Below are 72,089 nucleotides of genomic sequence, written 5' to 3'. Positions count from 1 at the left end.
CTTTTCTTCTCGGAGCCGTCGGGCGCTTCAAGGATTTCTTCTCGTGCTAGGGAGGTTTCGTAGACTTGGGAAGGGTTTAGGGAGGCTAGAGAGAAGTTAGAGAGAGAAAGAGAGGCTTATGGTGTGAAGAAAATATGAGGAGTTCACCCTTGTATTTATAGGAGTTTTATAGTAAAGTAGTCTCTAAGCTTCGTCCGTAACTTTTGCATACGAGCTCCGTTTTTGTCTGTCTTTTTACCGTTGAGTTCCTATTAATGAGATCTTCAACTTTCATTTAGACCTCGTTGGCTAATTCTCATTCTATCTCGGATTTACAAAACTGTATCGAATTCGCCGCGCTCGAAAAGTAGGGACTAAGCTTCGTCCATAACTTTCGCATACGAGCTCCATTTTTGTCTGTCTTTTTACCGTTGAGTTCCTATTAATGAGATCTTCAACTCTCATTTAGACCTCGTTGGCTAATTCTCATTCTATCTCGGATTTACAAAACTGTATCAAATTCGCCGCGCTCGAAAAGTAGGGACTAAGCTTCGTCCATAACTTTTGCATACGAGTTCCGTTTTTGTCTGTCTTTTTACCGTTGAGTTCCTATTAATGAGATCTTCAACTCTCATTTAGACCTCGTTGGCTAATTCTCATTCTATCTCGTATTTACAAAACTGTATCGAATTCGCCGCGCTCGAAAAGTAGGGACTAAGCTTCGTCCATAACTTTTGCATACGAGCTCTATTATCGACGTTCTTTATATCCACGCGTTGGTATTTACGAGTACTACAACTTTCATTTAGATCCCGTCGGCTAAAAATCGACCGATCTAAAATTCAGATTTCGGGCTGTGCACTGCTATGCTAAATCTTAGAAAAATCATAACTTCCTCATACGAAGTCAGATTTGGGCGTTCTTTTTATCGATGTTCTTAGTTTAACATATTCTACGACTTTCGTTTAGATTGCTAAGGCTAAATACCGCTCTATCGTAAATTCACTATTTACGCTTCCCGGTATCGTGCCGGTTCCGTCGCGAAACTTCAACGGGTCATAACTTCTTCGTTATAACTCGGTTTTCGGCGTTCTTTATATGTACGAAAACCTTGTAACATACTCTACAACTTGATTAAGGTTATTTATTCTAAATAATCTTTTGTCGAAAAGTCGTTTTCGACCCCTATTGCCTCTAATTTGACTAGCCCAGATTTGCGGGCGTTACAAGTTCCAACTTGAACTCAGACCCCTGACTCTCCCTGACTCACCGAGTCATTCCCCCAACTCGGCAAGTCCACTCACTGAGTGATTAACGGGCAACCTTCATACTACTCGCCGAGTCTGTTCTTGGGACTCGGCGAGTTCATGCCATGCACAAACTCAAAATAACTTTTGAGGTCAGATCTGTTCCATACAATCATAGATCTGGCCTCCCCAAGCATGATAATCACGTAAAGTTCAGACCTTGACACACATATAACATAGAAATGGTCCAAAATGGTGATTTAGCCCCAGAAATGACATTCCAAGCTTATGACTTCCAAAATGACTCATAAAGCTCCAAGGGTTAAGGTCTCTTGACCTCTTTGGGTCCAGATCCATAACACAAACTCGAGGAGGGACCAATACACCACTTAATCAATCTCTAAAAGGGTTAGGAAACCCTAACACTAAGAATCAACACCAAAACTGAACAAGGTCCGAGAATAATACCTCAATGCAATCTCTATGAGCTCAAAACCACCAAAAATCGCACCTCCCTCAGCCTCCTCTTGCCTTAAACACTTCCTTCTTGCAAAAACACCCACCAAATTTCAAGATTAGCCTTTCCTTCCTCACAAACGCTCTAGATCTCTTTAGGGTTTCTCTCTGGGGTTGGTGGCCGCAAATGACGGACATAAGGCCCTTTAAATAGGTCTCAAACTCTGTAAATTAGGGTTTCATTAAACAGCGTGGACTCGCCGAGTCCAGCTATGAACTCGCGTACAAATCCGCGACCATACTCGACGAGTCTAGATGCCAACTCGCCGAGTTCCCCCACAAAACCCAAAAATAAAAGAACAAATATATCATACCTGGGAATCCGGGTGTTACAATTCTCCCCCACTAGAATCAGACTTCGACCTCGAAGTCTCACTCTACAAACAACTCCGGATGCTGCTCCCGCATCTCACACTCCGGTTCCCAAGTCAACTCTGACCCTTTCCGATGCTGCCACTGGACCTGCACCAGCAGCACTTCCTTGTTCCTCAAAACCTTGATCTTCCGATCCATGATCGCCACCGGTCTCTTGGCATAATTTAGGCTCGCATCCACCTGAATATCTTCTAATGGCACCACTGCCGACTCGTCGGCTATACACTTTCGCAACTGCGACACGTGGAAAGTGTCATCAATCTAACCCAACTCTGCTGGTAACTCCAAACGATAGGCTACCCTGCCTACCCTCGCGATCACCCTGAAAGGTCCAATGTATCGGGGCCCCAACTTGCCCCTTTTCCTTAATCGGATCACTCCTTTCCAAGGAGAGACCTTCAGGAGCACAAAGTCGCCGACCTGAAACTCGAGCTCGAACCGACGTCTGTGCACATAACTCTTCTGACGACTTTGAGCGGTCAACAACCTCTGCCTGACCTGTTGGATCTGCTCTGTCGTCTGAAGCACAATCTCTATGTTGCCCATCACACGCTGCCCTACTTCTCCCCAGCAAATAGGGGTTCGACACCTTCTCCCATACAATAGCTCAAAGGGTGGCATGCTAATGCTCGAGTGATGGTTGTTGTTATAAGAAAACTCTGCCAAGGGCAAATACGTGTCACAACTCCCGCCGAAATCCAACACACATGCCCAGAGCATGTCCTCAAGCTTCTGAATCGTCCGGTCACTCTGCCCGTCAGTATGTGGGTGGTATGCAGTACTAAAATGCAGTTTCGTACCCAATTCCTCATGAAACTTCTTCCAGAATCTGGAAGTGAAACGTACATCTCGATCTGAGACAATCGAGATCGGCAATCCATGTCGCAATACCACCTCTCTCACGTACACCTCTGCCAACTTCTCCGCGGAAAAGCTCTCACTGATGGCCAGGAAATGAGCACTCTTCGTCAATCTGTCCACAATCACCCAAATTGCATCGACACCCCTCGCGGTTCTTGGCAATTTGGTGATGAAATCCATGGTAATATGTTCCCATTCCCATTCGGGAATCTCTAATGGCTGCAACTTACCATGTGGACACTGGTGCTCGTCCTTCACCCTGCAACAGGTCAAGCACCTCTCTACAAACCATGCGACATCCCTCTTCATACAAGGCCACCAATAATCCTTCTTCAGGTCCAAAAACATCTTAGCGGCCCCGAGATGGATTGAGAATTTCGATCGATGAGCCTCTTCCAACAAAATGGCACGCGTTCCACCCACAGACGGTACCCAAATCCGGCCCTGAAATGTCATAAGCCCCCGGATATCGGTAACAAATTCCGACACCAGCCCGACAACTCGCTCCCTCTTCTGGCTCTTTGGCTTCACAGCCTCAGCCTGGGCCCCACAAATAGCATCCAGCACCGGGGTCATCACTGACAATCTCAAACGAACATCTCGAATTGGGGCGCCCTCCGCCCTATGGCTCAATGCATCGGCTACCACATTAGTCTTGCCCGGGTGGTAAAGGATCTCACAATCATAATCCTTGACCACGTCCAACCACCTCCTCTGGCGCATATTCAGGTTGGGCTGATCCATCAAATACTTCAAGCTCTTGTGGTCCGTGTATATCGTACACCGGACCCCATACAGATAATGTCGCCAGATCTTGAGAGCGAACACTACCGCTCCCAACTCCAAATCACGAGTGGGGTATCTCGACTCATGAGGCTTAAGCTGCCTCGATGCATATGCAATCACATGCCCCCTCTGCATAAGCGTCGCTCCCAATCCGGATATCGATGCATCACAATATACCACAAAATCTTCCATCCCTTCCGGAAGGTCTAACACTGGGGTCGCGCATAAATTCTGGCGAAGTGTCTCGAACGAGGTCTGCTGCTCTGGACCCTAAGAAAACGCAACACCCTTCCGGGTCAACTTGGTGAACGGCACGACGATCTTGGAGAAATCCTTAATAAATCTCCGATAATAGTCGGCCAAACCCAGAAAACTCCTGATCTCGGTGGGTGACCTCGGCACCTCCCATCTCATGACCGCCTCAATCTTGGCCGGATTGACCAATATCCCATTATGGTTAACGAGGTGTCCCAGAAACTGAACCTCTCGTAGCTAGAACTCACATTTTGAGAACTTGGCATAAAGCCTCTCCGATCACAGAACTCCGAGGATCTCCCTCAAATGTTCCTCAAGCTGCTCTCTGGATCTCGAATACACCAAAATGTCGTCGATGAACACGATCACTGAGCGATCCAACATCGGTCTGCACACCTTGTTCATGAGATCCATGAACACCGTCGGTGCGTTGGTGAGTCCGAAAGACATCACCACGAACTCGTAATGCCCATAACGAGTCCAGAATGCCGTCTTCTGAACGTCCTCCTCCCGCACCATCACTTGATGATACCCAGACCTCAAATCGATCTTGGAGAACCAAGATGCTCCCTGCAACTGATCAAACAAATCATCGATCCTCGGCAATGTGTAACGGTTCTTGACCGTTAGCTTATTCAGCTCACGATAATCAATGCACATCCGGAGCGAGCCATCCTTCTTCTTGACAAAAAGGATCGGCGCCCCCCATGGCGAACTGCTCGGCCTGATAAACCCCTTCCCCAGCAGCTCCTGAAGCTGAGAGGATAACTCATGCATCTCCGGAGGCGCAAGGCGATACGGCACCTTAGCGATAGGCGCAGCTCCTGGAACCAACTCATTACCGAACTCTACCTGCCTCTCCGGAGGCACACCCGACAATTCCTCTGGAAACACATCCGAAAACTCGCGCACTATCGGAACCTCATCCACCAACTTCGGTCTATCTGAAACAACCCTCACATCCATCACATATGCCACAAATCCTCTACAGCCCTGCTGTAGACTCTGTCTCGCTCTGGCGGCCGAACAAAATGCTGACCCCGCACATGTACCCTCGTCGTGCACTGTAAGAACTCCCCGACTAGGGTCTCGAATAGTCATTAACTGACGCTCGCAGTCTATCACAGCTCCATATCGGCTCAACCAATCCCTATCCACTATAACACACACGTCCCCCATCGCGATTGGAACCAGATCTATCGGGAACTCCACACCGAAGATCTCAATGACACATCCTCGAATCACATCCGAAGCATACACTGCTCGCTCATCAGCTATGGAAACTCGCAGAGGCCGATCCAACACCTCTCGACGGACACTAATATGCTGACTAAATGCTAAGGAAACAAACGACCTACTCGCACCCGAGTCAAATAATACCAACGCAGGCACAGAACTCACAAGAAAAGTACCTACGCATATCATCATATAAGCATAAAAACTCAACTCAAATAAAAGATGAAAAGAGAATACATACCAGCCACAACATCGGGCGCCGCGCAGACCTCTTCCGTGGTCAACTGAAATGCCCTCCCATGAGCCTTCGGGGCCTCGACCTTCACCGGCTGAACCGTGGTAACCCTAGCAACAGGCACAGATCCCTATGTTGATCCCTAAAGAAGCTGCGGGCACTCGGCCTTCCGATGGCCGGTCTGGTTGCAATGAAAGCACACCGAAAATCCCTTGGGGCAATCCCTCGCGATATGCCCCTCCTTCCCACACTTGTAGCACACCCCATCCCTGCACGTCCCCTCGTGACTCTTACCGCACTTCCCACAGGTGCGGCCCTTCGCGCCACCAGATCTCGAATCAGCGGGTCTAGCCCACTTGGCTGCCGGCTGAGACTGATCTGGTCGCCGATCCATCCTCTGAGACTCGGCCTCCTCCCTGGCCCGAGTCTCCAACTCGATCTCCCTTTTCTGGGCATTTGCTTGGAGCTCAGCAAATATCTGGTAAGTCGAGTTCGCCACGAACTCCCGAATATCTTCATCAGCACACTCAGATAACGGCTCATACGAGCCTGCTCAGACGACACCTGCTCAGGGCAAAACATCGCCCTCTCATGAAACTTCCTGTTGATGACTGCCACAGAATCAGTACCCTGCTTGAGGGTCAAGAACTCCTGAATCAACCGTTCCCTCTCCACCGGGGGAACATACTCCTCTCTGAACATAGTGGTGAATCTCTCCCGGGTCACCTCAGAAATCTCAGCCAAAATGAAGTTCGGCGTCACGAACTTCCACCAATCCTTCGCTTCCAGGCGGAGCTAGTTAAAGGCGAACCGAACCCTCAAGTGCTCTGGACAGGAGCACGTATAGAAACATCCCTCGATTTCAGAGATCCATCTCATAGCGGCAATCGGGTCCTGCGTCTCATCGAACTCTGGTGGCTTCGTGTTTCTGAACTCCCGGAACAACAACGAGTCACCTCCCTGAGATCTGGCAGTAGCAACAGCAGCAGTAGCCACAGCTGCAGCAGCCTCAGTCAATGCTGTGTACCGCTCATCAAAAGTCTCAATCAACGTGGTCTTGATGTCCCCAAACATCTCGGGAATCTCAGCCCGAATGGCAGCAACAACCTCCTCATGAATCAATCGACGGATCTCCTCGTCGCTGAGACCACTGCTCTCAGGTGTGTCTCGAGTCCCAACCATGATGCTTCCGAAATACAACAAAAATTATCAGAGGCCCAATCGAGCATACACATAGTCGATGACGCAACCCTACTTGTCCTCCGTTGTCCAAAAGATTCTTACTTGGAATGCCGACTGATCCGGTGTCTTCAGTAGTACGGGACCAATACTACTGACCACACTGCATCAGTATTCACTCCAAGTCCTCCTCCTTGGATCTTGGATTACAAGTACTCTACTCTCAAAGCATCTCAGCAGCAGAAATCTCCTAGGCTAAGGCATCACAAATCAGGCCACTCTAGTCCTAATATGTATTCCTAGCCTACTCTAGCATGCATAACATAACATATCTCATAACACATAATGTAAGGGTATTTTTGGGGATTCACCGTTCGGGCGCTGGCTGATCGTAGACACGGCTCTGCTCTGTTTGTCTCAAAACTCTTTTTACTCTTTTCAAAATTTTTACTTTATTAACAAAAAATTTCTTAATTCCTCAGTGTGAGTTCAGATACGCCCGAAAATGCATCTGAATCCATCAAACCAAGGCTCTGATACCAACTTGTAACAACGTAAATTTTCAAAATAACTTTTTCATTTTTAAAACATTCATTCATTCATAAATATTGTCAAACACATTGTATCAATGTTATTATCACAAAACATTTCCCTAAAATTGTAGCACCTGGTTCCTGGTACGTAAATTTCATTTGAGCTTTTTTTTCATTTTAAGCCTTGGACTCGGCGAGTTGTAGGTCCGACTCGCCGAGTAGAGACGGGACCTGGGACACGTTTAAGTTGGCGACTCGGCGAGTCACCGCTGTTTGAGGAAACCCTAAGTTTCAGGGGTTTGCACCCTATTTAAGCCCTCATTCCACCCCAAGCCAGCCCACATTCACCCTCAGAGCCCTAACCCTCGTTCAAAGCTTTATTCCTTGAGAGTTTGAAGCATTCTTAGTGTGTTTTGAAGTTTTGGAGAAGGGAGAATAGTGGATCAAGAAGAGGAAGAGGAGGTCAGCCATCTTTGAGCAATCTCAGTGTTTTCCTTGAGGTAAAACTCGATTTTCCCCTATGATTTCGTGCTTATTGTTCCTTATAACTCCATCTAAGTCCTTCTTGAGCCATTTCCAAGCTTGTGTATGTTTAAGGATTCGTAATAAGCTGAGTAACCTCTAGATCTAGGTGGGATTGAGCTCCAGGAGCTTGGATCTACTGCCTTTATGGACCCATATTGCATGAAAACCCTAGATCTACTCTTTTGGTGCATTTTGAGCCCAAAAACCCTCATTGGTGAATATCTACACGTAAAGTTGGAAACTTTACGTGTTATTCGTGCTCTAGGAAACCAGATCTGTGGATAGCATAAGCTGGATTCAAGCAAAATCGTGTATGTAGTAGTTGCATGTGGCCGACTCGGCGAGTCGTTCATCTGACTCGATGAGTCGAGTCGCGAGTCCCCGAGTTTTCCCTTTTCGCGTTTGCTGAGTGGGAGTAGTGAGTCACAGGGTGTGACTCAGTGAGTTGGAAGCCGAACTCATCCATGAAGGAACTCGGCGAGTCAATGCCCTGACTCGGCGAGTTCAAGGCAATCTTCTTAGATCAAGAACAGACTCGGCGAGTTGTTCATACAGCAAGGCGAGTCTCAGTATAAGTGTTCATCGGATGAAGATGAACTCGGCGAGTTGTTCATACAACTCGGCGAGTCTCAGTATAAGTGTTCATCGGATGAAGATGAACTCGGCGAGTTGTTCATACAACTCGGCGAGTAGGATGAAGGAGTTGAACATCAGTTTAGAAGGAGAACTCGTCAAGTCAACGCCTAACTCGACGAGTAGAGACGGGATTCAGGACAATCGATTGGATAGGGACTCGGCGAGTTGGAGAGCCAACTCGGCGAGTCGGGTCAACTGAAAGTTGAATTTGACCTTGACTTATGACATGATCAGGGGTAAAACGGTCATTTTACCCAAAGGACTATTATCAGTAATTGATTGAGTATGTTGTGGGAATTGCAGCCGGAGGATTTCCGGAGCAGCAGCAGCAGTAGGCAGTCAGTTCCCGATCAGATCAGCAGCTACTTCGAGGTGAGTTACCTTCCAGTAGCGGTGGGTCTACGGCCACAATTTCGGCCCACCAGTAGGAGTTGTATGTAGATGATTGTCTCTGTGATATTCATCTAGGGATTTCTACTACCTGTGTTTTGTTTATGTGCTAGTATGATATGATGATATGTGCTAGTGACAGTAGGGGGAGATAGTCCCCCAGATATCCGGTCGGTAGGGCCGAAGGGGTAGTCATACTCAGCCATGTTAGATAGATTCTGATATTGTGATACATGTTATGTGGTAGTAGTAGAGGGGAGAAATAATTCCCCAGCATCCGGTCGAGAGGACCGAAGGGGAGGCCAGCACCCAGATATGCTAGGCAGTATCCGGTCGAGAGGACCGAAGGGGAGGCCAGCACCCAGATATGCTAGGCAGAATCCAGTCGAAAGGACCGAAGGGGAGGCCAGCACCAAGATATGCTAGGCAGTATCTGGTCGAGAGGACCGAAGGGGAGGCCAGCACCCAGGAATGCTAGGAAACGTCCGGTCGAGAGGACCGAAGGGGTAGATCGAGCACCCAGATATGCCTGACAATATACGTAGGCTATGTGATTATATGGTATGTGGTACAGTGGGGGAACTCACTAAGCTTTGTGCTTATGTTTTTCAGTTGTTGTTTCAGGTACCTCTTCAGCTAGGGGAAAGGAGTCGGCACGGTAGCGGCATATCACACACACTCTTGTTTCCGCAGTTATGAGTTTATTCTGGGATTGATACTCTGATATTTTGGTTGTTTAAATGTTCTGGATTTCAAATTTGGTTCTCGATGTGAAATGGTTTAATTAAGAAATGTGTTAATTATTAATGTTTTCTAAGTAATGTTTTAAAAACAAAATTTTTGGACGTGAAAATTGGGTCGTTACAAAAATCTCTACAAAAACTCCAATGCGTGTGTGTACGAATCATGTCGACGCCTTCCCGCGCTCATCACTAGTACCTAAAACACATAACACAACAACTGTAAGCATAAATGCTTAGTGAGTTCCCCAAAATACCACATACAGCACATACGCCACTCAAGGCTATAACATGACCCTCCGGTCAATGTGTCTCAGCGGGACCCTCCAGTCCCGTAGTTCGTTGGACCCTTAGGTCCGGTCATAACTCGTTGGACCCTCCGGTCCGGTCTATATCATCATACAACATACAATTATCACATAGCACATAATCTCATACATAACACATAAGACCCTCTGGTCATCACATAGTACCACTCTAAGTAACGTATAGTGAGAAGACTCACCTCGATGTCTCGGAAAATATCTGACTCGGAAGAAGTATGATCTAGCCTCCGCCTAATCACATAAAGTAATACTCTCATAAATACAACTGTACTCAACCCTAAAAGTCAACAAGGTCAACGGTCAAACTTGACCCGACTCGGCGAGTGCACAAGGGCGACTCGGCGAGTCTACACGTGTCCACTGACTCTCTTAGATTCTCTCTTGGCACGTCGAGTATTTCCCTTGACTCGACAAGTTCCACCTGGCATGAATCGCGGGGCCACCCTGACTCAACTCGTCGAGTCTCAAGAACAACTCGGAGAGTTCCAACTTGAACTCAGACCCCTGACTCTCCCTGACTCACCGAGTCATTCCCCCAACTCGGTAAGTCCACTCACTGAGTGATTAACGGGCAACCTTCATACTACTCGCCGAGTCTGTTCTTGGGATTCGGCGAGTTCATGCCATGCACAAACTCAAAACAACTTCTGAGGTCAGATCTGTTCCATACAATCATAGATCTGGCCTCCCCAAGCATGATAATCACGTAAAGTTCGGACCTTGACACACATATAACATAGAAATGGTCCAAAATGGTGATTTAGCCCCAAAAATGACATTCCAAGCTTATGACTTCCAAAATGACTCATAAAGCTCCAAGGGTTAAGGTCTCTGGACCTCTTTGGGTCCAGATCCAGAACACAAACTCAAGGAGGGACCAATACACCACTTAATCAATCTCTAAAAGGGTTAGGAAACCCTAACACTAAGAATCAACACCAAAACTGAAGAAGGTCCGAGAATAATACCTCAATGCAATCTCTATGAGCTCAAAACCACCAAAAATCGCACCTCCTTCAGCCTCTGCTTGCCTTAAACACTTCCTTCTTGCAAAAACACCCACCAAAGTTCAAGATTAGCCTATCCTTCCTCACAAACGCTCTAGATCTCTTTAGGGTTTCTCTCTGGGGTTGGTGGCCGCAAATGATGGCCATAAGGCCCTTTAAATAGGTCTCAAACCCTAGAAATTAGGGTTTCATTAAACAGCGTGGACTCGCCGAGTCCACTCATGAACTTGCTGAGTCCAGCTATGAACTCGCGTACAAATCCGCGACCATACTCGGCGAGTCTAGACGCCAACTCGCCGAGTTCCCCCACAAAACCCAAAAATAAAAGAACAAAATATCATACCTGGGAATCCGGGTGTTACAAAAAACTTTTCATTTAGTTTGTTTCCCTTAAATTTATCAAAGTGCTTATTAGAGATGAAAACTATTTTACTTATGTACCCTTGTGAATCTTCAAAATCACTGTTTTTAACCAAATCTATTTCGGTTTGGTACCTCATAATAAGCACTTTTGATTAAGTTTGTTTCACTAAACACTATGAATCTTCATTATTATATCGTTCAAAATCACGGTTTTAACCAGATCTATTTTCGTCTTTGTAATCAAAATCCTTGTTTCAAAACCCATCAAGATCCACTATGAATTGTATTAGTTAAATCCATCTTTTTGGAAGGATCCTAATGTCCATGTCAATTATATGATTACCTTTTATTACTTTATATGAAGTAAGTTTTATCAAAATGTATAAAATCTAACAAATACAAAAGCCATGACAAGTTGACAACACGTCCATGACAGTCTTTGTGACAGAGATTTCCATCCTTCCTTTTCTTAAAAGAAATAAAATAATAAACAGGAACACATCTTTATTAGAGATTAACATACACATGGGGATTGTATTCTTGTATAATAATCAATGAAGAATCACTTATGGGTGGGTTTGCAGAAGCAGATGAGGAAAAACGCCATAAAACAGAAGGAAAATAAAGAGTGAAAATTTGTCTTGATTCAAAAACTTTATATTCAACGGGAGCAAAATATTTGTCTCTCGTTTCTTCTTTTTCTAGTTGTATGATCCTATCTTTAATAATAAAAAACATGTGATGTGTACTAAGCATTAAGAGGCCAAGAACAAGAATACTGATATGAACATAGGGCTCAATAAGCCATATCTGACTTAACCTGAGGCAAGTGTAGTCACCATGGAATTCCAAGCCACTGAATGATTCAGCCAAAAATGTGAGAACAGATAGAATAATCATGGGCACACGGCTAGGGTTCATAACATAAGAAACAATAATTAGGTTTTAGCGTGAAGGGAAAGAGTAAGATTTGACCTTCGGCTTGTGGCCCTGATTAATCTTAATAACTATTTAGGGAAGAAATAGGATAAGAAAGGTTCATTTAACTTAAATTTTCGAAGTTCAAGAGTTTTTCTGACGATGCAGTTTTTGCCAGAGAGGGAGAACATGGTAGGGAATGAAAATCTGGTGTGTAATGATGAAAGTTAAATCGATTCAGGGTTCTTGTAATCTTGAATACCTGGTGCTTGATCTTCATGGAGAGAATGAGAGGAAGAGGAAGAGAAGGATTCACATAACTCAAAATCCCCATTAAAGAAAACAGAAGAAGCAAATCCTATCCCAACCAAATCAGTTGTGATATTTTTTGCGTGATGTGATTGGAGTTGTGGTTAGAAAAGATAGAGTCAATGGATGAATGCATAGGATACTTGTGTTTCTCAGAGAATGGGTACTAAAATGATTTGAGGGATTGTACATGAGTTCCGCTAGAAAAAATCCTCCCTTCTGAAGGTTGTACGTGAGGAGGATACTTCATGCGGCGATTTGATTTGATGTTATGTCCATGTGTAACATCTGTTTTCTTGAACGAATCGAATTAGGGTTTCAGAGGGTCAAAAGGTTAGATTTTGGTGAAAAAAGGGGTCCTCACGACATGAGGAGGGACGCATTAAGATTCCATCCAGAACTGAGCTCACGACGTGAGTAATAAGAACTCACAATGTAAGGAGCATTGCAGCCCATTCCAACGAGTTTAGGGTTTCCCATGTATTTAAGCCCTCTTATCTCGGTTTCAGGGTTCATTTCTCATTATCCACCTTCTCCTAACTCAGAAAACCCTAACCCTAATCTATCTTGGTGATTTTGAATCCATTTTAGTGTTTTGGTGGCTAGAAGAAGAAAAAGAAGAAGAAGAAGACGAGGCTCTAGAGTGTTGGTTCAGCAAGGAGGCTTCATCATCATCATCATCATCTTGTGCAAGTTTTGGACCATTATAAGTGTCCAAGATCCAATCTTTATGAGCTCAAATTGCTAGATCTAAGTTCTAGGCTCCTTTTGACATGGTTATGTTGGGTTGCATGCTTAGGATCCATAAAGTTGGCAACTTTATGGATCAATCAGTCATTCTCTATGATTTAGTCATATGGATCTAGAGTGTGGTTGTGATTTATGAATCTTGTTTGAGTTTGGGGCCATTTCTTTTCATTTTGACCTAAGATGTGTTTAGGACATGCTTGGGCACGCATGTCCATCAAGTAATCATTTTTATTGGCCTTTGGAGTCCTCGTTAGCTTCAGAAAGAAATAGGATTGAAGTCTTAATGGACTAAGGACTTAAAAGTTGGATTTTTAGCATCAGACTGTTCTCACGACATGATCACATAGGGTCTCACAACATGAGAAACGTTGGTCCCATTTCTGGTCATCTGTTTGGGCTCACGATGTGAGAAAGGATTCTCACGACGTAAGGGCAGCCTCATTGACTTTTTCTTGGCTGAGTTGACTATGTTGAGTCGTGATGAGTTGGGAACTAATTGAGTAATCTCTCACGACGTGACCAAGGCTGGTCATGATGTGAGATGTGGTTTTGGGCATTTAGACCTTGTTGGGCCCTTGTTTTCTATATGTGGGCCTTTTGGCACTTGGGCCCATTTGGATCTTTAGGTTATGGACCAATTATTAATTTGGTATTATTTGTTGGTGATACCGTGCGGGGATTTTCCGGATCGGCAATTAAAGCTTTTATCTGAGATATTTGGCAGTTTGAGGTCAGTTTTCCTCACTGTACTTTTGGGTTGAAGGCACCAAGGTTGGCCCATTGGATTATTATCCTGGTTTATTGTATGCCAATATGTTGTAGTGATCTGTTAGATCTGTATCCTGGTATATAGAATGATGGTATGCTTAGTGATTTGCAGATCTGATTGATTGTATGTTGACTGGTTATATGTTTACATGTTGCACATGTCGACGTAGTGTGGTTGGGTTGAGACTGTACTGCTTCATCCTGCCAGTGAACAAACCCAGTAATGTTTATATCGATATGTTGTTATTGTTTGTTGGGCTTATATATGTTTATTTGTTATGTATATATCGACATGTTATATGTGGTTGGGTTGAGGCGGACCAGAGGAGACTGAAGGCCAAGAGACCCAGGGCAGCCCAGATAGACTGAAGCCCCATGAGGCGGACCAGTCAGGCCGAAGGCCTAGAGAACAGTCCAGATAGGCTGAAGGCTCGGTGAGGCGATCCAGTCATGCTGAAGGTTCTGTTACAGGTCCAGGTAGTCTGTAGGCATGCGAGGCGATCCAGTCATGTTGAAGACTCTGTATGCATGTTGTTTGTTTGTTATTATGTTTATGTAGTGGTATTTGGGGGAAATCACTAAGCTTTGTGCTTACAGTTTTGGTTTATGGTTTCGGGTACTTTAGTTGACCTTGGCAAAGTAAAGGCGTGACCGTCTACATCCATGGTTTTCAACTGATCTAATCTTGGGAGACTCTGCTTTTAAATAATGTTTTGAAAACAATGGTTTTGTAACACTTCTTTTAGTAAATGGGTTGTTTGAAAAGGTTTAAAATTGTTGAAATTTTTAGGATGTTACAAGTTGGTATCAGAGTCTTGGTTTGAGTGAATTGGAGGAACACTCGTGTGAATCCAATCTCAAACTAAGGAAAAGATTTAAAAATGATTTTCAAATTGTTTTCAAAATAATCAACAAGGATGCGATGTGTACGATCATTCGGAGCCAGTAAGTTGACCCCAAATTACCACACTGTTATTTGATTTTGTGATATGTTAGAACAACATGTTGGTGATAGGCTATGGATCTTCTGGAATTACATGATAGAATTGTCTGATTATATGATGTCTGATAGTCGAGGTCTTCCTTATATGAAATTGACATCATTACTGTAGTTGCTTAGTGTATGCATCATAGTTGTACATAACTAAGATTCTATAGACTGAGAATATGTGGTTTAGCCTTATTTCCTATTCTTATTTAACGAAGGTCTTAGGGTAGAATCAAGTATTCAACTGTCTATAGGATCGAGTGTTATGTATGATTAGGATACATGAGTGCTGTAGGGTTAGTGGAAGTTTGATAAGTAAGTGCAGTTCATGGTCGGATAGTGCGTGGGTTGGTTAGCCACTCTTGAGATAGTGAGGTTAGGACGAAGGTGTATCCGAGATGCTAGGAGTTAGCGATCAAGAATTTCTTATGAGGACCTGCCTTATTTTTATTATGTCTTAGTACCAGTCGTCTCCGCTGCTCAAATGTTGCTTGCTTTGTGCTTTGTGGGCTCACATTGATGTGAGCTAATTATCGAATGAATACATTAAGTTACATGCTATGGAGGTTATATAATCTTAGAGTGAAGGATTTAGAACTATTGCATAGCTCTCATTTGAGTCTAACCGTTGTAAGGTTGGGTCCTTTAGTCGAAGGATTATTTAAGTTTTGTTGCATGTAATTGTATTCATGAAGTGATTAGTTGACATTGATTGGAGCCCTTCAGCAGCTAATGGCAGGGGGTGGGGGAAAACCTATGAGAACCTAGGAAGTATTTTAGTGCGGTTGTTTCGCTGTTGAGCACGTATCGGGAGTATATTTTTGGAGTAGGTCTTAGAGAACCTAAGATGATTCTTGAGGAAAGTATGGATAGGTGTGGAAGGTAGTATTGGGCCTGTACTACTAGAAGCACATGATTCATACTCAACTCGAGGATAGTTTCGGGGATTCTAAGGGATGATCAGGAGAGATAGCATGGTTTGATACCATGATTTGTGGCAGTAGTTCCGTATCTGTCGATCTTGTGGTTATGGTTACTCAGGCTTGAGGATGGGTCTAGTAGTTGTGTAGGGCCCCAGTGGCGATATCGGTCTAGGTTAAGTGGTGCAGACCTAGATAAGTTTGTTGGTTTTGAAGTCTCGAGGGTTTTACTCGAGACCTTGCTTTCGAGTCGCGGGACTCAAGAATGGAACAACCATTATGATCGACTTGGGAATTGCAGTAGGGAGTAGAATGGTTGATTGATATTTTGGTATGTCGCTATTTATGGTGGGTATTTTCCCTTTCGGTTTTCCGAGTTCGGGGATTGTGACCCTCAATTTGGGATGTAAGCCCAGCTTGGGGTCTGTTGGTCGCAAGGTTTGGCGACGGTATGTCAGCGCAGGAGTGCGCAGGTGGATTAATATGTTATGGATGCTTTGTGATGTGATTAAGGGTCTGTGTTATTGGATTATAGCAAGACCAGTATCGGATTGTCGGTTGGGATTGCAGTTAAGGGGGACGCGTTTTGGATCGTAAGTCGGGAATTGCTAATGTTTTGTGTGAAATCCCTAATGTTGAAGTGGTTATGATTGGAAATTTCTGAGGTCTTCAGCTGAAATTCAGGATTCTCTTAGGATTGGTTTGATCCCTATCGGGAAGGTCATCCTGCATGTGTTATACATTCCAAGATCAGAAATGGTTGTACCTAGTTGAGCCAGTTGAGTTATGGTTTGGTTTCAACACTAGTGGGTGGTAGTTCGAACCCTAAGTGGGGGAGAACTGGGCATCATGTTTGGAGGGTCATCGATCTGTTCGAGTTCGTGATGTTGGAAGAATGGCTCATAGTATCTTTATTTTTTATTTTTGTCAAGATTAAAGTATTTTTGCTTGAATATTTTAAATTGAATTTCTTGAGACACAGAGACTATAAAGATTAATCCATAAAAATAACCATGCACAATCAACCAAAACATCCACCAAATTCTAATTTGATTCCATTCCCTAATTTTCTGACAATCGGAGTCTAAATTCCATGTATTAATTTTTTAATTCATGAGCAAGGTAAGTAATAGTAAACTAAAAAGGTTTAGTACATAATCCGGCTCACATGGACGATTTTCATTACTCTTTGCTCTTTATTGTATTTGTACCTACTCTACGTAACAACTCAATTGTTTTTTCTTCCTCTTTCCTTTCTCTCTGGATTCACCGAAAGGTAGCACATCTTGATTGATTTCTATCTTTTCGGTGCACTATTTACCGTTATCCCAGCCTAAAGGTTATGAACGAAATATAATAATGTATAATTTGTCATTGGGTCCTTTTGTCACTCATTCTATATGCCACATACAAGTCATGTGGCTTATTTATTGCATATTCCAGTCGATATAATATATCGTTTATTTTAGAAAAATATCACAAAATATTGACGAAGTTTTATATTTATTTCAACCTAGCATCTCAAACTTTTTAATAATTTTTTATCACTCAGGCTTTAATTTTTATTGTTGTTATGAAAGCAATTAAGTAAAAGTAATGAAACGAAAAAAACAACAACAAAAACAAAAAATAAATAAATAAATAAATAATAATAATAATAATAATAATAATAGAAAAAATATGGTTTGGATGATGTGACCTACGTCTACAAGCAGAAACCAGAGAACTTTATTATTATTATGTTGTTTTTAAAGTGATTACTTTGGAAATGCATGTCTCGGTGAAGAAAAAAGTATAGTTGACATGATTTTTTGCACGGGAATCTGGTATATATAAAGATTCAGGAATGACAGTTTTTTCGGGAGGCACTCTCAAACAAAGCGAGATTGTTGATTACATCCGTCAATTCTTTTTTATTTGGTATGCTAATAGAAATACAAAATGTAATATAGATAGACTTACTTGGTTTTAAAAACCCTTGAACTCTTTGAAATTAAGTTCTAGCTTTTTGCTAGTTTGGTTTTCTTTTCGTTTTATATATGGTTTGCTATTTCAAAAAAAACATTGGAATCTGTAGCTATAAATATTTATAACCATAAGACATAAACTCTAACAACTTCATGGTCCGAACTCATATACATCTAAACATGGAATAACTAAACAAGTTGCTTATCCCTTCAAAATCATCGGTCATGTTTATACACATTGTCATGGGGCGGATTACTTATCCGGATCATTAAATTCCAAGTCACGCTCTAGCAATTTCATTTATACAAAATTAAGTAATTTGTAAATTGTATTTTGTTAGTCTGGTAACTTGATAATGACGTGCGCTTGGCATGATAATGACGTGAGACACATAGTTGGAAGCAATTAAATCAAATGATAATCAATAGGGGCGGTCCTGAGGAATTAAATATTCTCAAAGGTCCGGAACCAACAAGGAAAAAATAGCCCTTCTCGTTATTATATGTTATCATTTTTAAATAAAAATATATAATAAAAAGAATTTGGCTTTTTGCATTGTCCACTTTACTCTCCTCAACGCCCCATGATAACCAAGTTCTAGACAAATACCTTAGTTTTTTAAGAGGTTTAACCACTAAAGTTCACACAAAATGTAGTTTTAAAGAAAATATTTGGATTAATTTATCCGGTATCAAAACATAATAAGTTGATAGGTTAATTTTTAATGTTTGTGAAAATCTATTTGTGTAAAATGAAACAAAAAAAAACACTTATGTTTTGTTGATTTTTTTAATTCAGTTTATAGTTTGTAATTTATAATAATATTTTAATATAAAGTTAATGTCAATAACATTAAAAAATATATATATTATAATTCTAATATTGTTTATGAACTATTTGAATGGCATTAAACAGAAACCACTAAAAAAATTTATAGAAATAACCTTCTATTAATTAATAGACGAAGAATCATCTAAATTAAATCACATACAAAAATGAGAAACAGAATGTATATATAATAACCGATAAATAAGAATCATTATAATACAAATATTACATTTATATTACTACGTATTACATTGTGAGAAGGGTTAACTATTGAAACGGGTGCATGTATAATTGTGTATTACTTGATAAGAATCGATATATTATAATACTAACCAATTACCGAGAGTTGATGATGTAAGGGGTCGTTTTAGTCCGACGAACTTGTCATGTTTGTTTTAAAAGGTCGTTCAATTATTATGTTTTTGTACATTAACGGAATGGAGTCTAAGTTTACCGCTTAAAACGTTATTATTTAACTTGATATAGGGTAAGCTGGTAGAATGTGTGCTATGGTTGCTTAGATGGTTCCATGTCATTAAATGAAATGGCAACGTGTAGTTCAGTCACATTTGCTTGGATCTAAATTAGAGAGGCTTGTACTTGTATTGGTTCACTTTCATTCTCGTCCTCCCGGCTCAAGAAAAACCCTTGCTCCCGTAATCCTCTCAATGACAATATTCGTCTGGATCAAAGTTCATTTTCAAAGTGTGTTCATCAACAAACTTTTTTGCTACTCTGATGGTATATAACAGGTGTTTGAGAATATCGATTTTGTTGATATGTCTCATAAGGAATTTGTTGGTTTTCTTGAATGATTCATACAAGAGAAGTGTTAGAAGCTTTTTTATTATATGCCAGATTTAGAAATTCCAGAACGTTTAGGTAGCATTTGGCACAAGAACTCGATGGAACTGAATTGAAAATGATGTGACTTGACTGAACTGAACAAAATATTGATGTAATATTTGGTATGACTAGGACAGAACAAGACATGACAATTAATCTACCAGATTATCCTTCTGAACATATTGATAACAATTACAAGTAAATACTTCATATTATATAACAATAATTAAATTTTATTCATAAATTTTATATATATATATATATATATATATATATATATATATATATATATATATATATATATATATATATATATATATATATAAAATAGAAAATCACAAGAAGATTGTAGCAGTGCAACAACGGCAAAAGCAATTTTGGTGGTTTGGATATTTTCATAATCACAAAAGTGGAGATTTTTTTATTTTTTTTTTCTATTAATGTAACAGTGGAAGGTTTTGGTTTTTTATTTATCTAAAAAAATAAAAAAAAAATTCATAATAAAAGGTGTTAGATGGTACGGATAGAATAGGACAAGAGGTGAAATTTGAAGGTATTTTAGTCTAAATGATTTAGTCCAACTTTGTTGCATGTTTTTAGTGGGACTAAAATTTGGTAAGTGAGTCTCATTTGACTTGTTATTGTTTCATGTTGTTCTAGTTCTGTCATTGCCAGACACTACTTACAAATAATTTTGTTTTGTCCTATCATGTCCAGTTCTACGTACCAAATGCTATCTTAAAATTGATTTCTAATGAACTTCAATAGCAAGAGTTCATTTTTTAATTTTTTTCTTGAAAAGTGGAATATATTAATTTAATTGACATTGATGATCAGTATGAAGTACAACTGTCGGTGTGCATGGACCATTTTGGTATTAATCTGCAGGTATTCTCTAATGGACTAAGTAAGGAAAATGGAAATGAGGACAACTGTTCTATTAGATCAAACATGTCAATGGAAATGGAAGATGGTATTAACATAACTGATTTCTTGAGTACAATGAAGAGCAACATGGAATGAGCAACCTATGATGGGGTATGTTGGGAAAGTGGAAATGAAGATGCCACGGAAGTTGAAAACCCACAAGATTATGAAGATGATAATGTCCCAAATCTAAAATGTAAAGCAATGTTCAATAAAGACATACCTTGGAAAAAGCAGTTGTCAATTCTAGGTATGATGTTTACCAATCCTAAATAATTGAAATTCATGCTTTGTAATTATGTTGTAGCCAATGGTTATCAATTGTGCTATGAAAAAAAAATAACAGTAAAAGATTATTGGTTAAGTTTTGTGACGGTGAATGCATATTTAAACTCTAGTCTTAATAGATGAGTAAGGAGCATTCATTCCAAATCAAGTCCTTTTTTAATGAGCATAATTATACTAGGAATTTTAAATTGGGGTCGATTGTTAATTATAGATAGTTTGGTAGTCATTTCACTAAGGAAGTTCTTAAGAATGAAAAATTCAATGTTAGGATGCTAAATCAAGTCCCTTTTTAATGAGCATAATTATGCTAGGAATAAAGATAATTACAATAGCTTGGGATGTGATATGTGTAGAAAATAAAGATAATTACAAATGGTTTATATTGTGCAGCCATATAGATGAACATTTAAAAGTACTCAATAGAAAGTTTGAATGGAAGTATAATGTGGCCCCTAACAGACTATATACCACCATTGCCACCACTAAAAATGAAATTGCCAGGAAGACCTACTATTAAGAGGAAGAGGAACATTCAAACATTAGTGGATCACACAAAGTGTCAAAGGTAGGAAAAATGATTGCATGTGGTGCCCATCATAAGGTAGGGCACAAAAAGTCGACTTGTGATGCAGTCGCAAGGCCCCCAAAAATACAACTAAAAAAAGAAAGGTACAAGATAAAGGTAGTCGCAGCAGGAAAAAAAAAAGGAAGGATCAAGATGAAGGTAGTAGTGGCATGAAAAAAAGAAGAAGGGTCAAGATGAAGGTTGTAGTGGAATGAAAAAAAAAAAAAAAGAAGAAGAAGAAGAAGAAGAAGAAGAAGGTTCAAGATGAAGGTGGTAGTGGTATGAAAAAGAAGATGACTCAAGATGAAAGTGGTAGTGGCATGAAAAAAAAAACAAAGGAAAACAACAAGTTACATTGAATCTAATGGAAAATCAGAAAGGGTAATAATGAAAAGTTGGCAAAAAGGTCTAAAGAAAAAATGGTGAAGGTGATAACCCATCCAAACTAATAGACTTAGATTAGGTTTTCTATGGTGAGGGAATATGAGAGTTCTTTATTTATGTACTAGTTCTAAACATGTTTAGATGTGTTTGTTTTATGTTGTCATGGTTACTCTTGCACAATATCATTTATGGTCTTGTTTTGTTTGTAAGTATGTAATTTAAACAACAGTTGAAAAATATAATAGTGTACTTTGTATGTTGACAATTACTCATAATGACTCAAAATAAGATTGTACTGTGAATGGTACCCTTACCTGGTAAACACCTCAAAACCAATGGACTTGGATTAAGTTTGTACACATTGTACTTTGATCAAATAACCAAAAGTACAATATAATATGAACATTTTGTGGTCTTAAATATGTTTCTCAAAATGGCAATGTACTTTAAAGACGAAATGTGGCAGTGTAATTCAATAGTATTCAAGATAATTAACATAATGTTTCTCAAAATGGCAATGTACTTCAAGAAATTGAGGTAAAAAATGTCTCTCTGAATGTCATTACATGCACTGCTTTGATCAAAGCATAAAGTGGTTCTTGAAATATTTGAAAAAAAATTATGGTTGAGAGAGATTTATGCCAAATATTTTCACTTACATAAATATTTAAAAATGTACTTTCAACAAAAAAATCATACATTCAGTTATACATAAACACTTATACAAAAACAAACAATCAAATGACAATGTAATATTACAATATATATATATATATATATATATATATATATATATATATATCATTACTATTCAAGAACATTAACATTACAACCACCTCTTTTGGGTACAATAAATTGGTTTGTGTACAATATTCGGGGTAATCAATACCCCCAAAACACCATTGCAATAGTCTAATCCCAAAAAACCAACAAAACCCCCAAAATATCACAACTAAACCCCTAAATTAACCAACATTACAAACTAAACCACCATTACCACCGAATCAACAGAAACCCAACAAACACTATTACTTAATACAACATCCACGAAACAATTTTAGTAGAGCACATAGCCACACTACTTCCAAGATCGACTCATTCAGCTTACAATAGAACCTACCTCAAGAATCACAATCCACAAACTGAAATTAAACATCTTCTACACCACCATCACCTGGTCCCTTAGTATCATTAGCCTCTAGTTGGTTGATGTCGTTTCTCATATTTTCCATTTCCACTTGCATCTCCATAGCCAAGAGCTCGTTTTCAGTGGAGATATCTAACTCCAAGGTGTGGAAACCATCATAAGAAAAGCTACCGGATGAAGACATGTTCATTAGGTTCTTTCACACTTAAAGTATCAGTTTTAAACTCCATGCTTTCACACTTAAAGTATCAAATTTCATAACTAACTTATCTTTGTTTGTATTTTCAGAATTTTGGTGTTTTAAATTTCTAACTTTTTCTTTTTCAATTTATAGTGACATTAGGTTTTCAAAAACTTGGGACTGATTTCAAACTCGAGACGTATGTATTCTTTTCTTAAAGTAGTGTTATTTAGCTATTGACAATCATATAATGTTTTCTAAAAGGCATCTAGACACAAGCGAAAAAGCTAAAAATGAAAAATTAAAGATGCTTTAATACATTCTCAAAAAGGAATTATGGATAAGCTTTTTAAACCGTTGAGTTCTTGTAATTTAAATTAACATGAAACTAATTCAAATGACGAAAATACTACATTACGTTGTTGATTGTTACCAAACGTTTTTATTGCATATAACATCTTATTAACCATTTTTTGCTACGGTAGTTGCATCTATAGAGAGAAATTTTCAAGTAGGAAGTGGTTGAAGAATTATTTAAGGACTTTAATATTACAAGAAATGTTGAATGGTTTGACAATATTATATATTGAGAAATATATGTTAGATAAAGTTGATCTTAAGTATTAACAATGACTTTGCATCTAAAAAAGCTATAAGTATTTTTCTTTAAACCAATTGTTTTTTAAATGTGGTGGCTATATTTGTGTTATTATTTATTAATAATATTATTAATAAATTTTGTAAATGATGTCTAAATTGCCGAATCTTTGTTATACTTATGACTTATAGGGCCCTTTTTCTTCTCGCACCGGGCTTAAAATATGTTTAGGTCAGCCCTACACACACGTCTGATATAATGTGTATCTATAAGGAACATTTAAGTACATTACATCAAGCCAAGGAAAGAGTATTGTTTTAGTACTAAAAATCTTATTAACTTATTAAGAACCAGACCTAAGTGGTTCCCAGGGGTCCGGGACACTATTCTGTTTCTATCCGTTAATAATAATAATAATAATAATAAAAATAATAATAATAATAATAATAATAATAATAATGTTTTTTATCTTTAAAAATTAGCGTAACTACTATATACTAGGATGGAATTTTTTTTGTACCACTACTATTGAAAATTTATGCATCCGCCATTAAAAACTTAATAAATTAATTATGCAGTAACTCAACGAGGAAAAGTGAAGGGTAAATTACACCAATCGTCCCTCGACCAGGTGCTGAAAAGCACGTTTAGTCCTTATTTTTAAAAATTAACTCGGACCGTCCCTATATTTTATTTTTCTTACACGCTTAGTCCCTATTTACATGAAATGACTTTTTTGCCCTTAATAATTTCTTTTGCTTTTTCTTTTATATCATTAACAAATTTAAATTAATAAAAATATAAACCAAAAGTCCCCACACCCCAATCCAACCCTCCCTTCCTACTTCTCTTTCCGTTTTCCTTCTACATTGCCTGGAAACCAGAACCACCATCCACCACCACCGACTACCACCAAAAGCCACATTCCACCACCACCGGAATCCACCAAATAGCATCGCTTCTCTCCGTCCCTCTCACTGTCTCTCATGGAGCTTTCTAGTTTTCTCTATTTCATATCCTCTCTATAATCTCTATCACCTCCATCACTTCCCTATCCTCTTCCTCAAATCTGGCACCACCACCTATCACCTCCACCACCTCCTGAAACTTGTAATCAAAATCAAACCCCCAAAGTTAAAATCAAACATAAATGTGACAGTGGAGCTCGAACTGAAACCTGTGGTGGTTGTTCGGAAACCTAGCAACGACAATCTTAGATTTAAGACCCTAGGTAGAAGTGGTTTTCACGATAAGGCAGACGGAGTAGTTCCCGACGGTTTCTTTCACGATCCACACCCTTTGATGATGTAATTAATGATCTTAAACTGCTGATTCAAAACCCTTGACAGTTTGAAACCCACCTTACATAGATCTTAGAGGCAGTGGTTCTGAAACATTAACCAACATCGATGGCGACACAGATTTCACGAAGTGCTAGCCGATGGAGAATGTGTTTGACCTACCTGGTTCCCTTTATCGGAAAGATCTTCACCAACCCTTTATGGTTTGATCATCTTCTATGTCGTCGCTGCCTGTAAACCCTCTCAATTGCCAAAAAGATCTCGATCGATCTCTGTTTTTTGTCTATGGATTTAATTTTTTTGTGTTTCATATTAAGATCGGGGAGAGAGAGAGAGAGAGAGAGAGAGAGAGAAAGAGACGGGTGGGTTATGGTTCATCAATGGTGGTAGGCGGTGGTCCGATGACTCTCTTCTCTGATGGTAGCTTAGGGAAAAGAGGGTTTAAAGGGAAGGGGGTTAAGATAAGGTGGGTTTTTTTATTTTCTTTTGTATTTTATAAATAATTATAAGAAAGAAAAATAATTCAAAATAATAATAATAAGGGCATAACAGTCATTTCATGTCTCACAAAGGATGGAACATGCAAAGTTAAACTAACGAGGGATGACATGTGCAACTTTCAACCAATCGAGGGACGGTCCGAGTTAATTTTTGAAAATTGGGACTAAACGTGCTTTTCGGCACCTGCTCGAGGGACGATTGGTGTAATTTACCCAAAAGTGAAAGACAAAAAGAGACAAAGAGAAAAGACAAGAAAGGGAATTATAGTTAGTTTTAAGTGATTACACAGATTACCCAACAAACTATTTAGTTTCCAAAAAAATTACGACGGATTAATAACACATAAGGACTTTAAATTTATTAAAATCCGTGTGTAAGCGTATTACAGAATTCGTAGTTAATCGTTCATCGAACTGCTTCAAATGTACTTAAAAGTTGGTTATTAGAATTTGTGGGAGATCTGTTGCCATTTAGTCCGTCGTTGGTGTGCACTACGTAGTTTTGTTGTAGTGAAATTTACAGAAAAGTAAAATGTTTTATAATAATGAAACAAAAAATTGAAAGTTTAGTGGTTAGCTAACGTATGTATATGAAACAAAAATAAAACTTAGTTACTATCGACCCTTTATAGTTTATCAAAAATAATGTGAGACAGAGAATCTTTCGTCAAACCAACTGTATTTGATAGATGATGGTTCATAGCCGATGTTGTGCATGGATGCTCTCGATATACTTGAGCTCCTATCAAAAGTTATGGTAGTTTAGATTTGTCATATTTCCGATGCGTTTGGTGTTACTAACATATCCATGAATGATTCAATCAGTTGCTCCATTTACTCTCATTTGTTTATAGTTATAAGACTACCTGCCCTTAATTATAGATTTACATAATAAATCCCACATGGATCTCTATAAATTTTTTATTCCTCTAAATTAGAAAAAGAAAAGTTGATGAAGAAAAGCTATCATGAAGCATTACATTCAGCATCTTTATCGATCTATAAATACCATTAGACACTTCAATGGTTTTCACACCACAAAACTAGCGAATTCTTCCTTATACTCAAAGTAATTAAGCTAGTTTTCATTTCGCATCCCAATATCTTTCATCAAAATGGCTTCAAGTGCTTTGAGAACAACTGCCTTTCTTGTAACTCTCAACCTTATCTTCTTCACTTTGGTAAGTTCAGAGCCATTACCAGAAGCCAGTTGTGCTATAAATGGCCTCAAGTTGGGTGTGTGTGCCAATGTCCTCAACGACTTGGTGCATGGCATCATTGCAGGAACCCCATCACCCTCCCCTTGCTGTGACCTCTTATTCGGCCTTGTTGAACTTGAGGCAGCAGCATGCATTTGCAAGGCCATTAAAGCTAATGTATTGGGTGTTAACCTCAATGCATCAGCCTCCATGAGCTTGTTGCTTAACCATTGTGGAAAGGAGGTCCCTTCTGGTTTCGAATGTGCATAGAAATCAATGAAGAAGAAATTCATGTGTGTTTCCAATTTTTCATTGACATCCTTTCTCTTTTATTTTTGGTGTTATTTTGGAGTGTTATGTTTTGTTATCATGTTTCTTTAAATTTTAAAGGCTCGCCACCTTTGGGCGTAGCATTGTACTTTTAGATCCTGTCACAATCAATGTGATAGGACTTTTTTGTATTCCATTCATGAATAAAGATGCATGTTCTCTGGTCTTGATTTGTTATTGTATAATAATCGACAATCTTTTCATTATACAAATCCCCTATTTGTATACACAGTGCAAGGATAATCTTAATCTTAACAATGTATCACAGTGCAAGGATATATATATATATATATATATATATATATATATATATATATATATATATATATATATATATATAAAGAAACCTTCTCTCCGGTGTCTAAACTTGTCGATGTGAGATTTGTATTTTGTCTTATTGTTAATTTAGGCTAGAAATTGTATCAGTCAGATATTAATAACATTTCCTATAGATGACTTTGGAAGAAGTGTATATGACATGTCCTATGGTATATTTTTATAACAGGTGATAAAAGGTTTGTAAGATTTCAAAGTCCCTTTATAAGCCTTAAATAATGAAAAGAGAAACTTAAACTTACCTCTGAGTTTGGATTTATTAATGTAAGAAATGATTTTGCCTTGTCTACAAACAGTAAAATTTGTTTTTTTATGGTTTCATCTGTATGTTTAGATAATATTTTTCTTAGTGATAATAGTATTGACCAAAGGACTCGTAGCCTAACGATTCCAAGTGTTAGGTGTCGTTCGTTTTTTCGAAACGAAAATTCATAAAATCTACGGACCACCTCTGCAGTAGAAGAGGTGGATCAAACGACAACAGCCTGTAATAATAAGAAATATGTTTGTCTTTTAACATCTGCAGACTGCTGTCACTACAAGAATATGACTCTATAAAGACAAAAGATATAGTGACGACAAATGTCGTCGCCATAGAGGACCATATAGGGACGACAAGTCGTCACTATAGAGTTGACAAATTTAGTTTGACTGCCGACCCTAAAGCGACGACAAATCGTTTCCGTAGGTTGAGCGAAAAAAAATAAAAAAAAAAATTTTTAAAAAAAAAAGACTTTGTAGGTATCCGAAAAACTGTAGGGACGGCATATCATCCCAAATATATATATATATATATATATATATATATATATATATATATATATATATATATATATATATATATATCCATCATTGCATATGGCAATATAGAAAGTAAAGAGGAAAAGGCATGACCAGAAGAATTGTGTGAAATAAGTGAATTGATCTAGTTGAGGCATGATTGATTCAGTGATGTGACTTCTCCTGCTCCAGTAAATCAGTCTGGAGACTTGCTAATTCAATTCAATTGCCTTGGTTTTTCCAAGAAATACATGGGAAAACTAGGGAGAAAGAAATGGGATTGTGTCAACAGGCCCCTATTCCGACGAAAAACAGCCCCTTTTCTTTTTGTTTAGCCTGTTCCTATCAGATAAATTCTTAAGAGAAGAGGAAAAAAGCTATGACTTCAAGTAAGAAAGTGAAAGTTCAGTCCTCACCGCCAAAAAGAAGACAGCAACAATCTGTACTACTTCTCTCAGTAAATAACATTCTCTTAGTTAGAGAGTAAGTAGATAGACGGATTAGTACTTTTACCCAGGGGTAGCCTTCCTTGTCGCCAAAGAAGAATGAGAATTGAGAAAGTTTTCTTGGGCTTCAATAGCAGAAGCAAAGAAGTCAAATCAATGCAGCTTTCGTGCCTAGCCTAAAGATCCTATCCTCGCAGCAACTGGAGCTCTTGATGGCACGTTCAAGCGAGTTTATGAATGAATGAAATCAGTTGAAGGAGCGGCCAAGGACGAAAGCTTTGATTGCGTTCTGCTATGGTTGGCTTTTTTCCTTGCCTAAAACAACTATCTTCTCTTCGCGAACGGTTAAGAATCCTCTTTGTATGCGCGTTCTCTCTTGTTTATTCTTCTAGTTTTTCCTTCTTATGCTTATGGGTGAGACTCCCTTTCTTCTTAGGTTGTCTGTAAGTCTAGTTCGTGGTTCACGGGTGAGGTTACCTGGACAGGTGGGCAGTTCTTATCGGTGGAGCTAAGACACCTTCGAGAGATATAGCTTTAGCTCTTGATGGCACGGGCAAGACAGTTCATGAATGAATGGCGAGTTTTCTATTTACTAGAATATCTTTCCTGCGAAGGAAGCTTCTTTTTAGAATTTCTTGCGTGAAGAAATTGAATCAACGGCATCGAATGCAAGCTCTGATAAAGTTTGATTCTTCTTTATGGACTACAACGACCTAAAGTAGCTAAATAAGTAGTGAAAGTAAGCTCCTGGCTAAAATGAGTCTTGGTTCTACCCACCGGCAAGAATTTTTCGACCTGATTAAATGATTGTAGATTGGCTATTTCGGGGTTCCATGCCCATGGATTGCCTTATTATAGCTTTTTTGATTCGTCGGGTATGCCGGCTAAGAGAATCGCTTCTCGCCTTGCTTGCAAGAGTATAAGCAAGCGTAGCATTTTGACCCAGATAGAACTCTTTCAATTCATGAGAGAAAGTGCTTTAGTAGCAATTTCCCTGTTCTAGTGCAAGACGCAAGGAGAAGCACGAGCGGAGCGGTCTGGCTAAACGTGCAATGCCCCGTAGGGAGATCTAGCTTATTGGTCTAGTCCTTCCGGGTGCTTGCCAGTTCTGAATGACAGAACTTAGCTTGCCATGTTCTTACAAGAAAGAATCTCTTCTCCGAATCGAATCTACGCATATCGAATTCAGTAAAGACTTGAATAGATGCCTTCCTTCAAATAGAGTTCATCCTGTTGATGGTCTTTACTACACTAAGGCTAGATCCGGACTAATCCTAGCCTATTCTTATGAAGGAAGGTGAGCATGAAGCAACGGCTAGATCCTCACAGTAGGCAGCTTAGTTGTGATTATGAAGTCAGGTGAGAAGCATTATGCAATAGAGAAGTCAGCTAGTGCACTTAGACAGGTAGTGGATTTCATTAGGGAATTGAATTGCAGGAAGGTCAGGTAGTCCTTAAGCCGTTGAGCGAAACTCTTGGCATCCTCCTCTTATGAGGGGATAGGAGTGAAAGAATCATTATAAAACTACGAGGTCGCCCCCACTTCTTAGAGCTCTCTTGCTACCTTATAATAGGTTCCTTAGACTATAGGCAGAAAGGCCGAGGCAGAGCCAGCAATTCTCTAAAAGCAAGGACGATTAGCTACGTTCCAATGAAGCACATTCCAACAATTACCTAGCCCGGTAGGTGGAGGAAAAAGGCGGAGAACATTCTTTAATCAAAGGCGCCAATACCCATATCAGGATTAGACCCATTTCGATCGAGCGGCAACTGCTGCTGCGGTATGGTCCAGAGTTGAAACTGGCTAACATAGGGCAAGGGTCCTGATGGGCAAGTATAAATAGAAGAAGCAGCTCCTCTCACTGCCCCGTATAGGGTTCTGGGCCTCGTATTTCAAAGAAGGACTATTACTAAGGGAGAAAGCCAGGAAAAGACCCAACAGGCATACAAACTCACTCTCCCGGGGCAGCAGAGGAAGGCAAGATTTCTTAGGAGTTTCAAATCTCGAAAAAAGGCTTTCTTTTAGGCGCTTCCTCTCCTTTCAGTCGATCTAGGCTGAAGACTTTCTCTTTCTAGCCAAGCAAGCTTCATGCTGAAACTATCTTCCTTCTTTGTCTTTGTGCGAGACTGGGGGAGGTTGTAAGGTAGCGGGAATAGATCTACTATGCCTTGAGTCGGGTTTTCACTCCTCTCCCCTCACTACTCTCTTTGGTTCTGCCTTGTTGAGGCCAGTAGAGGTAGAATTTTCACAGCTAACTCTTCCCGGTCTCTACGATTGCTTGACTTAAACAAGTGACCTCCTTTCTTTCATCAGGTATGGTCCCAGACAACCTATTGTAAGACTGATCAAAAACTCCACGATGTTGAGCATAGCTCAGATCGGGTATATTAACCTGAGAAAAGACAAAGATGACTTGGAAGGAATCGACCCGGATAGATTATTATGAGAAAGAACTAGGCATTGTAGGTTGAGCCAAGATTCTCTGGTATAGGCCCATTAAGATTGTTATTTCCATGGTTCAATGTGTATTCAATAGCTGGTCCTTTCAACTACTATTCAAGCTCGTACAACCATGAGTAATCTGTGTATCTCAACTAGTGAAATAAGTTACTTCTTTATGGGCTGGGGAAATCTCCTAAATTACAAGAGAGGAAGATAGAGTTAGCATTGATTGGGAAGGAAGGAACTAGTAATCCATTTAAGAGGACTTTACCCGGGAAGGAACTTACTTTTTCTAACTCGGAATGAATTGGAAGTGCGAGATGCACTAATCGGAAAGAGACTCTCTCTTGACCTGACTTTCCCTATTGGCTTTGACTGCGGTAAGTAATTCACTCAAACCGATTCCATTTATGGCCCCGAACCGCGCGAAATGGTCGCCTATTACACGGCTCACTAACTCTGCCTGGAGTGGTGGTACCTATTATTCGTCGGCGGGGGCGGTCCGGCGATACGTAGATGACTTTTGGCTGGTACAACCACTCGATTGTCCACTTCTAATAAACGTAATTGTGCCAATTCCAGTTTTGAACTACCACAGACTTGTTTCATAGTTTTCAACTGAGCGGCAGACCCAACACGACTGACAGATAAGCCGACGTTAATTAAACTAGGAGTCTAGTTTGGTAATGGGTGGTTCATTTTTCTAGTTCATTTTAGGATCACAACTTCCTGCGCAGTCCGTGCCAGTAGTGATATCCTAATTCGGCTACCTCTCCCACTCATCAAGGCAGAACATTAGAAAGGTAAACTATTGCCAAGAGAGACCGGGGAACGCTCTGCCCCTTCACCTGCAAAAGGATCCGTTACCGGAGTGATGCGCTTCTCAGGGCCGTCTGAGTCAGAGCAACCCCGCCGGGGCGATCCAGTTACCCGGTTCACTATTATTCTAAAACCATTGAACCGTACTAGCTTCGTTACAGACTTGATACTGAACTGTTCACCATCTGAACATTCGCTAGCTGGCAACACAACTTTGACCACCCAAAAAAAGATCTCAAGTGATTAGGCGGGGACAGGATTCGAACCTGTAGTCTTCAGATCATGTGACGTAGTTTTGGGGACACCTATGGGGACGACTTATCGTCCCTATAGTGTTTCGATGAATTAAAACCAAAAAAAATCATTTTTCCCCCAATCAGTCACACTAACAAATATAGTTTCTCTCGTGAGCTCAGGGTGAAATCACCGTTACCTGCAAGTGTATAGGTAAATGTCGATCGTTTCTTGCCCACCATTTCCCTCGTCTTCTCCTTCAACCTTTCACTAAGACATTCTCCCTCCAGCTTGGGATTGAATTAGTTTTCCGAAATTTTAATAATTATAGTCTTAAAACATTATATATATATATATATATATATATATATATATATATATATATATATATATATATATATATATATATATATATATATATATATATATATAATCTGGATACAAAGCAATGGGTCTAGTAACTTGTAAGATTCCTTGGGTATTAAAGGTTTTGAGAGATCTAAGTATGGATGTTTTGCCTCCTTTTGTGATGAACTGATAATAGATCTGCCATTCATGTGTTCATCTACACCTAGGCTATTTATTATCCATGAAAGAACCGTACTTTGAAATTCATGTACATTTTGGTTAACCAAAAAGTTGGATTTGGAATGTTGAAGAAGATGGTATATTTCACTTCAATATTTTGGTTGATGTGGATTATTTATTACATAGAAGAAAATACAAACTTTCTCATTACAAAATGGTGTGAAATCATAAATAGTCTCAACTGCTTGTTCAAAAGAGAAGATGATACATTATTAGTTATCAGTTCAAACACCAAATGCAAACAAATAGACACCCTCCTCCTCCACTTCCTCCTAGGGTTCTCCACCAAGCTCCACTCGAAGATTATCATATGGAAACACCTTTGGAGTCTATTCAACAACAGCAACAAAATAATAATAAATTAGTAGTTATTACAGATGAATAAAACTGTAATTCAAATCTGCTTATTATCACTTCATTTAGTTTCCATGTGTGGATAAAATGGGCTGAATGGATAATCATGTTAATGTTTGTGTGGATATAAAGATTGTTTTTTTTTAACTGAATGTAGTGTCTGAATTGTCTTGAATCTTTAACAAATGACTATTTTACCCTCCTGTTAGAAATTATGATGAAGGGTAGTGGGGGTAATAATCCAGTTCTTAATAGATAAATTAATCATCCATCCACTTAGCCATATAAGAAGATATAATGTATCTATAAAGTTAAAAAAGAAAAGAAACAAACCTATACAATACATCATCTTGTATGTGTAAACATAGTGTCAAGTAGCAAATTTTGTCTACTTTAAACTATCTCCTAACTTATTTAACATATAATGCTATATTTTTTTTTTTTGAAAAATAATAGTTAGATTTATAGTTTTTATCTCTTATCTAGAATCACAAAAAGATTAGCAAGGTTAAGTGTGTTATTTGATTTCCTTAGTTTTATCTCTGTTAGAGCATATTTAGAAATCAAATATATATGGGTTAAATTCACTTCAATGGTTAAGTTTTTTTAGAACCCTAGAAAGGTTCTTGCAAGCCGAAAGTAAAAATAAAAAAAAAAAAAAAAAAAAAAGTAAAGAAAACACCAATTCACAAATATATGAACCCTATTCATGTATGTATTTACCCTTAAGTAATTTTATAATCACAATTCCATCCCTCACATTCATCTCACTTGTTTCAATACTTGCAAGAACTTGGTTCTTTTATGTGGTTATTATTCATTCAGCATATGATGTTTTCATGGATTTCTCCTTATTAAATAAGTAACAATATTTGGTATCAAGATCATGGGACTTACAAATGGTATCTTAGAAGCTTTGTCGTTCAAGGTAGCCATCAATCCAAGAGTTGCAAAAAATCCCAATCCACCACATAACCAACCAAGTGCTTCATACTGAAATCAACAGTAACTTGAATGAGTTCAATATCAAGAGAGAAATGAAGTTGATTCAAATTTTCCCCAAACAGGAAGCAAAACGAGGAAACATGGAATTTTACCTTTCCAACAGTGTCAGCTATGCGATCAATACAGGGTTCGGGGAATGCAGTTCCATTATCCCACATCAGCTCGTCATTTACAGGGAGCTGAAGCACACAATGAAATTGTTCAAGATTTTCTACAATCGTCTAATTCAGTACATAAGACCATCAAGTTCATATAAAATCGAAACTTTTTAACCAATTTTTATCCTATAATTTGGTTAATCTGCGTAACTGATCGCTAGGGTTTCGTTCTTTTTTTTTTTCTGAAGGTAACTTCAAAGCAATTAATTCCAACCACGACATCCAAATTTAACTTTGAACTGAAACTGAAATTGACTAATATGCTTGTGATCTGAGAAATGAGGGAAATGGAAATTACAACTTACAGGCTTATCGGGAACGATATGTTTGCCAACTGGTAAGCCCATACCGGAGCGGAGACGAAGAGAAGATGCGACAGAGCGGCCAACGACGCCGTTTCCACCCATAATCTGAGACGCCACATTCCTCAATCTTCCGGCCATTGTTATTTTGATCAGATTCTTCAAATTGATAGATGGCACAACGATGACTAATTTTGAGATCGGCTGACAAAGGGTGATTTGTTCATGTGAAAATTGGGGATTGTTATTGGGTATGGGTCGGACCCTCACAGCCAAGCCCATTTAAGCGTGTATATATCTAATTCTAGTAAAATACAGAAATGGTCCTTTGGTTATAATTAAGCAGCAGTTTTAATCCTTTTTTGTTACAATTTCATACTTAAATTTAGACTATATTACAATTTTGATCTCTAAAAATATGAAATTGACATTCTCATTCTTTTTATTTTTTTTACTTTTTTATTTTATTTAATTTCATACCAACGAGAACACCAAAAAAACCGAATTCAGCTCCACGTAAGATAGCCAAAGTACGGTTGAGCAAACAACATGATATATTTGCTCACATCCCGGGGGAAGGTCATAATTCGCAGGAACAGTTTATAGTCTTAATAAGAGGAGGTAGAGTGAAAGATTCGCCAGGTGTGAAATCCCATTGTATTCGAGGAGTCAAGGATTTGTTGGGAATTCTGGATCGAAGAAAAGGGAGATCAAAATATGGTGCAGAAAAACCAAAATAGAGATGAATGGAAGATGCCTCTGGAACTCTTTTTTCTCCAATTTAAAGTACGAAGTTATTGGCTCTAAGAAGGAAATTGCATCTTTTTTTTAAAGTCGAATGGCAAAGGATGCACATCGAATGGCAAGGGGTGCACGTAGGGTGGCTTTTGGTTTGCCAACTTGGAATGACTAATTAATAACGGATAGGCCTCTGAATAAGCATGTATTACTACATGATGATAAAACTCTACAAGTATTCAACAAACCATGAGTTGTTGGACTTAGGGGTGAGCAAACCCAAACCAAGAAACCGGGAAACCGACCAAAACTGACGAAACCGAAACCGAAAAAACCGAAACCGAAGCAAAACTGACGGTTAGGGTTTTAATTTTTTAAAAACCGAAAAATCGGGTTCGGGTTCGGTTTCGGTTTTTGCCCATAAACCGACCCATCCAACCCGAGAAACCAACCGAACGGTTGAGTGCCATCTTTTTGTATATGTAATCATATGAATATATGTATCTGAGGCGCAAATTAGATATCAAACGCCTTCTTGGCTGAGCGGTTGAGCACTTTCCCCTTGAACCTGATGTCAAGGGTTCATATCTCCCTGCTTGCCAAAATTTTCCCTAGGTTTTGTATTTTAATTTGGAACTTGATCTATCCCACATCGATGGTTGTATGAAAGTTACGCATGTTTCACTCTTAATATAAGGAATGGATACCTCTATCTTGCCCCATATCAGTTTAATTGGGATTAACATTGGGTTCGGGTTTAAACCCGGAACCGACCCATGAAACCGAACCGACGGTTTGGGTTCATGGTTCGGTTTTTATTTTTTTGAAAACCGATTTTATTGGGTTGGGTTCGGTTTTAGGTCAAAACCGACCTAAACCGACCCATGCTCACCCCTAGTTGGACTCACCTTAATCAAGTTTGTTCTCAACAGCCTCCCCACCTATTATTAGTTCCTTTTTAAGGCACTTGTTGGTATCATTGAAGATCTCGATAAATTAAGAAGAAGATTTTATGGGGAGATGAGGATACCAAATCAGCTATACATTGGGTGTCATGGTCAAGAGTTGTGGCAGCAAAAACTAATGGGGGTCTGGGTGTTGGTATATTAAGGACCCAGTATTTGGCATTCTTGACAAAATGGTGGTGGAAACTTAAAAACGGGGTTCTAATAGCTTATGAAAGACGTGCATAAACTGCATACACAATTTTTTTTTCAAAAAAAAAAAAAAAAAAAAAGACAATCATAAGTATTTCAAAGGAAATGGCCAATGGAACTTGGTGTAATATTGCAAAAGCAAGCCACCATGACATATTTTCTATAACTGCCAATTCAAACACAAGTTTCTTGTTTTGGAAGGATAGATGTGTGGACCTCTTACACTCCAAAAACGTTTTCCATGCCTTTATGCTTTGGAACAAAATAAAGTTTTGCTCGATCTCAGACAGATCACCACCACAGGCTTTACATGGAATTGGAAAACACAACATATGGTTGATGAGGTTGCAAATGATTTTTAGAGCTTATGCTCTTTACTTTGTGATGTTAATATGATTCCCGTTGCTAATGGTTTTCGTTTCAACTGGAATTCAGATGGCAAATACACGGTGAGTACCTTAAAGAAGTTGCTAGAATCAAAAGCCCCTAAACCACACTCTGATGTGCAAATCAATTGGTCAAAGGTTATCCCACTGAAAATAAGATGCTTTATATGGAGAGTCTTGATGAATAGAATACCGGTGGCTGCAAACTTGGAAGTAAGGGGCATAAAAGTAGAAACAGATATGTGCCCTCTATGTAATAAAGAGAAAGAGACATGTGATCACTTATTGATTAGATATGAAGTTGCTATAGAGGCTAGGTCATGGATCTTCAAATGGTGTGGCATCCTTCTCACCACGTTCAATAAGGTGACAGATTTCATCAGATTTGTGATAAGCTAGGGAACTTGTAAATTTAAGAAGGAAAAGATAAATGTAGTAATTTATGGACTGTTATGGTTCATATGAGTGGCAAGAAACAATAAGGTTTTCAAACAATTAAATATAAATCTTGCAAAAATTAAAGACGAGGTAGTCTCTCAAACATATACATGGTTCAAATATAGAAATTGTGATGTAAAAGTTAGGTGGATTGTTTGGAACATATCTCCATTTTGTTAAATACTATATTTTTATTTTCATCTTTGTACATGTAGCTTTTTATAATATATTTCATTTGCCATTTTCAAAGAAAAAAAAATCAACGTTTGATTTATCAATCCTATAACTCTTATACCATGCAAATATTCGTAAATGGAATCCAATTTGATGACAAATCGAGATCGCGATTGTTGTAGAGCCACAAATGACAAATTCGTTAATGTATTGAAAAGAAGAACCGTTGTATTGCATATTGTACCAAAATACGATAACAAAATCTTCGATATAGGTTAAAATACGGAAACTACTACTAGTTAGGGGAATTTACAAAACCAACCCCGAGTAATGCAGAAATACCAAAACATACTCTTAAACATAAATAAAACATATGGCTCAATCAAATCAAGTCAACTCAAGTCAAGTCAAATGCCCAATTGGCTTTGCACCTCCAAGATTGTCTTAGCAGATTCTTGAAGCTGTTTTGCTTCATCTTCCGTCAGATGAATATTCGTCACCCCCAAGACGCCGCTCCTCCCCAACTGCGCCGGCAAACTCAGAAATGGCTCGCCGACACCATCACCATCAATGCCGTAAAACCCTTTAGCCAACACAGAAACAGGGTGAATGCTACGCTGATCCCTCAAGATGCTTCGAGCTAAACTAGCCACCGAATACCCAATTGCCCACGATGTGTATCCTTTCAACCTGATTACTTCATATGCACCATCCACAACTTCTCTGTGAATCTTCTCAAGTGTATGCTTCTCATATGCGATTTGTTGCCTCTCTAAAAAGCTAAGTATCGGAACCCCTCCTACGCTTATGCTTGACCATAACGCCACCGATGAGTCTCCATGTTCTCCGATGATGTAAGCCTAAAATACCAGATGAGTGATCGAAATAGAAACCAGAAGCAAAATATGAAGTTTGATATGAAAATAACTCACCTGTACATCTTGAGCATTGAGATCTAGATGATCAGCAATGAGGAACCTGAATCGGGATGAATCGAGGTTAGTACCAGATCCGATAACTCGATTCGACGGAAACCCAGATAGCTTCCAAGCAACATAAGTCAAAACATCCACCGGATTCGAGACGATGAGCATGATAGTCTCCGGCGACCCTGCAGCCAACGGCGGGATCATTTTTGAGAACAGGGCGAGGTTTCTCTGTAACAAGTTAAGCCTAGACTCCCCCGGTATCTGTCGTGCACCGGCGGTGACGATGACAAGATCTGATGCGAGAGTGCTGGAATAATCAACGGAAGCGGAGATTTTCGTTCGTGGGAGGAAGGCGGCGGCGTGTTGGAGGTCTAGCATCTCTCCACGAAGCTTTTCGGCGTTGACGTCGACAAGTGCGATCTCGTCGGCGAGACCTTGGGTGAGGATGGTCTGTGCGATGGCCATACCAACGTTCCCGACACCAACGACGGAGATTTTGGTGCTCCGGCTGGTTGGTGATGGTGGCGATGCGCCTTGAATGGGCTTGAAGAACGATTGTGCTATGTCTAAACCATCTGGACCCAAGGTTGAAGATGATGCAGTTTTCTGCATTTTGTCGATCTAAAAATCCTCTTTTCTGTCTCTGTAAATGTGTATGATATTTTTGATTCTTGACTGGAATTTGGATACGATGGAGTGTATTTATACTGCTTTAATAATAATAATAATAATAATAATAATAATAATAATAATAATAATAATAATAATAATAATAATAATAATAATAATAATAATAAATATTTAAAATAAAAATATAAAATAATTGTTAATACTTTAAAGTTTAAACTTTATAAAGCGCTCATGGGGTGTAGGGACTAATGCTACGGTCGCACCGGATACTAACAACTTGCATGGCCGTATGTACAAATATATTTGCATAACGTACAAACTACAAACTTATCCAATCCAAATGTAATTTAAAGTTCGATGAGGTATACGTATAATGGTAGATTATAGGTTATATTGATAAAACAGATTTAACGGGTGAAGGTAAGAAATATTATTAAAGTATGAGAAATCAAATATCTTATTATTATTATTATTATTAATTGTTATATTTATTAGATTATGGCAACTTTCAAAATCAAGAAAGAATAGTAAAAGAAAAAATTAGTAGATTTCATCGTATCATTGTTTTATATGAATATAAATATAAATAGAAACGTGATATTTAATTTTTTTAAAAGGATTTATAATAGGAGAGTTGTTATTGGTGTTTTTTTATTAAAAAAGAAAAAAACTTATTTGTTTTTTTAAGAGAACAAGTTTTTCAAATTGCTTATTTATGGCCCCTTATTACGTAATTGTCCATTTCTAATTTGTATAAAACTATTGTTAAAAATAGCTCAAGCCAACAACTTGTCAATTAACAAGTTATTTGAAAAAATTTACGTTTGAAATTTGAAAAAACTCTATTAATAGTTTTTTCATATTTTAGAATTTATAATAGGAGAATATTTTATTGGTCACTTAGATTCAGTGTGTAGGGCATTTAATATGTGATTTATGCGGTACAAGCATGGATGCATGACTTTATTATGTCGGTAATACTAATAATAAGAATTAAAGTCTGATGAAATCAATAATAAATCTCTCAAAGAGATCCAAGTATCCAACAACTTGTAATTGGATGAAATGATTAAGAAAACTCATAATTTGTCGTCATGTGTGATGTTTTTGACCATTCGAAATCATTCTTGAGCCTAAAAAATGCAGTTGTTTGTTTTTTTTTATTATCGGCAACATTTTTTTGATTCGATATAGTTAATTCATTAGGAATCTTGTTCTAGTCAATTCTGATCTTCTAGAGGTTAAGAAATAAAGTTTATCTTCACCTCCTTATAAATATTTTGTTTCCTTTGTTTGTTAAACAACTTTTCAATTATCAAGCAAGAATCTGTTTCAGAGTTATCTTTTAATTTTTTGAGACCATATAGCCATGTAATCCGATCGTATGGGCATCAACATGCATCTCTTGTACCAATGAGATATCATTCATTTATAGGTTTTAAATCATAATAGTGGTTTACATGTGTAGGTGAGTAGTTTTACAAAATGAGATATCATTCATTTGTAGGTTCTTAGGTTCTTATCAACTCATTTAAAAAAAATTAAAAAAAAAAAAGCATTTTATTTTTTTTAGATTCTTCAAAAACATTGTTACAAAAAGACGTCCGAGTCAAAAAGATAAACCAAAATCAAATATAAAACCACTTAATATAAATTTAAGGCACAAACAATATTCAAATTTTCAAATTATTACAAACGTTATCAAGTTTTCTGTGATCATATTTTGTTGGATACAAAAAATTTATGAGTTTATGTGAACCGTTCCCTTATTACCTTATATTGTATACACACGTACAAATACTAATATTGAATTTTGTTTGATTGAATTTGACACACTCTATCAACATTCTTTTCTAGAAACATAAATATGTTGTGTTTGTGTTTTATATTTACGCATTAATCAGGCCCGTCACAAATGATGGACGATAGGGGTGACTGTCCAGGGCCCATTTTTTAAAAGGATCCAAATTTTTTATGGAAATTGTTATATTTAAAAGATAATACAAATAAATTTTTTTAATTATTGACTTATTATAAAAAAACTCGATGACATTTATGTTTTTAAGGGTCTAATTTTTTTCTCTCGTCCTGGGCTCAAAATATGTTTGGAACGTCCCTGGCATTAATGTCGTAACATCGGACACAGAATCCATTATCATAAAATATAATAAAACTATTAGAACAATATAACTATTAGAAATAATAAATATACTCTTAAATCATATTTCATAAAATAGGAATTTCTTCAAAAATATCTATCATTTTCAGACAAGTTTATTCCCAAAACAATCTTGTGTAATTTTCTCACTATTTGTATGACACAGTCCCGTATATTGAAGATACCCACATAAAAAAACTTACTAATATTTGTTTTCACCTATGTTCAAGATCAAGAAAAGAAAACAACACGTCATATTATTGAACTAGAAGCTTTTATTTATTATCAAATATTCGGAAAAGAAAACAACACCAGGGAGCTTATATGGGGTGGGGTAACTATGGGTGCATTTACTCTTATAAACTTATAAAAACAAATAAATAATACAATAAAATCTATAAGGTATTTGATAGGGACTAACTACGCAACAAAATTAAAGTTAAACGGACTTTCCGAGTTACAAATAAAAGTTAGGGATCAAATAGATAGGTTATCCCAAACCTCAGGGACCATTCGTGTAATTTACCCTTTATTTTATTATAGTTAATTGCTTAGTTACTTAATTTTTGTTAATTCAGTATTACATTATCATTTTCTCAATTCGCACGTCCAAACACCCTAATGTTAATGAATTAAATAATACTGAATACCATCAAACTTAAGAGGTATTTGATACTTAGACTATTTCTTAGGGTTTGAAAAGTGAAATAGCTTCAAGTTCAAGATCTTAACGTGTGGCCTAAAAGTCCAAACTGACCATAAGAATAAGATTGTGGTTTGTTTGATTGTTTGGAAATACCATCAACCTTAAACAATAGGCGATTCCATGATATATATTATATAGTAAAAGTTTTTAATTAATAATCAAATACCTAAAATATCAACAAAAAGTTAATGCATTTTCTTGAATAAGAAGTTATGATGGAGTATGACCGAGACTCGTCGGAAATTAAAATAAATTGAAAAAATGAAAACAAGTCATAAAATATCAGTCAGTTATTTATTAATGAAATAGAATATAAAGTGATTTATGTCTTAAAATGTTTCATAATTCTTTCTTCTTACAAGCATAGCGTATGAATAAACTTTTTTCAATTATATAGTTGAAACTAACATGAATTTACAAACAGACAAAAATAATAATAATAATAAAGGACAGTTAATCTTTAATTATTTTCTATAGAGAAAACTATAAAAAACCTAAATACCTTTTGCTGATATACGTTGATCACGCTCTAATCCCTCTCCGTTCTCAGTCCCGACTCTCTGTCTTCACCCTCTTCTTCAATTGTCGGCATGTCGCTTGCTACCCGAGTGAAATAAATCTTACAATCCCCTTCGATTTTTGCCTCCGTCCGTCAGCCTACGATAAAGGTCCGTCGGTAGAGTCATACGGCGTCACTACACTGTAGGACTCTCCAAATCCCGTCTACCACTGCTGCACGACTCTTCGTTGGTATATTTCTTAGTTTGCTTTTGGAAATCCTTTCATCATTTACTTCACTATATTCTTTATCCTTGAAGATAAGTTCCCGTGGTATTCTTTTTGTGATACAGAACAATCAACTTTAATATTATACGGATTATTTGATATATAATTAGAATTGTTTATTTTCTATTTGTTGTAATAAACTTTTATAATTTATAATATAATTCGTGTCTTTTTTAATTATGGTTAAGTTATTTATTGAATCCTTTAATATTTTTATTTTCATTGGTTAAAAAGTAACTAATTTACCAATTTCTATATTTGTACTTTGAAAATAAATTATATTATTTTTTGGGTTCCCACTTTATGTTGATTAAATCTCACAGTTGGCAACATTAATTAAAGGCCATTGCAATCACCTTATATTTTCAAACCTATTTTTCATTTATACAAATACATGAGGGTAAAATATGATCATTACCTATTTTTCAATTACTTTTAAACTACTCATCATATTTTATATTTGTTTTATAATATTTGTTATAATTGTAACATTATACATAAGTTTTATTTAACGTACCATTTGTATTTTAAATTCTAATTAAAAATTTTTTATATACAAATGATAGAATATACCATGGATTTCACTTCAGCTAAAGAACGGCGAAGATTAAGGAAACTATATTTGGATAATAGAAGATTTAAAAAAATACCTACCATATCAGACGGTCATACTTCATCTACCTTAACACCTTTTAACAGTACCCAAAACGGTAATTTATTCGTATGTTAATTTTTTTTTTGTATAATTACTATGTTATTTGTTAAAAAATATAAAAATTTTAAATCTATATAATTAATTAATATTAATGCTATTTTCCTTATTAACTATATTTCAAATTATATGTAGCTAATGTCTTCGGTCATCGTCAACATTTGAAAAGTAGCTATAATAAAATTTCTCAATATCATTGCTCAAGCTTTCAATGTACTTCAAATATCAATTATATGACTCCCCTATCCAATATATCAAATGGTATGTATAATTTTTATTATTGTTATTATACATGGAGTATTCTTTCACATTACAATAAGTATATGATTAAAAACTAACATTTTTATTTCAGCTTTATCTAACAATCCTTATAAAGGTCCAACATCCTCATTCAAGCAGTTTTCTCCAGGAGTGCACAACTTAAAACGAAAGTCTGCACATATATCTCCTATACGTATGTTCGACCTAACAACAGGTGATCATATTAACGATCCACATATTCTCTATGCATACATGTTGTAATAACTCACAAAAATATATATATATATATATATATATATATATATATATATATATATATATATATATATATATATATATATATATATATATATATATATATGTAATATATATAATCTGATTATATCAATCTAAAAGAAAGGGGATTAGTTCACAATTAATGGTTAATTATATACAAATTATGAGGCTTAATGATCAAAACCGTCACCTTGATTAGGCTAGTTAAATACGAGCAAATGAAAGGGTTTCGCCGGTTATAGACTTAGGCATTATATAAAGCTTGAGAAATCAAGTGAAAACCCACTGGAATTGTGAAAAGAGACGAAGAATCAAGGGAGAAATCGGGTGTGGAGGTTGTTGAAGATTTTCAGAGTTTTCTAGGAATTAAGGTATGTATATTCGATTTAAGCGTGATTAAGTTGCTTGATTAGGTTTGTCTGATTCGATTATGTCTTTTGGTTCCATACCACGTTTTGTTTCGGGCCACTAGTGATGCAACTGATAAAAAAATTGAAATGTTAATTCTTGAAAATAAAAAATAAATATTGCTTACCTGTATGATTACTGAAAATTGCTTATGGGTATATTTTCGTATGATGTGGGGACGATTAGAAGTGATTTTTACATATTTATTTGTCATTATATTGAGTTAAGTCAAAGCTTCAGTTTCCTTTAAAAATGGCAGCTGAGAAATAAGTTACGGGTAAAGAAGAGAATATGTCGGACTATTCGTTATTGAATGGTTGGACATAATACTTTATTTAAAAAATAATATAATGCAAGTACAAAGGGTAACTAGTCAAAGTCTTGTGGCAAGTTCACCGTATGATTTACCTTTTTGAAACTACATTTTACATATTCGACCTCTTTGGTTTTTATGACTTGCTGGTTTCTTTTTATAAGATACGAATTTAACAACTTCTTTGGTTTTAGTCCATACAATTTTTACATTTTGCTATGGATCTTTTCATTATGAAACATACAACCGTTTTTTTTAAACACCTTATAAATATTAGAGGTACCATTGTAGGCTGAAATACATTATTTAATTGATTATTTCATTGATTTTCTTTTATTAATGCTAAAGGTGAAACTTTGTCATTTAATTATATTGGTATAATTAAAAAGGAAAAATATATTTTTCAAAAGGTTACTATGAATGTCACGATTAACGTCATTAAATATTAACCACTATGTTGGCCGAATGAAACACGAGGATATCGGAACCAAAATGACCGCATAGAGTGTTATGTAGAAGGGAGCCTTAGAAATATGTTGGTTAAATGTAGGGAGCGTGCAGCGTGACAAACTTTGGTTAAGACCTAAAGCCAACAAGGTGAGTTTCGTGTGAATTTTGTGGTTGTTTGCATGAAAAGTTGATTCTAAATTATTTGTATTTATATGTTACTGTTGTTATTGCTATGAATATTTGTGTGAAATTTTGTGAATTATTTCATATAAAAGGGTGAAAGTGGTGGGTGACATATAGGGAACAGGTGTATTTACACGGTCTTATTATTAGTCGTCGTACGGGGTGTTAGTACGCGGCGGAGAGCTTACGCTCTGTTTATCTAGCCGTAAGCATATTTGTTGTGCCCGGCGGAGGGACTCGTTCCCTGGAAGTGACAGTAGTTCCCTAATGTGTCACCAAGGGTGGAAAGAAATGAAAAGATTTATATTGATAAATTGTTGCATGATTTTATTTTATTGACGTCAATATGCATGAAAACCACGAACTCACTAGGCCCTAGGCTTACCCATTAGAATTTTTAAATGCACGCAACCCAGGAAATAACGTAGCAAGTGGCAGCGGGAATGGAAATGATAAAGTTCAGACTTGAAGAAGGCGACAAGTTTTGAGGAAGACGTAGCGCACCAAGTGTTTAATTAAGTTATTTTGGTATTTGAAATTTGGGGCGTTACAAGTTGGTATCAGAGCGTGGTTTAAGCAGATTAGTCGTTGTTTAAACGCCTAAGCTTAAACGGGAGGAGCGGTACATCGCCTAATCTGGAATGCGTCTCGTTTGTAGGTACTATGGATCATGGAAAGGCAATCGTCGATGGTGGGGTGTCAGTTGAGGGTACTAGTGGGTTACTTCCCCACGAGAAGTTGAAGGCCGAGTTAGAGCTCTCTGACTCGGAAGGCAATCTGGAACCAACGACCCCACTCAGCCTCTCTGAACGGGATGAACAAGACGAGGATGTGGAATCCGAGGTGGATCCCGAAGAAGATCCTGAGGAGGAGCCCGAAGAAGATCCTGAGGAGGAGCCCGAAGAAGACCCCGAGGAGGAATCCGAGGGAAATCACGTGGAGTACCATGCGGAGCAAAGATACGAAACGTTCCATATGCCTTATGTGGAGTACACGCCAACTAGTCCTGGTACCTACTGGGAGCGACTTTATAAAGATGAAATGCCACAGGCACAGCTCGAGATTCACAGTTTGAAAAGAAAGATTGAAGAGATAGATGAACATAGGTCAAGGCTCGTACAGGAGAACCAAATAAGGGTTGATGCTGCTATGAAAAGTAAACGCAAGATACGAAGGTTGGAACAGGAGGTGTCAGAGCTAAGGAAACCGACTATCACTAAGTTTTGGGAAGGGTTTGTGGCTTGGGCAAAACAAGCCAAGGCCACGACTTACGGATTACTAGATAAGGTGGTTGGAAGAGAACCACCTCAGGCCGAGGTGTTGGTCATTCAAAGTGGTCCCGGAGATCGAAAAGGTAAAAAGATAAGGAAGTACTTGAAGGAGGGAAAGAGAATATTGAAATATGATGACATCGTTTTTAAAAATTAGAAAGTAGGAGTGCAATGATTTGTCTTTTTTTTTTTTAATTATTTCTCTTGGTTGTTGGCTTGAGTGACTTGATGTGAACAAGACGTATGCCTATTTTTGAAGTTTTTTGGAATAAAATTTATGTTTGTTATACTTATTGTGTTATAAACATAAATATGTAGCTGATATATCTTCACGAAGATCTGGGAGGTTCACTAGGGTCACTCCGGAGGAAGAGCGCATCCCAAGTGGAGCTTATGTTAGAGCACCAGGAGATGTTCCAGAAACCCCACTGAACCTGAAAGCTAGTCGTGGATGGGGCCAAGGAAGAGGAAGGGGTAGAGGAAGAGGCCGAGGTGCTGTTAAAGCACCGATACCTGTACAATCGGCCCATGGTAGCTCTGGATCCCACCGCGGTCGAGGTCGAGGTTGTGGAAGGGGTCGTGCGGCAAACACGATCACTAGAGAGGAGTTGGCTGATGAGATTGCTCGAGCAATTCGAGACACCTTACCAGATGTAATTGCTCAGGCACGAGAAGCAATAATGGGTGAGTATGAAGGTAACTTGGGTGGAGGTGAAGAGGACTACGATTACAGTACACCAAATATGAGTCGTGAACCAAGTATTGCACAACCCACAAGGCATCATGGCAACCACGATCGGCGGGGTTGTAGTTACAAGACGTTCATGAACTGCAAGCCACCCATTTTTAACGGAGAGATTGATCCCGTTTTGTCATCAACATGGATCATGGAGATTGAGGGAACATTCGATACTAGCAAGTGTGCGGATGAGGACAAGGTGATTTATGTTGCGACAATGCTAAAAGGGGAGGCAATACATTGGTGGGGCATGGTGAAGGAGGTTAGGGGGCGTGAGGCAGCCAAGAATATGTCATGGGATGGGTTCCTAAGAATTTTTAAAGAAAAGTTTTGCCCTCGTACAGCGGTTAAACAGTTGGAGGAAGAATTTTTAAGGTTGGAGCAGGGGAATATGACTGTGAGGGAGTACACCACAAAGTTCACGGAGAAGGATAGGTTTGCCGAATTTTACGTATCTACGGAAGAAAGAAGGGTGGAACGCTATATTTGGGGATTGAGAACAGCTATCCGTGAATTTGTGCAAATTCAGAAACCGGGTACTTTCCAGTCTGCTGTTGATGCTGCAGAAGGTCGCGAACGTGAGAAGAATCGTCAAGGTGAAGACAGGGCTTTGGGGAAAAGAAAATGGGAGGGTACAAATAATGATTCGAAGAAAGGCAAGACTTCGGGGCAAGAACGTAAGGTTGATCAAAGCTCTGGAGTAAAGCAATGTCCGAAATGTAACCGTTATCATAAGGGGGAGTGTAACATGAATAAGAAAGTTTGCTACAAGTGTGGTAAGCCAGGGCACATAGCCACAGAATGTAAGACAGGAAGGGTATGTTACGGGTGTGGTTCCCCTAACCACATTAAGTCGGAATGTCCCCAGAGTAAAGGTAACAACAATCAAGGCAGGATAACAGACAATCGGTCGACGGATAAAAAGGCTGACACTGGTAGACCAAAAGCTAGAGCTTTTCACATGACGGCTCAGGAGGCTCAGGAGACCCCGGATGTGGTGACAGGTACTTTCCTAGTAAACTCAATTCATGCTAGGGTGTTATTTGATTCTGGTGCAAATAGATCTTTTGTGTCTTCTACTTTTTGCAAAAACCTAGGTAGAAATGCAAAGACTCTAGAACATGCCTTAGAAATTGAAACTGCTGACGATCATTGGGTAGTAGTAAGAGAGGAATATGATGATTGCTCTATCGAAATCGAAGGTAGTGTGCTACCATTAAAATTATTACCTATAGCCCTAGGTGATTTTGATATTGTTATAGGGATGGATTGGTTGTCGAAAAACCAAGTGATTATAGATTGTGAAAATAGGATTGTTCAAGTTTGGGTGCCAGAAAAAGGAATGGTAAAAATTTACGGTGATTGGCGAATTAAGGACTCTATTTTGATATCAGTGACTAAGGCAACTCGTTATCTAAAGAAAGGGTGTCAAAGTTATTGGGCATATGTTCTCGATTCCAAGAAGGACAAGCCTGGAATAACACATATACCAGTTGTACGCGAGTTCCAAGATGTGTTCCCTGATGACCTAACTAGCTTGCCATCGGATAGGCAAGTGGAGTTTCGAATCGATCTTACCCCAGGAGTAGCACCGATAGCTCGTGCGCCCTATCGGTTAGCACCAACCGAAATGAAGGAGTTGATGACTCGGTTGCAAGATTTGCTCGACAAGGGTTTTATTCGGCCCAGTACCTCACCGTGGGGTGCACCAGTACTATTCGTCAAGAAGAAGGATGGGACAATGCGAATGTGCATTGACTATAGGGAGTTAAACAAGGTGACTATAAAGAACCGGTATCCATTACCGAGAATTGATGACCTATTTGATCAACTCCAGGGGGCAAGTTACTTCTCAAAGATCGATTTACGGTCGGGGTATCACCAGCTAAAAGTCAGAGAAGAAGATGTGTCGAAGACAGCCTTTCGAACTAGGTATGGTCATTACGAGTTTTTAGTAATGCCATTTGGTTTGACCAATGCACCAGCTGCATTCATGGATCTAATGAACCAGGTGTGCAAGCCATACCTAGACAAGTTTGTAATCGTCTTTATCGATGACATATTGATATACTCTAAAAGTAAGGCAGACCATGAGCAACATCTGCGGCTAACACTTAGTTTATTAAGGAAAGAAAAATTATTTGCCAAATTTTCGAAGTGCGAGTTTTGGCTTCGGGAAGTCCAGTTTTTGGGACATGTTGTAAACGAACAAGGTATCAAGGTGGACCCAGCAAAGATTGAGGCGATTGAAAAGTGGGAACCACCAAGGACCCCATTAGAAGTTCGAAGTTTTCTTGGGTTGGCAGGATACTATAGACGGTTTATACAAGACTTCTCGCGCATAGTTGCACCGCTAACTACCCTGACAAGGAAAAATGTGAAGTTCGAATGGAAGCCAGAGCAAGATAATGCCTTTAACGTCTTAAAGTAAAAGCTTAGCAGTGCACCATTATTATCTTTACCAGAAGGCAATGATGGCTTTGTAGTTTATAGTGATGCATCCAAATTAGGTTTGGGGTGTGTTTTGATGCAAAACAGTAAGGTGATTGCTTATGCCTCACGACAGTTAAAGGTTCACGAGCGTAAATACCCAACACATGATATGGAGTTGGCTGCAGTAGTGTTCGCTTTAAAGATTTGGAGACACTATTTGTATGGGACAAGGTGTCAGATCTTCACTGATCACAAGAGTTTGAAATATTTGTTCGATCAGAAAGATCTGAACATGAGACAGCAACGGTGGATGGAACTATTAAAAGATTACGACTGTGAGATATTATATCATCCGGGGAAGGCAAATTTGGTAGCTGATGCACTAAGTCGTAAGGAAAGAAGAGAACCACCTAAGATTCGAATGATGAAGATTAGCATAACCACCAGCTTACTAGATGATTTGAGAAAGAATCAAGAGGAGGCCTCGAAGGAAGAGAAATGGAAAAGTGAAAGGGTGGCGGGAGTAATACAATCATTGGAAAAGGATAGTCGTGGCTTGAAGTGTTTCCAAGGAAGGGTTTGGGTACCACGAGTGGGTGAAGTGCGTAACTTACTTCTCAAGGAAGCGCACATGTCAAAGTACTCAATCCACCCGGGAACAAACAAGATGTATCAAGACTTACGAAAATCTTACTGGTGGCCTGGTATGAAAAAGGATATAGCCTATTTTGTTGAAAGGTGTTTGACGTGCTTGAAGGTGAAGGCTGAACACCAAAGGCCATACGGTCAGTTACAGTCAATGGAGATTCCAATGTGGAAATGGGATCACATCACAATGGACTTTGTGACTAAGTTACCAAAGACACCAAAAGGTTATGATGCGATTTGGGTAGTTGTGGATAGATTAACCAAATCGGCACACTTCCTTCCGATTAAGGAGACGTACCCGTTAGAAAGGCTAGCTAAATTATACGTTGACGAGATAGTGAAATTGCATGGAGTTCCATTATCTATTATTTCGGATCGGGATAGTCGTTTTACGTCGACATTTTGGGGTAGCTTCCAACGAGAAATGGGTACTCGAGTAAAATTGAGCACGGCATACCACCCGCAAACAGATGTGCAAACTGAACGGACAATACAGACCTTGGAAGACATGTTAAGGTCTTGTGTTATTGATTTTGGAGGGTCGTGGGAAACTCATTTGCCGTTAATAGAGTTTACCTACAATAATAGCTATCATGCAAGTATAAAAGTCGCACCATATGAGGCTCTATATGGCAGGAAATGTAGAACTCCATTATGTTGGAATGAGGTGGGGGAGAAACAGTTGGCTGGACCTGAACTTGTTCAGCAAACTACCGACAAAATCCAGGTGATTAGGGATAACATTAAGGTTGCTCAGGATCGGCAGAAAAGTTATGCAGATAAGCGGAGAAAGCCAATAATGTTTCAGGTCGGTGATAAAGTTATGTTAAAGGTGTCCCCATGGAAGGGCGTTGTTCGTTTTGGTAGGCGGGGGAAGTTAAGTCCTCGCTACGTTGGACCCTTTATAATTAAGGAACGAGTTGGACAGGTAGCCTATCGATTGGAGCTACCAAGGGAAATGCAGGGCATTCATAGCACATTCCATGTCTCTAATCTAAAGAAGTGTCTAGCGGATACCGCCATGGAAGTGCCACTTCAAGAAATTAAGGTTGATGAGAAGCTACGATATACAGAAGAACCCGTTGCGATTATAGATCGAAAGGTTAGAAAGTTAAGGAATGTGGAGATACCACTGGTGAAAGTTCAGTGGAAGTATCATAAAGGTTCGGATGCAACATGGGAGACCGAGCGAGATATGAAGGCTAAATACCCTCATTTATTTGATTAGTTTAAATTCCGAGGACGGAATTTTTCTAAGGGGGGAAGTTTGTAATAACTCACAAAAAAATATATATATGTAATATATATAATCTGATTATATCAATCTAAAAGAAAGGGGATTAGTTCACAATTAATGGGTTAATTATATACAAATTATGAGGCTTAATGATCAAAACCGTCACCTTGATTAGGCTAGTTAAATACGAGCAAATGAAAGGGTTTCGCCGGTTATAGACTTAGGCATTATATAAAGCTTGAGAAATCAAGTGAAAACCCACTGGAATTGTGAAAAGAGACGAAGAATCAAGGGAGAAATCGGGTGTGGAGGTTGTTGAAGATTTTCAGAGTTTTCTAGGAATTAAGGTATGTATATTCGATTTAAGCGTGATTAAGTTGCTTGATTAGGTTTGTCTGATTCGATTATGTCTTTTGGTTCCATACCACGTTTTGTTTCGGGCCACTAGTGATGCAACTGATAAAAAAATTGAAATGTTAATTCTTGAAAATAAAAAATAAATATTGCTTACCTGTATGATTACTGAAAATTGCTTATGGGTATATTTTCGTATGATGTGGGGACGATTAGAAGTGATTTTTACATATTTATTTGTCATTATATTGAGTTAAGTCAAAGCTTCAGTTTCCTTTAAAAATGGCAGCTGAGAAATAAGTTACGGGTAAAGAAGAGAATATGTCGGACTATTCGTTATTGAATGGTTGGACATAATACTTTATTTAAAAAATAATATAATGCAAGTACAAAGGGTAACTAGTCAAAGTCTTGTGGCAAGTTCACCGTATGATTTACCTTTTTGAAACTACATTTTACATATTCGACCTCTTTGGTTTTTATGACTTGCTGGTTTCTTTTTATAAGATACGAATTTAACAACTTCTTTGGTTTTAGTCCATACAATTTTTACATTTTGCTATGGATCTTTTCATTATGAAACATACAACCGTTTTTTTTAAACACCTTATAAATATTAGAGGTACCATTGTAGGCTGAAATACATTATTTAATTGATTATTTCATTGATTTTCTTTTATTAATGCTAAAGGTGAAACTTTGTCATTTAATTATATTGGTATAATTAAAAAGGAAAAATATATTTTTCAAAAGGTTACTATGAATGTCACGATTAACGTCATTAAATATTAACCACTATGTTGGCCGAATGAAACACGAGGATATCGGAACCAAAATGACCGCATAGAGTGTTATGTAGAAGGGAGCCTTAGAAATATGTTGGTTAAATGTAGGGAGCGTGCAGCGTGACAAGCTTTGGTTAAGACCTAAAGCCAACAAGGTGAGTTTCGTGTGAATTTTGTGGTTTTTTGCATGAAAATTTGATTCTAAATTATTTGTATTTATATGTTATTGTTGTTATTGCTATGAATATTTGTGTGAAATTTTGTGAATTATTTCATATAAAAGGGTGAAAGTGGTGGGTGACATATAGGGAACAGGTGTATTTACACGGTCTTATTATTAGTCGTCGTACGGGGTGTTAGTACGCGGCGGAGAGCTTACGCTCTGTTTATCTAGCCGTAAGCATATTTGTTGTGCCCGGCGGAGGGACTCGTTCCCTGGAAGTGACAGTAGTTCCCTAATGTGTCACCAAGGGTGGAAAGAAATGAAAAGATTTATATTGATAAATTGTTGCATTATTTTATTTTATTGACGTCAATATGCATGAAAACCACGAACTAACTAGGCCCTAGGCTTACCCATTAGAATTTTTAAATGCACGCAACCCAGGAAATAACGTAGCAAGTGGCAGCGGGAATGGAAAGGATAAAGTTCAGACTTGAAGAAGGCGACAAGTTTTGAGGAAGATGTAGCGCACCAAGTGTTTAATTAAGTTATTTTGGTATTTGAAATTTGGGGTGTTACACATGCAGTTATATCAAAAACTAATCATAACAGATACAAACATAACTTACAAACTTAGTTTATAGATTATATTTTAATTAAACTTTCTTTCTATTATAGATTATGAGAGAAAAAATGATTCTTCTTCGGCTAAAGAGAAACGAAAACTAAGGAAGTTATATTTGGATATTAGAAAATATAAAAATAAATCAACCATATCAAACGGTCAAAGTTCGTCTGCAACGCCACCTGTTAACACGAGCCTGAACGGTAATTATTTTGTGTGATTTACTTATTTTTATTATCCTAACTATATGTTTTATGAAATTACCCAATTGTGTTTAATTTTCATTATTATTAAACAAAGTTAAAATTATATGCAGGTGATGTCTTCAATCGACGTCAACATTTAAACTCTTCAAAAAAGCTCACACATATTTCCTGAAAATATCACCTCTGACAAGACTCCTCAATATCATTCTACAACCTTGCCATCTCCTTCAAATCTAAATTTTAGGAGTCCACTTTCCAATATCTCAAATGGTATGCATATTTTTTTTATTATACATACAATATTATTTTATATTACAATAACTACATGATTACCATATTGTTTTTCTTTCAGCTATTTATAGCAGTCAACATAATGTTCCAACACACTTATCAAGTAACCGACAATTTTCATCATCTTCTAATTCCAAGAAATCAAGCAATTTCTCAACGGCTACACACAATCAAAATTCTTCACGAGTACACAACTCAAAAAGAAAGTCTGCACATATATCTCCTATACCTATATTTGGCTTAATGAGAGATGATAATATTAATGGTGGAGATATTATTCAACCCACACATGTTGGTATATCAACAGGTAATAATCATAAACAACATTTTACATATTTTATGTTGGTAATTATAACTTTTTTATACTTACATTTTTTATAATGCTCTATTTAACAGGTTATTTAGATCATGGTGATCAGAATGTTGTTTGTGAACTATGTCACGCTAAATTATGGAAAGACGAATCTTTGAGAGGCAATAAAACAGGGGATAAAATCTTTTCTCTATGTTGTGGTTATGGGAAAGTAGAACTACCTCCTTTAAAAAAGCCACCGCAAAGTTACAAACAACTTTATCTTGAGATAAATTCTAAAAGCAAATACTTCATGAAAAACATTCGTCGTTACAATTCAATGTTTTCATTTACATCGATGGGTTGGAAAGTTGATTCATCCATCAATAAAGGAAACGCACCATACATATTCAGGCTTAGCGGTCAAAATTATCATAGTATCGGAAGCCTTCTCCCTACGAATGGATGTCAACCAAGATTTTCCCAGTTGTACATATATGATACCGAAAATGAAACATCAAATAGACAAAAATGTTTTGGGTATACATTCAAATTTACTAATACTTTCTATTATCACATTAACAATATTACTTTTATATTACTCATTTGTATATTAAAATAATTTTATTTACAGGGGAACCAAGCATGACTCTACATCAACTGATGATTCAACTGATCTTCAAATTATAGAATATTTGAAGCTTATGTTGGATTCAAATAACGAGTTGGTCAAGTGTTATAGGATGGTTAGAGATGTTTTTAATTCAAATCCTCGTGCTGACCTAAAGTTACGAATTATTGGAAAAAGAAAACATGATGGAAGGACATATAACCTACCAACTGCATCTAAGGTTGCCGCTTTAATTGTAGGAGACATTGGTGATTTTATTGATAACAGAGACATTGTAGTGCAAACTTCGTTTGGAGCTCTACGTCGTATCAGTGAATTACATCCTTCTTACCTTGCTCTACAATATCCTCTACTATTTCCATATGGTGACGATGGTTATAGAGTTGACATCCCCCATAGAGGTGTTACGTCTTCGAGCAATAGCAAGCGTTCGAACACTACAATGAGGGAATTTTTCGCTTACAGAATTCAAGACAGGGATAATTATTTTTCATTGATTTTGAATTCAAGAAGGCTTTTTCAATAGTTTTTGGTAGATGGTTATACAATGATTGAAAGCGATAGATTATATTACGTACGGAAGCAACAAAAAGTTCTCCGATGTGAATCTTATGAGAAATTGCGTAAGTTTCAAGATCAAGGGAATAAGAATATTTCGGAATTGGGCCAACGGGTTATATTACCTTCTTCTTTTACTGGTGGTGCACGTTACATGATGCAAAACTACTTAGACGCCATGTCGCTTTGTAAGTGGTTTGGATATCCTGATTTTTTCATAACATTTACATGCAATCCAAAATGGCCAGAAGTTCGAAGATTTCTTAAAGACACTACTCTTAATCCAGAGGATAGACCTGATATCCTATGTAGGTTGTTTAAGATCAAACTTGATGCATTGATTAAAGACCTACGCGAAAATGCAGTATTTGGCATGGTTCAAGCAGGTATTTAAAATTTTTACTTCATACTAACCATATTTTATTCTAATGGCATGTTTTATTTAAAATATTGTTACATTTTCTACATTATTAAATTTATTAATACAAAGTTGTTTATTTCTATATATGCGGTTGTGTATACAATTGAGTTTCAAAAGCGTGGTTTGCCTCACAGTCATATTTGTCTATTCATGCAACCTGATTACAAGCTTCCTACCGTGGAACACATTCATCAATTTATTTCAGCTGAGATTCCCGACATTAACCAAGATCATGCTTTGTATAAACTTGTGAAGGAGTTCATGATACATGGTCCATGTGGTGCTCAAAATGTTAATTGCCCTTGCATGGTGGATAACAAATGCTCTAAAAACTTCCCAAAGAATTTCTCTGAACATACTTCAATTGATCAGAATGGTTTTCCTGTATATAGGAGAAAAAATGATGGATCGTTTGTCGAAAAATCTGGTGTCCAGTTAGATAACAGAAATGTTGTTCCATACAACAAATACCTTTTGAAACGATACCAAGCACACATAAATGTTGAATGGTGCAATCAAGGATCTTCCATCAAGTATTTATTCAAATATATTAATAAAGGTCCTGATAGAGCAACTATTGGTTTTGTACAAAGCAACAATGACTGTGATAAAGATGATACAGTCGATGAGATAAAAGAATACTATGATTGTAGATATCTTTCTGCATGTGAAGCATCCTGGCGAATTTATGGATATGATGTTCATTACAGGCATCCTTCAGTGATGAGACTTCCTTTTCATCTTCCAAATCAACAACAAGTTATCTACGATGCAGATGACGACATCGACAATGTTCTCAACAAGCCTTCTGTTGCTTCTTCCATGTTCACGTCTTGGATGGAGTGCAATAAAGTTTACAAACAAGCAAAAAAACTAACTTATGTTGAATTTCCAACAAAGTTTGTTTGGAAGCTTGATTTGAAAACTTGGAAGCCAAGGGAGGTTGGATATTCGATTGGTAGAATTCATTCAGTGTCACCTAATCTTGGTGAAGCATATTTCTTAAGAAATCTTTTAGACAAAGTGAAAGGACCAAAATCATTTGAAGAAATCCGCATGGTTAATGGTGAAATATGTCCTTCATTTAGAGATGCATGTTATGCTCTCGGCCTCTTAGATGATGATAAAGAATACATCGAAGCAATTAAGGAAGCAACTCAATTTGGATCCGGTTATTACTTACGTTTCTTATTCGCTATCATGTTATTATCTCACAGTTTGTCTAGCCCGGATGTTGTGTGGGAAAATACATGGGAATACTTATCAGATGGAATTCTTTACACTCAACAACGAAGATTAAAATCTCCAGGTATTATAATATTCTTTACTTTTTTATTTTAAAATGCATGTTTAAATCAATATACAGTACTAATTTATTTCAATAACAAATTTTTTTATATTTTTTTTGTAATTATTATACCAATTTTGTTTCAGGTCTATCACTTAATGAAGATCAAATTAAGAACCTGACTTTGTTTGAGATTGAACAAATTTTACTTCGTAACAATTTAAGTCTCAAAAACTTTACAAGAATGCCTTTACCCGATGTTGATTCTGTATCCTCTTCAAACAATCGTCTTATCAGTGAGGAACTAGATTATGACATACCGAATTTAAAGAACGAGTTTGAACGGCTTTATATTGCGTTAACATCCGAACAACGAAACATTTTTGATGATATCATGACTGCAATAAATAATAATGAAGGAGGTGTTTTCTTTGTCTACGGTTATGGTGGAACAGGTAAAACCTATCTTTGGAAGACATTATCTGCTGCAGTTAGATGTAATGCTCAAATTGTTTTAAATGTTGTGTCAAGTGGGATTGCTTCTTTATTATTAATCGGTGGTAGGACGGCACATTCACGGTTTATAATTCCTTTGGTTCTTACTGAGGTTTCTATTTGTTCGATATCACCAGATAGTGAACTCGCCAGTTTATTACGAAAAACCTCATTAATCATTTGGGATGAAGCACCCATGATTCACAAGCATGCATTTGAAGCTTTAGATCGAACTTTGAAAGATATATTCAAGTGTGATGATTCTAGAAACTCAAATTTGCCATTTGGAGGGAAAGTGATTGTTTTTGGAGGAGATTTTAGACAAATTTTACCTGTTATCCCAGCTGGTAGTAGACAAGACATTGTCAATGCTTCCTTAAGTTCATCATATTTATGGAAACAATGCAAAGTCTATCAACTAACCAAGAATATGAGGCTAACTGTCGGAAGTCATACATCTGCTATTCAAAAGACAATGGATTTTGCAAAATGGCTTTTGGATATAGGAGAAGGGAAACTTAGTGGTTCTAACGATGGCGGAGCAATTATTGATATTCCAGATGGTCTTCTAATTAATGATCCTTATGATCCTATAGGTTCATTAATCGAGTTTGTATACCCTTCAATTCTTGAAGCTTCTAGCATTCCAAAATATTTTCAAGAAAGGGCAATACTTGCTCCAAAAAATGAAGTTGTTGGAAAAATAAATGATCGTTTGCTAAAATTATTTCCAGGAGATAAAGTCGAATATCTAAGCTCGGATAAACTATGTGAATCTGAGTTTGTCCATGATCACTTTGATGCTAATTTATACTCACCAGATGTTTTAAATGGTCGTAAAGTCTCAGGACTGCCTGATCATAAGTTAGTTTTGAAAATCGGGGTTCCGGTTATGTTATTGAGAAACATTGATCAAAAAAATGGCTTATGTAATGGCACTAGACTACAAGTGATATGTTTGGGCAAACGTGTTATTGAGGCAGTTATCATAACTGGAAGTAATATTGGAAATCGGACATTTATTCCAAGAATGACCTTGACACCATCTGAAAAAAAAATCTCATTCAAATTCCAAAGAAGACAATTTCCATTAGCTGTTTGTTTTGCAATGACAATTAACAAGAGCCAAGGACAGTCCTTATCTAAGGTTGGTTTATTTTTGAAAGATCCGGTTTTTACACATGGTCAGTTGTATGTTGCCCTATCTAGAGTTCAAAGTAGAGAAGGATTAAAATTGTTAATTTTAGATAAGGATGGTAGGCTTACAAATAAAACTTCTAATGTTGTTTATAAAGAAGTTTTCAGAAATTTGTAGGTTATTTGTAATATAATATTCCTCATAACATGTATTCTTATTATTATTAAAAGACTTTGTTAAATTTTCTTTTATAATTTTTTTATAATATATGTTTATTTTAACAACTTATTTTTTTGATTGTTTTACCAAATTTTATTTACTTCACTTTTTGGTGTTGTTTTATTTTTACAATAAATTAAATATTTAATTATATTATATCGTGACTTTTTTTTATTTTATTCACAAATTAAAACTATATAATATACATTGAAAATTAAATTCACATCCTAATTTAAATCAATGATTTTAATTTTATATAACTATATAAAACACCTATTCGTTAATGATTTAATTATATTATTTGTTTTATAATTACGACATTTTAGTATGAAAATGTGATTAATTTTGCAACCGTGGTTCCCACGGGTTATAAACTAGTAATAATAATAAAGGACAGTTAATCTTTAATTATTTTCTATAGAGAAAACTACAAAAATAGCTATTTTTCCATTTTTTTTTTAGAAAATAGCCAAAAAAAAAAACAAACATGATTACAAAAATAACCACTAAAATCGTAGATGGATTAGAGTCATCTATGATTTTCCATCGATTACATGTTTACATTTCTTTACAAATAACAACAATATACAAAATGAAACTTGTAAGCTCCGTTTAAGAACAAAAAAACTTTTTTCCATTTTGAGTTTTCGAAAAAATCAAATGAAAGTTTGAGTATAAAATTTAGAAAATACTTTTGAAATAACATACAACTTATGGCCTAACCATCAACCATATCCCCACCCGATCTCACCCAACCTATCACCACATCTTTATCCCTACTCAATGTTGAAAAACTCATTATGTTCCCGGTGCGGCGAATAGCAAGTAAAGAATATTCAGTTTAGCGGAAAGTATTCTGATTGGATAAATTATGTGAAATTAATTTTAGGAAAAGTATATATATATATATATATATATATATATATATATATATATATATATATATATATATATATATATATATAACAAATCTCATAAGTTTATTAAAATTTATAATTAAATAGATAAATATCAATAATAATTATATATTTTTTTTCTAATAGAAACCAAAATTTCCTAATTTGTCTGAGTTGTTCGCATTAACCGAGTTGGACCGATTTTCTCCAAGTTTTATCGAATTGGAGCCAAGTTTTACCGATTTTGACCGCGTTCGACCGATTCCGAGTATTTTGGCCAATTCCTAATTAGGTGCCTTGGGATATGTCTGAATCCGAGTACTCGGCCGCCTAGACTGAGTTTTGCAAAGCTACCCCTACTCTCATCGCACCCCCTCACCTTAGGTGGTGGGAAAGGGTGAAAGTATTGAGTAGGGTGGGGTGGACGTGTGATAGTTTAGGTGGGTAGGTTGGGGTGGGGGTGTAATGTGTGGGCAAATAGGGGTAGGTGTAGGAAAATTATGAGAAATAATATTTATTGTTTTTTCAAAGTTTCTGTAACAGCCCAAAAATTTAGGTAAAATTTTTCGTTTAATAATTAGAAATAACATCCGTAGTTGTTTCCCAAAAATTACATTACATAGCACATTGTTCAAAAGATCAGAGTATCCAAAACAACTAGTGCGGAATAATGGAGAGTGCACGTTGCGACATCAACTTGGGCACTTGCCCTTAGAACCAGAAGTACTTGAAACACCCAACAAAACTGTAAGCACATGCTTAGTGAGTTTTCCCAAAACATATAAAACACATAACCACATAATACCATGCACATATATACAAGTTTGTTGTGGATTCCTTCTATGGTCTTCATTTTGAATGTCATGGGCTACCCCTTTGGTCTTGTATCCAAGGGTGATGGGCTCCCCCCATGGTCTTGCCAAGTGTCATGGTTTCCCCCCATAGTCTTTACATAAGTCAGCACATATACCAATTAACAAAACCATTGCATACTCAATTACTAAAAACCTCATATCAATTAATAGGTCAGCCTTGGTGCCTTCGACCCATGAGTGTAGTGAGAAGACTCTCCTCAATATGCTAAACAATAGTTGCTCGACTACTAGTCCAAAATCTCACACTGAACAATGATACAAATAACCCTAATTAGAATTATAACACAACCTAGCCAAAAAGTCCCACAATCCTAAGTCCAAATCCCTCCATGAGGGCCCAAAAGTCTATCCTTCATTAATGGGCCTAGGGTTAAAGTCTAAATCTATAATGGGCCACATGGCCCAATAAAGCCCAAACATGACATCAATAGCCCAAAGCAATTCTCAAGGCCCAACATCTCCAAACGGTCCAGGCCCGAAGCTAAGTGAAATCCAATTGTCCCAAAAAGTCCACCAAAGCCCAATCCCCACAGCACAACATATGCCCAGCGTACTACAAAACTACTCTAAGCATATTGGGTTCCTCGGCTGTACGCGCAGCGTACTAATTGGTACACCCAGCGTACAAAGCGGACAAAGCATATCCCCCATTAAGTGCTTAATACATAAAGACTATACATTCCAATTTCAGATCTAGGTCGTTTAAAGAGTCCCAAGGCATAAATTTTGCAACTTTATGCCTTTGCATGCCATATATGCTCCTAACAACTCATTGTAACCCATTAAGACCTTTCCAAGGGTCTTAACTCATGCATGGAGCCAAAGAACCCATCAAGTTTGCATTTTAGGACATAATCAAGCTAAAGGACCTCAGATCTATCATTCCTTACCTTTGGAGTTGCCCAAACTCCCAAGAGATGATTTATGAACTTAAAAGAGGACTCTTAGAAAACCCTAGCTCAATAAACAACAAGGATTAGCAAGGAGAAAACTTTTTACCTCCACAAGCTTCCTAAGTTGCTCCAAATGCAAGATCCAAAAGCTTTTCCTACGATCAAGCTTGCTTCCCCTTCCTTATCTTTGCTAAGACACCAAAAATGAGGTATTTGAGGCACTCACAAGCTCAAGAGGCACACACAAAGGTTTTTGGTTTTTTGGGACGATTGAGAGTGATGGAGGATGGTTAGGGTTAGGTCCGAATGACTTAAGGATGTTTATATAGGTCACAAATGCGATTATTAGGGTGGTACACCTCCGCGATCAGCCATCCCCAGTACGCTAAGCGTACCCTTAAGTACACCCAGCGTACGAAGGGACCAATTGTGCAATGAAATTTCATTCTAAGGGAAAGAAAGGTAAATACCTAGATTCCGACTGTTACAGTTTTCCACGTTATTTGTAATTTTGAAAATTGGAAAATTTCATTTTCTTGGAAGTTTTTTTCTTTAAAAAAACATTAACCAAACAAGTTTTCATAATTCTCATTTTCTTAGAAATGTTTTCCAAAAAAACCTCATTTTTTGTAACTAAACGGAGCCCTAAGTATTTTACACGTTTTAGGTTATATATTTTTATAATCAGTAAAGAAATATAAGTATATCACTATTACTTGTAAAATGAAAAAATTGCAAAAAAGTCCCTATGTTTAGCCAAAAATTGTCACTTTGGTCCAAAAAGTTTTAGATTAGCACCACCAGTCTAAAATTTGATTTTGTTGCAAGTTTGCTCCATGTTGTTTTGAATTTTCTTTTTAAATAATGAGTTTGCCCTTAATAATTTATTTTTCAAATTTTTTGTTTGCTTAAATACTTATCTTATTAAAAGAAAAATAGAAAAGAAAATTTCAACCCTCAACCCACCTCCTACTCACCCACCATCTCTCTTTTAACATACTAATTCTTTCCCTCTCCCTCTTCATTTGCTATTGGACCACCACCATCAATGGTCACCGGATCTTTCGACAAAATACCATCATTTTTATGTCAGATCTTTCGCCGGAGCTACTCCTTTATGAAGACATAGATAGGGTGCATCGACGACAATGATAGGGTACCATCGTCGGTTCCACCCATGTCAACGTCGACTTACAAATCTGTTGAGAACACGGGATTCATCTGAACGAGATGATGCTGAAAGTGAATGTAGCATTCCACTATCGGAGAACACGAAGGGTGGTAGCTGGGGAGTTCATAGCAACAGAAGATAGAGAAAGAGAGGTGGCTATAGTAGCAACCAAAATAAAGAAGGAGGGAGACGAAGAGAGAAACAAATGAAAAATCAGAAGAACACTTCCCCAACCACCAATCCTTCTCCGGCAACGATGTAAGTGGATTAGGGTTTCTGGCGACGTAGATCTGAGAAAGGGAGCGGTGATCCTAGTTTTTCCTCTCATATCCTTATCGTCACCACCACCACCATCTTTCAACTTCGCTCTTAGAGATAGAGATAGAGATAAAGATAGTGTAACGCCCCCAAAATTGGGCTAGACATTTAAGATATAATATAATTTTCGTATTAAGAAAAATCTGAAAAATCAATCAAATCATCTGTAAATCGTAAAAATAAATATGTCATAACACACACACACACACACACATATATATATATATATATATATATATATATATATATATATATATATATATATATATATATATATATATATATTGAAAGTATATGTCGACGTGATCCCGAAAATATAAATTTCATAGAAATCCGAGTTCATATGAAAAAATCTAAGTTTTATAAGATATAAAAATCAACCACATAATTAAAAATTATTAATTTCAAAAGTTACGAAGAAAATAGTTGACTTTTGGGTAAAGTCACCAAAATGAAAGTCGTGGAACTCCTTAAGATAAGAATTCTGGTAAAACGAACACCAAAATCGGAGTCCATACGAGAGAGTTATGATTTTTGCAAAATCATTAAATCATATAAAAAGAAGTGCTAAAAATAAAATCAGAAATAGCCGATGGAGCCTAATGGAAAGTTGTAGTACTCGCTGAAAGTTACACGTGGAAAAAAACCGTAAAAATTGAGTCTGTATGAAGAAGCTATGGAATTTACAAAATATGGGTTTTGCGTCCCGCGTGGTGCGCACCTAGTGCGCGACGCATGCTTCTAGAAGGTGAAAATGTGGACCACGGAGAGCCTGACATGTGGCACAAATTGGTTGGGGAGTCGTCACCTTAAAATAAGCTACATGCACCCTTGTTACACGTCGTGCCCCCAAAAACGGCTATAAACAGGAGGCCAAGCCTCATTCCCTTCCCACACCTCCCAAGTTCTTCTCTCTCCAGTCGCTTTCGATTTTAGCCCATTTTCCATTGTTTTAGTCTTCGGCGAAGCCTTGCAACCCATGAAGTAGTAGTAGCTAGCGAGTAGAAGCTTTGTCAGTGCAATTTCCTAACTTTTGTCAAGAAAAACCTCTATAAGTTAAGCTACACTCTAGTCTTTTCAGTGTAACTTATATTTATAATCATAAGTCGTTATTATGAACCTATAAATAAAATTTATCAGTAATTACATGTCATTATACCAATCGATCTATTTACGGGAAATGTGTATATAATGGTCATGTTGACTTGGTTGTTGGATTTCAGAAAAATTTTTATGTTGAAATGGTACTGCCTCCCAATTGTCCTGCCTAGGGATGAGCAAAGGAACTGACTCGGCTGGAACCGGCCCGAACCGGACCCGTCCCGGGAACCGAAGTCGGCCGAAAGTAAGAACCGAACCGCCGGTTCTACCGGTTCCTGGTTCCTACTGGTTCTTGTCGTGTCTTTAATGTTGGAACCGGTCCTCGATAAATAGCAACAAACGGTTCCGGTTTTTTCGGTTTTACCGGGTCTGGTTCTACCGGTTCCAAAAATCCAAAAGAATATTGTCCCGGTCCCGGCCTGACCGGTTCCATCGGGTTTCGTTCTTGGTACCGGTTTCAAGCGGTTCCCCGGGTCCATATGCTCATCCCTAGTCATTCATCCTTACTTGATAAATCTTGATGTAGACATTATGATTAGTGAGAAATCTAGACTATAATTATTATGGTCACCAGGATTACAAAACTAGACTGAGGCTTTGTACTCTATGCGTCTAGGTATTTTCAAAGTACTAAGCGAAGCGCTGCCGAAATCGCCAGGTATCCACTTTATCAAGAGAGTGCATAGTTACATTCATCTTACACATAGATATGAAGTATCTAGATAATTACATGCTTTATGTGCTTACTATTTGTGTCGAAAATGTTATGTGTTAGATAAAATAATATGTGATGACATTTAAATTGATTTAATCATATAAGTATTATACACTTATAAATATGTGTTGGGTAGTGATAGAGGATGGTAGATAGGAGATGATAGATAGGTGATGGTAGATAGATAATGATAAATAGATGATGATAAATAGGAAATGACTTGGAGATGCCTTGACCTTGACTTGCAATGTTGCGATGTAGTCATCTACTAGAGTATAAATGACGACCACTGACTAATCTAAACAAGTCACGTGGAAACACCAGTAGGCTCATAACCTGTATGTGATGAATTATGAGTTCAAACGATGTAGTAACTACGTAGTCATAAGATGATACTCCAACCCTTACTGGACACATATTGGGGGACTAATCCTCGAAACAATACTGTCTATGCGTTGTAAGCGATGGACCTTAGGGAAAATCCTTGGCAACAAATATATATAAGGAAATGCAATGTAGGATATGATAAGTAAATGTGATGTAGGAGATGATCCTTAGGATAAATCCTTAGGAAAAAATAAATAATAATACAGGGGTGGGTAATTTGGTTAATTGTTTAATAATTAAATATATTATTGTAGGTTGAAAACTCTATGTACTCACCAAGTTTCTCACCTTGACCCACTCAGTTATTTGTATCATAGGTATCGATGCAAATATATCTTACACTGAGAGATTAAGGAGATGTAAATCATTAGTATAAATTATGTTTTATATCAATTATGATATCCCAAGTTTTGAAAACATATCAATATCAAACGTTTCTTTAGAAATGTTTAATGTTAATATTATCTCACATTGAAATAATATTTTATGTAACAATTTCACAACAAAAGAAATATTTTGTTTCAAAATAAATATAAATAAAAATTTTAAAATGACCATAAATTTGGAGAGAGAGAGAGAGAGAGAGAGAGAGAGACAGAGGGAGAGAGAGAGAAATTTATTTTTCCTTTTTTTTTCTAATTTTTTGCAATAAAAAACATTAGAGAATATAATAGAAAGGGTAAATCCTTCGTTATAAAGAGTTTCAAAATTTACTAAACCAAACTCATAACAAAATCAAAGTTTTGGAATAGGTGTCAGGTGGTGCTAGTCGAAAACTAACTTTTTAGACCAAAATGGCAATCGACAAACTACATTTACCATTATTTCAATTTTGTCATTGTAAAAGACTAAGTATCTTGCTATTATGAATAAAAGATAAAATACATTGCCTTTATTGGTAGCAAGAAGAAAGTGTTGCTAGAATACGGAATACAGAAACACCCATGAATCAATATCAAAAAAAAAAAAAAAAAAAAAAAAAAAAGACTCATCAATAAAAATAAAAGGTAAATGATTATTAACAAACCCATTCTTCAAGTTTTAGACTATATACAATTCTCCAATTATATGATTGTAGTCAAATTCTTGATAAAAGAACAAGATTCCAATAAAATATAATCCATTATTTTGAAAATGTCATGAAAACATATAAAAATGTCAATCGTCTCCAAACGTGTTCTCTCCACTGTAGGTAACATACAAGAAACCATCATCGTCCTTCTTTTCTTCATATATCGCGGACATAATTGCCCCTGAAAAATAACACCACAAAAATATTACCCATTTGCCCTTTTTAGTCCTGAAAGTTTTAAATAGGACGAGTTTGCCACTAAACATAATCATTTGGTTTTATTACACCATTGTGACTTGATATAGCAGATAAAAATGTTTTTCTTTTGCCTATGTGGTGCCCATGTGGACTATTTGTTTAACTCTCATTTTAATTATGGAAAAAGAAGTTTTAAAAATGTTTGGGAAATATAACTAAATTTTAGTTTTGCAAAATCCATTCAAGAGAAAATTCATTAAATTTAATTTATATACCATTTCAATACTTCATTTTGAAATAAATACAGAACACCAAGTTCAGTGAGAATTTCAATCATTTTAGAAGTTTGAAGAGTAAAAGGGTAGATTGGTAAAATTACCTGTTGGGGGCAGAGCATTGTCAACAAAGATGAATATGGCCTTCTCAGCACTCAGTTTAATCCTTTTACGTATCACATAAACAAATTGACCAACAGTCAAATCAGCTGGAACAAGGTACCTGCAATTTTTAATTTCATGTTAAACAATTTTCAGCTTCACTGAAAAAGACCATTTTACCCTTAATGAAACTTACTTTTTCTTATCGATGTTAGGAACATCACTTCTCTCCCCTTTCTCCACAATCACCTTTAAAATAACAAAATTCAAGAAGCTTACATTGAAACCATATAACAGAAACTATGAAAGTTGTAACTTTTATGGCACAAATGTTAAGGACAGAGTCGAAAATGAACGGATTTACTAAAATGCCCTCGAAAAAAAAAAAGAGGTTTTTAACTGTAAGGGAACCTGGAGTTAGAATCTTCTCAAGTACTTGTTAGTAGAAGAAAAAAAAAAAGATAAGGGTAAACAAGTCTTTTCATGCCAAATATAAAAATGAGTCGTCTATATAAACATGATAAATCTGGAGAAAGATTGATACTTACAGGAATCCTATCAGGGTATTTCTCTCTAATTCTAGCAGCCTCTGCTCTCCTTTTTTCTGAAACAAACATCAAGATTCATTAATAAATTGAAACCGATTATAGATCAGAAATATTCATACAATAAAAGGGAACACTCACCAAGATCATGTTCTTGCTTGAATAAACTCTTTGCCATTTCAATCTACTCAAAATGAAATGAAAGGTTTAGAAATATGAACAATCAATAACAAGTAGAACAGTCGCAAACTTCAAAAAGTCAACAATACTTTCTTCGTTTGATGATCAATACATAAATCTTTCGATCACATATTGACATTTCTCAAAAAGTCAAAATTTAACCCTAAAATTGAATAAAGCTCATACGGTATGTCGGTATGCACAATTAATGAAACTAATAAAGTGATCGGAATGAGCATAATCATTACCCCTTTTTATCGCCAAAATCCAAATATACATACAATATTGTAAACCAAAGCAATCCCTAAAAGAAATATAAGACATCAAGTTCAACATCTTTAACATCAAGAATCATCCGTCTGATAAAACTAAAATAACTTGATAGAAATCGAAACAAACCCAAGCAAAATCACTCGAATTTTCCTCAAGATCATCGCAGGAAGAACATAAATTTAGTCAAACGGAATCAAAGAAGCGATATTTAAAGAAACTTTGTGACAGGATATGAGAGAACTAACCTCTTCGAAGAACTTTAGAGACCAAACTTGATTGAGGGTATGAATTGATTTTTGATGATAATAAAACTACTCTGGCCTTTTGTTTTGTACTCCAAGAAAGTGTGTGCTTTGGGAAAATAATAATCAAGGGATTATATATTTGTATTTTACTAAATCTTTTAGGGCCTTTGTCAAGCAAAGAAAAAGTTTTTGTTATTTGATTTTTCGAAGATATGGCTGAGGCCGGACTAGACCCGGCAAAACCACGTCAACCTCTTGTAAAATCAAAGGTTAATGACCTAGTAATGTAACAAATTTTTGTTTTTATCAACATTTAGGTAATCATATTTTTTTTTTACACATTTGACCATTGAACTTGTTTGACCTGTTCAATATAGGGTAACATGACCGGTAATTACGGTAATATTACCTTATTATGAACAGGTCAAACAAGTTTATTGGTGAAATGTATACGAAAAAAATATAGTTATCTAAATATGGACAAAAACCAAAGTTTCTTACTCGTTTTGGTAATACTGGACATGAACCGTCTTAGGGATTGTGTGCCCTGGGATCAGGCTCCGACAGTCAATGAACAATTAGTTTAGGCTTAGTCTAATCCATTTTAGTCCCGGCTAGTCAGGGGCTAATCTGTGTTGCTCGGTCTTTAAAACACACACAACCTAGCCCCTTAAGCGTATACAACCTAACCCTAACTAGTTGGGCCTAATTGGGTTGACCCAAGCCTTAACCATCTCCTCATACACAAGACCGGACAACCCAATTTCATTTCACATCAATGGATCTTATGACTACTTGCACTTAACATAAAGAACCCAATATTACCAAAATAGGTAAGGAACTTTGGTTTTTGTCCAAATTTAGGTGACCATGTTTTTTTCGTACACATTTGACTAGTAAACTTGTTTGACATGTTCATAATAGGGTAATGTTACCGCTAATTACCGGTCATATTACCCTATTTTGAACAGATCAAACAAGTTCAATGATCAAATGTGAACGAAAAAAACATGATTACCTAAATGTGGATAAAGACCAAAGTTCGTTACCTTTTTAGGTCATTAACTCTAAAATTAACGGGTTTAGATAATGGATTTCGACATTTTTATATAAACTGGATGACACGACAGAACACAAAAAATAAACGTGTTGAGTTAGGGTCAAAACTTTTAATTCAAAGATGACTCGAATATGATTTGTTTAATTATATATCATTTATATAATTGTCTATTTTTATAAATATATTATATATTATAGATTTGTCGTTGATCAAACTCAAGAATCAAAATTAAAATTAAAGCTTATGATGAAATAAGTTGAATCAGATTGGGAAACGAATAGTCTAAAAGTATTTCAAACTTTCAAAGTAACTTAATTTTATTCTTCTTCACCACTTATCATCTTGGCACCCCAAGTCCAACTCTATCCATTTTGCCTTAAAAACTAACTTATTATTATGAATTTTGTCATATCACCTCTCAACTCCAATGTTTTACTTTTTTCTTTTCGCCTCCTCATCTCCTATTTCCCAATTCCCACCTTGCAAAATGTTTCAACCCAACATAACACAATATATTTACAAGGTTTGAACCTTAACCTGAAACCCGCCATGAAATCAACACGAAAATAAATGGGTTGACACAATACGATAATTAAACGGATCGGGTTAGGGTAAATCCATCTCAACCCGTTTAATGTCTTGACACGACATGTTTTCCATATCTAGATCTATTTCTAGGCCAGACGGTGTGAGTGTAATTGCACTTTGCGGTTTGTTGATCGGGACTAAAACCATATTAGGTTAGGGATTTTGGGTAGCCTTTCCACACTCTTTCTCCTTCTCTATTAGCCAACGAATAGAAAATGTTTTTTTACTTTTTATAATATATATTTAAATTATATATATATATATATATATATATATATATATATATATATATATATATATATATATAATGTAACATCCCAAAATTCTAGACCAAAAATTTCATTTTTGATATAACGATTCATAAAAACAATTTATAGAAAACATCATCAAGTTAATTCATTTCATAAAAACCATAGATCATATGTCTCAAAAGCATGTCATAAGATAGTAACAATGTCATAGTACAAATCCCAAGAATCTCATATGTAGAAAACCATGTGTGCGATGCGTTGCTACCGTGCTAACTCCTTTCCCTTCGAACAAGAAGGACCTGAAACAAAAACTGAAAACCGTAAGAACAAAGCGTAGTGAGTTCCCCCATCATACCATATCCCATACAACATACATACTGTCTAACATATCCGGGTAATAGACTACCCCTTTAGTCTCTTTCAACCGGTAACTGCCTAGCATATCAAGGTGTTGGTCTACCTCTTCAGTCCCATCGACCGGTACCTAGCCTAGCATATCAAGGTCCTCGCCTAACCCTTCGAGCCTCGACTGGTACCTCGCCTAGCATATCAGGGTGCTGGCCTACCCCTTCGGTCCTATCGACCGGTACCTAGCCTAGCATATCAGGGTGTTGGCCTATGCCTTCGGTCCTTTCGACCAGTACCTCGCCTAGCATATCAGGGTGCTGGCCTACCCCTTCGATCCTTTTGACCAGTACTGGGGACTATTTCACCCCCTACTCTACCATATACCATCCTAGTGCATAGACATATAAATCATATAGTGTCTAGCTTATCCGGGTGTTTGCATACCCCTTCGGCCCTATCGACCGGTACTGGGGTCAATCCTACCCCTCCTACCACTATCACATAACATCTTAGCATACTAGCACATAAAGCATAATTGATAGTGACATACCAGATAATTATCACAAAGACAATCATCTCTACTATAACTCTTACTAACGCACCAACAACGTTCATGGATTTGATGAAATGGGTGTGTAGACCGACGCTCGATCGGTCGACTATCGTCTTCATTGATGATATCTTAGTCTACTCCAAGACCAGGGAATAACATGAGTTGCATCTCCGGGAGTTGTTAGGAGTATTGAGATGCTAAGTTCTCCAAGTGTGAGTTATGGTTATGAGAGGTCCGGTTTCTAGGACACCTCGTCAATCTGGTCAGGATTATGGTAGATCCGGCCAACATTGAGGCAGTGATGCAGTGGGAGATCCCAAAGTCCCTATCTGAGATTCAGAGTTTTCTATGTGTGGTTGGTTATTATTGGAGATTTATTCAAGATTTCTCCAATATTATTGTTCCTATGACTCGCTTAACGAAGAAGGGTGTGGATTTCCTTTGGGGGGGCTGAGCAGCAAGTCGCATTTGAGACTATGAGTAGGAAGTTATGTAAGGCCCTAGTGTTGACCCTCCCTGAGTTTGTTGAAGATTTTGTAGTATTTTGTGATGCATCAATCACAGGTTTAAGGGTGGTACTTATGCAGAGAGGTAGAGCCATAGCTTATGCATCCAGGCAGTTGAAGCCTCATGAGACTAGGTGTCTGAATCATGATTTGGAGTTGGGGGCAGTGGTTTTTGCCCTCAAGATTTGGCGATATTACCTTTATGGGGTCCGATGCACCATCTACATGGATCACAAGAGTCTAAAATACCTTATGGATCAGCCGAATCTAAACATGCGACATCGTAGGTGGCTTGACGTGGTCAAGGATTGTAATTATGAGATTCTCTATCATCCAGGGAAGCCCAATGTGGTCGCTGACGATTTGAGCCGCAATACTAGTACTCCTGCTCGAGGGCACTGTTTTAGGATGATCATTGAATCCTCACTTCTGGATTTTATTAGGGAGGCTTGGGTCAAGGGAGTTAAGAAGAAAAAATGGAAGCATGAGGGGGTCATGGGTGAGATTGACAGGTTTTTCGTTGACAGTCGCAAACTTTTGCCCTAATGTGGCAGGGTTTGGGTGCCATTTTCTGGCGGAGGCTGACAAATAGTATTAGAGGAGGCTCATAAATCCAGGTTCTCGATTCACCATGGAGCCACCAAGATGTATTGGGACTTGAGACATAGT

At 37.2% G+C, this 72,089-nt stretch overlaps 5 protein-coding genes and 2 long non-coding RNA genes across 7 annotated transcripts in view; 3 read left to right on the top strand and 4 right to left on the bottom strand.

Moving 5' to 3' along the window:
• LOC128126572 (uncharacterized) overlaps positions 1–108 on the bottom strand; it is a 2,217-nt gene extending 2,109 nt beyond the window's left edge. The window contains exon 1 of the long non-coding RNA XR_008224535.1: positions 1–108. This exon is cut by the window's left edge and continues 55 nt beyond it. This is a non-coding gene — a long non-coding RNA (uncharacterized LOC128126572).
• A 26,294-nt stretch (positions 109–26,402) lies between these two features.
• Positions 26,403–27,074, top strand: LOC111886938 (14 kDa proline-rich protein DC2.15-like). Its single transcript, XM_023883178.3, has one exon. It carries the CDS (start codon positions 26,491–26,493, stop codon positions 26,842–26,844), a length of 354 nt encoding a protein of 117 aa, XP_023738946.1. The 5' UTR covers positions 26,403–26,490; the 3' UTR covers positions 26,845–27,074.
• A 5,539-nt stretch (positions 27,075–32,613) lies between these two features.
• Positions 32,614–34,633, bottom strand: LOC111886935 (NADH dehydrogenase [ubiquinone] 1 beta subcomplex subunit 8, mitochondrial). The gene is made up of 4 exons (XM_023883175.3): positions 34,373–34,633; positions 34,002–34,088; positions 33,802–33,897; positions 32,614–32,879 (listed from the first exon to the last, which is right to left on the bottom strand). Exons 1-4 carry the CDS (start codon positions 34,508–34,510, stop codon positions 32,823–32,825), a joined length of 378 nt encoding a protein of 125 aa, XP_023738943.1. The 5' UTR covers positions 34,511–34,633; the 3' UTR covers positions 32,614–32,822.
• Positions 34,634–35,525: 892 nt separating this feature from the next.
• Positions 35,526–37,174, top strand: LOC122194677 (uncharacterized). Its single transcript, XR_006184075.2, has 2 exons — positions 35,526–36,608; positions 36,700–37,174. It is a non-coding gene; the product is annotated as an uncharacterized LOC122194677 (long non-coding RNA).
• Positions 37,175–37,470: 296 nt separating this feature from the next.
• On the bottom strand, positions 37,471–38,881 carry LOC111886876 (L-lactate dehydrogenase A). The gene is made up of 2 exons (XM_023883116.3): positions 38,195–38,881; positions 37,471–38,122 (listed from the first exon to the last, which is right to left on the bottom strand). Exons 1-2 carry the CDS (start codon positions 38,801–38,803, stop codon positions 37,670–37,672), a joined length of 1,062 nt encoding a protein of 353 aa, XP_023738884.1. The 5' UTR covers positions 38,804–38,881; the 3' UTR covers positions 37,471–37,669.
• A 16,415-nt stretch (positions 38,882–55,296) lies between these two features.
• On the top strand, positions 55,297–58,826 carry LOC111886898 (uncharacterized). The gene is made up of 3 exons (XM_052764838.1): positions 55,297–55,683; positions 55,798–57,037; positions 57,163–58,826. The coding sequence occupies exons 1-3, from the start codon at positions 55,297–55,299 to the stop codon at positions 58,824–58,826; spliced, it is 3,291 nt and encodes a 1,096-aa protein (XP_052620798.1).
• Positions 58,827–66,219: 7,393 nt separating this feature from the next.
• LOC111886932 (autophagy-related protein 8f) lies at positions 66,220–68,285 on the bottom strand. The gene is made up of 6 exons (XM_023883169.2): positions 68,115–68,285; positions 67,558–67,600; positions 67,420–67,475; positions 67,068–67,120; positions 66,874–66,992; positions 66,220–66,477 (listed from the first exon to the last, which is right to left on the bottom strand). The coding sequence occupies exons 2-6, from the start codon at positions 67,592–67,594 to the stop codon at positions 66,383–66,385; spliced, it is 360 nt and encodes a 119-aa protein (XP_023738937.1). The 5' UTR covers positions 67,595–67,600; positions 68,115–68,285; the 3' UTR covers positions 66,220–66,382.
• Between the last annotated feature and the right edge of the window lie 3,804 nt (positions 68,286–72,089).

The sequence above is a fragment of the Lactuca sativa genome, chromosome 6 (genome assembly GCF_002870075.4).
Source record: "Lactuca sativa cultivar Salinas chromosome 6, Lsat_Salinas_v11, whole genome shotgun sequence".
Classification (NCBI taxonomy): Eukaryota; Viridiplantae; Streptophyta; class Magnoliopsida; order Asterales; family Asteraceae; genus Lactuca; species Lactuca sativa.
Note: the sequence above shows the minus strand (reverse complement) of the source record. Positions and strands in the feature narration are given on the sequence as shown.

Excerpts from the sequence above, each read along its gene's own strand:
- LOC111886932 (XM_023883169.2), bottom strand. The coding sequence starts at position 67,594 with ATGGCAAAGAGTTTATTCAAGCAAGAACATGATCTTG. Across the intron at positions 66,993-67,067 it reads CCTAACATCGATAAGAAAAA|GTACCTTGTTCCAGCTGATT; the intron begins GTAAGTTTCATT and ends TAAAAATTGCAG. Across the intron at positions 66,478-66,873 it reads CAATGCTCTGCCCCCAACAG|GGGCAATTATGTCCGCGATA; the intron begins GTAATTTTACCA and ends GTTATTTTTCAG.
- LOC111886935 (XM_023883175.3), bottom strand. The coding sequence starts at position 34,510 with ATGGCCGGAAGATTGAGGAATGTGGCGTCTCAGATTATGGGTGGAAAC. Across the intron at positions 34,089-34,372 it reads ATATCGTTCCCGATAAGCCT|CTCCCTGTAAATGACGAGCT; the intron begins GTAAGTTGTAAT and ends TGTGTGCTTCAG. Across the intron at positions 33,898-34,001 it reads TAGCTGACACTGTTGGAAAG|TATGAAGCACTTGGTTGGTT; the intron begins GTAAAATTCCAT and ends TGTTGATTTCAG.
- LOC111886876 (XM_023883116.3), bottom strand. The coding sequence starts at position 38,803 with ATGCAGAAAACTGCATCATCTTCAACCTTGGGTCCAGATGGTTTAGAC. Across the intron at positions 38,123-38,194 it reads TCAATGCTCAAGATGTACAG|GCTTACATCATCGGAGAACA; the intron begins GTGAGTTATTTT and ends CTGGTATTTTAG.
- LOC111886898 (XM_052764838.1), top strand. The coding sequence starts at position 55,297 with ATGATTGAAAGCGATAGATTATATTACGTACGGAAGCAACAAAAAGTT. Across the intron at positions 55,684-55,797 it reads AAAATGCAGTATTTGGCATG|TTGTTTATTTCTATATATGC; the intron begins GTTCAAGCAGGT and ends ATTAATACAAAG. Across the intron at positions 57,038-57,162 it reads ACGAAGATTAAAATCTCCAG|GTCTATCACTTAATGAAGAT; the intron begins GTATTATAATAT and ends ATTTTGTTTCAG.
- LOC111886938 (XM_023883178.3), top strand. The coding sequence starts at position 26,491 with ATGGCTTCAAGTGCTTTGAGAACAACTGCCTTTCTTGTAACTCTCAAC.